This window comes from Silene latifolia, chromosome Y (genome assembly GCF_048544455.1).
Source record: "Silene latifolia isolate original U9 population chromosome Y, ASM4854445v1, whole genome shotgun sequence".
Taxonomy (NCBI): domain Eukaryota; kingdom Viridiplantae; phylum Streptophyta; class Magnoliopsida; order Caryophyllales; family Caryophyllaceae; genus Silene; species Silene latifolia.
In genome coordinates, this window is record NC_133538.1 from 479,676,658 (window position 1) to 479,748,746 (window position 72,089).

A 72,089-nucleotide genomic window follows, 5' to 3' on the forward strand; every position below is an offset into this window, starting at 1 on the left:
TACTGATCGTGGCTCTTTGTTGCTTTTCTATACTAAACTCTCTTGCTTATGAATTGTTGATCTTGTAAAAGTTGTCCACCTCTATTCTTTGTTAAGAATGTGTTAGTGGAAACTTGATCCTATAACATTCTAAGTGTGTTAGTAGAGTTTAGGACGGAGTAGTCTTTAACTCTTGACAACCGGAGTAGGTTGTGAGTTGGCAACCGGAGTAGGTTGCGAGTTAGCTTGTCATAAGAACGGAGTAGTTCTTGTACTAGCTTTACAACCGGAGTAGGTTGGTGTCTTTTATTGTAAGGGTCTTTTAGTTGTCGGAGTAGATCACTAAAAGAAAAGCAATAAAAAGGTAGATTGGACGTAGGCACTTGAGTATTTGCCGAACCAATTCAAAAATCTCGTGTTCATTGTTTTTACTTTATTTATTTGCAATTTACTTTGTTTGTTTTGTTTCGCTTAACCTTAGAAGTGAGTTCATCATCTTTGTCGCATTTGGTCTGCAGTCATACTCCACTAACTGAGACAAATAGATACAGTCAGAACGATTGTTGCTTTCATACTTCAGCAAACATCCATCGTGATACTTGTTCAATCTTCTATATTATTGAAAGTATCCTCTAATCTCTTTTGTTCTCGTAACTCACTTTAATTCAATAAAGTTGAAGTTATAAATTTTTAAAATAGTACCTAATTCACCCCCTCCCCCTCTTAGGTACTTGAATCCATAAACTCAACAATTGGTATCAGAGCCTCGTGCTCTTGATCGAGGCTAACCGCCTTAGAGTTTGATTCGTGGGTAATGGATTCCGAGAAACACTCCAAGATCCCGGTCTTTACCGGTTCGAATTTTGGATGGTGGAAACTCAAAATGGAACATTACATCAGAAGTATCGATCATCAATGTTGGAACATCATCCAAAATGGACCTCTTGCCATTGAGGAAACCGATATTCTTAACGGTTTCACCAAGACAAAAGAGGAAAGAAATTACAATGAGAACGACTTCAAGCTTGCCAAAAAGAATTCCAAAGCATTGTCGATTCTTCAACGTTGTGTTGGTGAGGGGGAAGTTAGTCGAATCTCCGGGTGTCCTACGGCAAAATCTATTTGGGATTCCCTTGTACTTGCATATGAAGGGACGTCCCAAGTAAGAAAACACCGTATTGACCTTCTCATGCAACAATATGAGATGTTTAGAATGTCAAAGGACGAGTCTTTAAATAGTTTCTCTTCACGTTTTTCTTGTATTATTAATGAGCTTAAAAGTCGAGGAAGGAATTTCGAGTCCGAGGACATCATTCGAAAAATCCTTCGTAGTCTAACCCCTAAATGGCAACCTAAAGTCACCGCCATAGAGGAAGCTAAAGACTTGTCAACCCTATCTCTTCATGAACTAATGGGATCACTAATGGCTCACGAGTTTAACCTCGATAAGCATTCTAGTGAGTCATCAAAGGGAAAGAGTCTCGCCCTCACATCTTCTCCAAGTGATGAAGAAGATGAGGAGGAAGACGAGTTTGCTATGTTCACAAGGAACTTAGCCGGGTTGGTCAATGGACAAGGTAACAAAAGGTTCACTAATAATTACTCGAAAAAACGCTTTCCTAAGAAACGACCTACCTCCACCGTGGGATGCTTTAAATGTGGTGATAAAACTCATCAAATTAAAGAATGTCCCAAGTGGGAAGAAATCAAATCTAAGGAAAGAAGAGAAAAGGTTAAAAAGGACTACAAACATAGAGTCATGAGTGCTATATGGGGAATGTCCGACTCCGAGGAAGATGAGGAACTCATCGAGGAGGAACTTGAGGCTAAAATGTGTCTTGCAAATCATGGTAAAGAAAAAGTGTTAAAAACCTCAAAACTTGAACACTTAAGATGTCTCATGGCTAACCCCGACGATTCCGACTCCGATTCCGACAACGAGGTAAATCATCTAAAGGCCAAGGCTAGAACTTACTCCAAAGAGAAAGTATGTAAGCTTCTTGACCAACTTTTTGATAAGTGTCGGTCTCAAACTAATAAGCTTGATATAATGCAAAATGAGATTGAGGAAATTGCTCAAGAGAACTTTAATCTGAAAAATGAACTAAAAAAGCAACAGATGCAATTCTTGTCACTTCGAGGCATATAATGAAGTCAAAAGAGTCAACAAGTTAAACAAACATTTGACTAAAGAACTAGAGCGTCTTAGGTTGACCCCCACGGACGTCTCTGACCTTGAAAATGTCAACACAACTTTGGTGATGCAAGTTTCCCAACTAACCAAGGAACGTGATGACATTTTGAAGGACAAAGATGCTCTTGAAAATGAGATCTATGACCTTGTAGTTGAAGTTGTAGACTTGAGAGAAACAGTTTCTAAGACTGTTGCTTCTGACCACGATTTAGACAAGTTTAAAAGAAAAAGTGAATGGTTGGAAAATGAAAATGAGTGTCTTAAAAGTGAGGTTGTTTGTCTCAAGAATGAAATAGAAGATCTCCATGATAGGCTTACTTTCTTTCAAAAAGGTATGCCCGAATGTAGCACTTCTAGGTCTTCTCCTCACCATAGATCCGATGAAGTCGTTGATCTAAGCAAGAGACTTGACGAGATGACATCTAAATATGAAGAGTCTAAAGAAAGAATCATTTATCTCGTGTCTAAACTCAACAATCACACCCATGACTTCATTGTTGAGAAAAGATTGTCCATAGAAAGTACTAACAATGATGAACTTAAAAGAGAAAAGGAAAAGAATTTGCATCTTCTCTCACGTGTCAACGACTTGACCAATGAACTTGTTAATGCTAAGAACATCACTGAAAAATGGGAAGGAAGTCAAACCGTGTTAAACTTCCTCACGAATCAAACCGAGACATGTGAGAAATCTTTGGTTTGGGGTTCAAATGGAGCAGTCGGTGATTGTTGCATCCGTAAGCCTAAAAATGATTTTAGAGGAAGGAAGTATGTAGGTCTTCCCGAATACATCATTTGCAATTATTGTGGTGACAATGGTCATGTTTTTAATGGATGTACAAAACGATTTGATGACATTGATAAGAACACCAAAACATTAAAAGAAATGAACATTAAGAAAGACACCACAAGTTATGTTGATCACAAAAAGGGACCCAAATTCATTTGGGTTCCTAAACTCAAAAACTAATCTTGTGTAGGGCTTGGTGACAAAGGCCGCAATTGGTACTTGGATAGTGGATGCTCTCGTCACATGACGGGTGATAGAAGCCAATTCCTCTCACTTAAAGCGTATGATGGTGGCACGGTAAGGTTTGGTGACAACAAGAAAGGTGAAGTAATTGGTATTGGAAAAGTTGGTAAGTCATCCTTACTTTGTGTCGACAATGTGCGGCTTGTCAAAGGTTTGAAACATAATCTCCTTAGTATTTCTCAACTTTGTGATAAGGGTAATGTTGTTGAATTTCGTGCCAATATGTGTCGAATTTTTGATGCCACCACTAATGAACTAATACTCGAAGGAAGACGTGTCAAAGATGTTTACTTAACTAATTTGAACTCTCTATCTGGTCACACCATGTCTTGCATGAGTGTAATGAACAATGATCCTTGGTTATGGCATAAAAGGTTTGGTCATGTTAGTACAAAAACTCTTAATACCCTTAAAAGACGTGACTTAGTTGAAGGCATTCCTAATATAAAATTTGACTTTGATAAAGTATGTGATGAATGTGCTAGAGGTAAACATGTTAAAAGTTCCTTCAAATCCAAAAGAATTATGAGTACATCTCAACCTTTGCAACTTTTACATATCGACTTGTGTGGACCAATGAGAACTAGAAGTAGAGGTGGTAGTCGTTATGTGTGTGTCATTGTTGATGATTACTCTAGGTTTGTTTGGGCACTCTTCCTAAGCTCTAAGGATGAGACATTTGATGAGTTTCTAATTTGGTTAAGAAAGATTCAAAATAAACTTGGTTTAAAACTTGTTTCAATGAGAACCGATCATGGAACCGAATTCGAAAACTCATCATTTGGTGCTTATTGTGATGACAATGGTGTAGACCATAACTTCTCGGCTCCTAGAACCCCACAACAAAATGGTGTGGTTGAAAGGATGAATAGAACCCTTGAAGGAATGGCTAGAACAATGTTATTAACTAGTAAGTTGCCTAAGAACTTTTGGGCCGAAGCGGTAAATACCGCTTGCTACATTCATAATCGTGTCATGATAAGGAGTATTTTAAATAAAACTCCCTATGAATCATTACGTGGAAGAAAACCCAACATTTCATATTTTAGATGTTTTGGAAGCAAATGTTTTGTTCACAACAACGGTAAAAACAACTTGGGTAAGTTCGATCCACGTAGTGATGAAGGAGTATTTATTGGGTACTCCGATCATAGCAAGGCCTATAAAGTTTACAATAAACGAACCTTGCTAATTGAAGAAAGCATCCATGTCATTTTTGATGAATCTAGTGTGCTTGGACAGGTACAAAACATGGATGATGATGATGAGGACGAGGATGATGAGTTTGAGATTGGTCTTGTTCGAAAAGACTTCGTGTTCACGGATGAAGAAGCTCCAAAGATCAATTGAATTGCAACAGACACGAGACTGTCACCTTCAAAGGAGATCAGCAACTCGGGGGAACACGTAGCACCCTCGATTCTTCTCTCGGAAGCAACAGACCCAACGATTGTTGCATCCACCTCGTAATCAAGTAACCCAAAACAGTGAGGATGAAGAACCCACCAGGCCAATTGAAACAGATCCAGCATCAGAATCGATCTTTGTTGAGGGGAACAAGAAACCATTGTTCCAAAGAAGTGGAAACATCAAAGCTCTCATCCACTCACTAATCTCACAAGTGATCTCAACTCGGGAATTCGAACAAGATCATCCATCAACAATCTCGCTCACCTCAATGAGTATTGTGCTCATAATGCCTTCCTATCTCAAATTGAGCCTTCAAATGTAATCGCCTTGATGATGCAGATTGGGTGCTTGCCATGCAAGATGAGCTCAATCAATTCAAAAGAAATGAGGTATGGCACTTAGTCCCTAGACCGCCTAATCGTACCGTCATTGGTACTAGGTGGGTCTTTCGCAACAAGCTTGATGACTCGGGAGAAATTGTAAGGAACAAGGCTAGACTAGTGGTGCAAGGTTATAACTAACAAGAGGGTATTGATTACGATGAAACCTATGCACCGGTAGCTAGACTTGAGGCCATACGATTGCTTATAGCTTTTGCGGCTCACAAAGGTATTAAACTCTTCCAAATGGATGTTAAAACCGCTTTCTTAAATGGATATTTGGAAGAAGATGTCTTTGTAGAGCAACCACCGGGTTTTCAGAACAATGATTTGCCTAACCATGTTTTCAAATTAGACAAAGCTCTTTATGGTTTAAAACAAGCACCAAGATGTTGGTATGATAGATTGTCTAAATTTCTTATTGAAAATGGTTTTAAAAGAGGCTCCGTTGACAAAACATTGTTCTTGAAGCAACATGATCCGTGAACTGTTGTTGGTTGTACAAGTATATGTTGATGACATTATATTTGGTGCAACAAATGAACTCCTTTACTTATATTTTTCGGAACTAATGAAATCGGAGTTTGAAATGAGCATGATGGGTGAGCTAGGATTCTTCCTTGGGCTCCAAATTAAGCAATCAAAGGATGGAATCATGATCCATCAACAAAAGTATATTAAGGAAATGCTTAAGAAATTTGGAATGACTAATGGTAAGCCTCATGAAACACCTATGGTAGCCGGGTCCAAATTGGACAAGGATGAACTCGGTAAGAATGTTAGTGATAAGGTGTATAGAGGTATGATAGGCTCACTTCTTTACTTGACCGCAAGTCGTCCCGACATTCTCTTTAGTGTTTGTTTATGTTCTAGGTTCCAAGCAAATCCGAAAGAATCACATTTCAAAGCCGTTAAACGAATTCTTCGATATTTGATTGGAACACAAAATATTTACCTATGGTACCCTTTACATTGTCCTTTTGATCTTATAGGCTTTTCGGACGCGGACTATGCGGGGTGCACGGTGGATAGAAAGAGTACCTCCGGAATTGCAACGTTCTTGGGTCCTTGCTTGACTTCTTGGGCCTCAAAGAAACAAAACACGGTAGCTCTTTCTACGGCCGAAAGTGAGTACGTTAGTGCGGCACATTGTTTTTCTCAACTCCTTTGGGTAAAACAACAACTCTTGGATTTTGGTATTATTTTTGACTCCATTCCTTTAATGTGTGATAATACGAGTGCAATAAATATTTCCAAAAATCCTATTCAACACTCTAAAACCAAACATATTGATATTCGTCATCATTTTATTCGTGATCATGTGGAAAAAGGACATATTAAACTTATCTTTTGCAAAACCGAAAATCAAATCGCCGATATTTTTACTAAGCCACTTGCAAGAGAACATTTTGAGAAATTTAGACTAGAAATTGGGTTAATTAATAGCTTGTGATTTTTATTGTGAGTTTTACAAAATTCCTTAATTGATTAAATTAAAATTGGATATATGTTATCAAGTGTTCTAAGTGCATTGACATCATGTTTAGACCAAAAATTGACACCGTATTTGTGAGTCGGTAATCACTCAACCTCATATCTAAATTTACGTTTATTATATGCTACCTTGCGTTCTTTTATTTCGAGTGATTAAATTTGTCTAGTTGGGCCAACCATCTCACCTACCTCATTAAATGGGCCATTAACTACCTCAACCCACCTTCCACTCCTACCCGTCCAAACTCACTAACCCAAAGTCCATCTCTTCATCTCCCTAAACTCACCATATCACCTACCCTAACCCACCATGGTAAAAACATCCCTTAACACAATTATACCCATTAAACCCACAAAAATTACCTCACCACCTGTCACATCAAATCCACCGACATCAACAACTCCAACCATGACTCCAGTCAAAACATCCTACGCATTCCCACCTCAAACCTCAAACTCGATCCCTTCATCAAACCCAGATCCACCAAACCCTCAACCATCTCCGAACCCCACTGACCCTCCATCATCCGACGACATCCCTATCTCCACTATGGTAGGACGGCGCACGCGAGGTGGTCGAAAGAAAAGCTCCACTATTCCAAGCTCTTCCTCTGAACCAGTAATTGTTGAAGATGTTGAAGAAGAAACCGAATTTGATTTAAATGAGAATCCGTCTAAGTCCGGCGAGTCTGACCCGACTCCGGCGAAAAAGAACCTCAAAAGAAAAGAAAAAGCCTCTTCATCCCAATTACCCCCAATGTCAGAAAATATCGAGCAAAGTAATGTCGATAACCCCATTGTTGATACCCCAATTGAAAATCCTAGTGAACCTCCCCAGAAAAAATCGAAACCTTTAAAGAAAAAGCTTGTATACCTTTCTCCCTCTGATCCGGTCTCCCTAACCTCGAAATGGGACTTGGCCATTGTTTGGGATCACCTTGAGAGTATTGACCTCCCTACTTCCATTTACAAAAATTGTGAGAGGTTGATGAACATCAAAGCAATTCACTCCCCTCGGGTTTACAACCAAACTTAGTTTGAGCCGCCTGCATTTCACTCAGTCCGTGATATGGTCTTAGCTCAAGGTTGGGAGAAGCTTTTGGAAATGCGTGAACCGGTGTTTGTGAGCGAGGTGATTCAGTTCTTTGCAACGGTACGGGTTGATAAATCTGGTGAAACTCTTACGGCTAAGGTGAACGGTAAGCCCCTTAAACTGTCTCAATCTGATTTCGCTACTGCCCTTGATATTCCAGTCGGAGGTTATGACAAACTCCCCTCCGAAACTTGGGTTGCTCTACCGTATGCCTCACCTCTTAGTGTTGCTCAAACCGTGTGTCCCAAAGCTGTCTCCCCTGGTCCAATTAGAAATACCCAATTGCCCCCTCCTCTCCGTATCATTTTTAATATGCTGTGTCGCTCCATTTATCCCTCGGGTGATAGGGGAAAACTCACCATAGCCCAACAATACCTTATTTATCACATTGCTACCCATAAGAAGGTGAACCTAGTCGGGTTAATGTTTAAACGCTTTCACCTTATTTCGACCAAGCTTCGTAGACCTTCTTCTAGCATGATTCACTTACCCTATGGCATGTGGTTATCGGTTGTGCTCAAGGCACAAGGGGTATTAGTGAATACTAGCTTGGGTTCGTTGGATATGTGTGATGTTATGAGTGATGGGCAAATGGGGAAGATGCTTATCAAGATTGAAAATGATGAATTAATTTCTGTGAAAATTAAGAAGGACCCGGAAGTTGGGTCATCAAGTCAAGTGAATACGGGTGGTATGCGGGAAGTGCTTAATGCCGTGGCTGAGTTGGGTGCGTGGCTTAAGGAAGATGCTCGTCAAAAGGACTTGGCAATCTCGGCCCTTGCCTCTACAATGGACCTCATCCGTGGAGAGGTGGATATCATTTCCACCCTTGTGTCAACAAAAGAAGTTGGTGATGATCATGTGGATGATGACCCGTTGGGTAGTGGCTCGGATGGTGAACAAGCCTCCTCTCCTTAGCCTTTCCCTTTCCTCTCGGCCTATTAACCTTTTACCCGTATCCCTTAATTTTGTTCCACCTTGGTTGTGCCCCTCTAAAACAATATTTTCCTTGCTCGTTATTTTGGACAGTTGGTGGTGTACTTTAAACTTTCTTTAGCTATGTTGAACTTTGATTAACTTATGCTTAATCTTTGTTTATGTTGACCTTGTTACCTTGTTACAATTACATGTGTCTTTTTGTGTTTTCTTATGAAATATCTGCACTCTAATGCTTGTGACATCCCTATCCATTTGATGATGTCAAGAGAGGGAAAAGGTAAACTCATGCTTTGAATCTCCTTGCTTATTGGTTAAACTAATGGCTTGTCTAACCTTCTTAGCTTGATTCTTGTTTTGGGGCAATGTAAAATTGTCATTTGATTCTAACTTTTGCCTTAGGTAAGGTAACATTGTCCCTTCTCTATCATTTGATCTTGCTTGCTTAAAAATCTTGAATCAAGGTGTTTACATTTCTTATACATTCATTTGGGGCTTGTCATCATCAAAGGGGGAATTTGTTGGGTTCCTTATGTTGATGATAACATGCCCATTTGATTTGTGTTATCTTAGTTTACCTTTTCAGGATTAATGATGTAATCAAGCTTGGATTAAGAAGTGTTGAAGTTGTTATTAATCCCATTGTATTTAGTCAAGTGTCATCTAATGTACAAGTGAGAAAGTAGAGTATATTAGAGTAATAGAAACGGTCCAGACGACTGTTGCTTTAACAAGTAAACAGCTGAGTGGATTGTTGCCACAACTCGTAAAAACTTGAAGCTCTCTTTTTATCTTTCAAATGCTTTCACGTGACTCATATTTTTCAAAGATAAAAATCAGATTTTTATTAAGGAGGTGGTCTTCAATAAAGAGTGGTTTGAATTATTATTTTCAAAATGTTTCCTCTTTATGCAAATTCAATCCTTTGGCTCTTTAAGAAAACAAAGAATGCTTTTTGCCATTTTAGTGTTAACTTGTCATCATGTGACTTGTCTTTTCTCCCTTTGTTTTCTGAATTTGCATGAGCTTTTAAGGATATCTTTCAAACCTTCTTTCTCTATTCTTGCCTTTGCAAAAGAGCCCTCTTTGGTGCAAGTTTTGGGTGGTTGCTATTGCCCTTCACATGTGAGGTCTTTGACCCTTCAAAACCCTAGCAACCCCTTCACTCACCTCCTCTATATAAACCGTGTCCCTCCTCTTAAATTCCTAAGACTTTTCTGAAATAATTCTTCCATCTTTGCAAATTAATTTTAAGAGCTTAAAATCGTGTTTTATTTGCAAAATCCTTTAAAAGTCTTCAAGTGTCTTCAAGTTGTTACAGTCGTGGCTACTGTTGCTTTTCTATACTAAACTCTCTTGCTTATGAATTGTTGATCTTGTAAAAGTTGTCCACCTCTATTCTTTGTTAAGAATGTGTTAGTGGAAACTTGATCCTATAACATTCTAAGTGTGTTAGTAGAGTTTAGGACGGAGTAGTCTTTAACTCTTGACAACCGGAGTAGGTTGTGAGTTGGCAACCGGAGTAGGTTGCGAGTTAGCTTGTCATAAGAACGGAGTAGTTCTTGTACTAGCTTTACAACTGGAGTAGGTTGGTGTCTTTTATTTTAAGGGTCTTTTAGTTGTCGGAGTAGATCACTAAAAGAAAAGCAATAAAAAGGTAGATTGGACGTAGGCACTTGAGTATTTGCCGAACCAATTCAAAAATCTCGTGTTCATTGTTTTTACTTTATTTCCGCTGCAATTTACTTTGTTTGTTTTGTTTCGCTTAACCTTAGAAGTAACAGTTCATCATACTGTCGCATTTGGTCTGCAGTCATACTCCACTAACTGAGATAAATAGATACAGTCAGAACGATTGTTGCTTTCATACTTCAGCAAACATCCATCGTGATACTTGTTCAATCTTCTATATTATTCAAAGTATCCTCTAATCTCTTTTGTTCTCGTAACTCACTTTAATTCAATAAAGTTGAAGTTATAAATTTTTAAAATAGTACCTAATTCACCCCCTCCCCCTCTTAGGTACTTGAATCCATAAACTCAACAATTGGTATCAGAGCCTCGTGCTCTTGATCGAGGCTAACCGCCTTAGAGTTTGATTCGTGGGTAATGGATTCCGAGAAACACTCCAAGATCCCGGTCTTTACCGGTTCGAATTTTGGATGGTGGAAACTCAAAATGGAACATTACATCAGAAGTATCGATCATCAATGTTGGAACATCATCCAAAATGGACCTCTTGCCATTGAGGAAACCGATATTCTTGCAAGTACGCCTGAAAGACACCATGCATTGAGTGGGAGATTGTAATAGGACAAGAGAATTGGTGACGTACACTTGTCGAGGACAAGTGGGAGATTGTTGGAATAAGTGTCCTCCGACAATAATGCGATCACAAGTGTTGATCATAATGATCACATGTTTAAATCTCATTTTAAGAATACATGTGGGATGTAATATTTTCTGATCAATTGGTCCACACATATTGGTAATGATTGGCTGTCTAGAGTTTGACATTACTGTCGTGCAACGGTGGTGATTAGTTGATCCCCTTAGGTCATACCTATAGGGAAATACTCTTAATTGATTATTTAAATAATCGTATGCCGATTCGAGTTAATTAAATTGCTTAAAAATTGACGGATGATTTTGTGAGTAAAGTTAACGTGTCTTGTTGTAATTCGATTAAATTAGATACGGTCAAAGTAATTAAATTGTCTTGTTACTTAGATTAAATTATTGTTTACGAAACAATTGTAATTGAATGAATAATTTATTATAAATACAAGACATTGTAATTTATAATTTGATAAACCATTTTGGTACAAGTAATTACGAATTACTAGTCGATTTTGTAAATGACATATTTTATGAGTATGTTGATTTTTAATATGTTAAAAATACATTACAATTTCTCATGCCAAGTAACATGTCACATTTGTCACAATTGACAAATGACAAAAATAAAATGGATCATCCATTTTATAAAAGTGCCGAAATATGGAGGGAGTTTAAGGTGTATATTGTGTTTTTATTTTTGAGTGGAAAACACAATGATAAGACCTTGCTTGTAGCCATGCAAGCCTACACTTCTTGGGAAGAAAGTTGGATCCATGCATTGGCTCCCCAATGAGCTCCTCCAACCGGTTTTCCAAGTGAGAAAAAGAGAGTTTTTCCTCCATTCATACACAACTTCAACATATATTTTCTAGAGTAAGAAAATGAATTCTCTACATTTTTTGTGAAATATTTTAGAGATAGAAAAAATCACATAATCACTTCCTCTTGACCGAAATTTTCAAGAGCAATACAAATTATTTTGTATCAATTTTTAAGTAAGACTTTTATTATTTCTAGTACAAAATAATATTTGTTGTTAAGTGGTTTCCTTGGGTATATGCTTTTGGGAGAGATTCTAAACTTGAATCTTGTTCTTCCATTGTTGGAAAGCTCAAGAACTAACAAGAAGGAGATCTTGTTGGTGCCCATAAAACCGAAATCACATAGTAAGGAACGATTTCTTCTTTATTTCTATTTATGTTTGCATGCATAAGATTTGTAATTATTTTATGACTAAATAATTTCTCACATATATGAATATGTCAAATTAATGAGATTATTGATTCCTAACAAGTGGTATCAGAGCCTTGGGTTGTTTGCATGCAAATCGGTTATTGTTTTTCCGAGTTATACGATTAACAAACAAAACTTATAAATTTTTATTTATTATGAAATATCACGAAATTTATTTGCATGTTAAAAGTTTCTGATCCTAAGTGATTTTTAGGATATTTTGGTATATTTATGGATTTTATTGTTCATTTTATATAATATTGACATTAAAATGTGATTTTTATGATAAAAATGTCATTTTTCGACGAAAATTGGCTAAACTTCTATTTTTTCAGTGGTTTTTGGATATGTTTTCACATATATTATCTAATGATGGCCTGTAAATTTTCATAATAATATGAGTTGTTATGCTCGAAATATGGATTTTTCAAGTTACAATCATATTTAAATGGGAAAATAGGTTAATATGAGTTATATTTTGAATATGGTCATGGAAATTTAGTATATTGTCACATGAAGTTTTACAAGATGTGTGTAAAAAAATTTGGCTATGATGAAGTCTTTATGCATGATTTATGAATTTTTGATAAAAAATCACATAAATAGTGACTTTAATTAGTAAAAAATGTTAAAACATACTTCATGACTAAGGAAAAACGTCACATGTTGCATTTTATCATATGTTTCAGATCTTAAAGTGAAAAGTTGATAAAAATAATTTTTCTCATATTTTTATGGTAATAATTGATAATTCCGATAAACCGCAACATTGTTTTTCTCGATAAATTTTCGAAATTTTTAACCTATGTTTTTGAACATTATGAGTGTCATGTTTTTTCCCAGAATGTTCATGAGTTTAAATTTCAAATTTTGAAATTATTTGAAATTTTTATGATTTAATTTGAAGTTTATGGCAAAATTTTGTATTTTGAGTCCATTTATGAACAATATTAAGAAATATAAGTTAATTATTGTCAAATGTTAGTGGAGACTAATTTTGAGTCCTAAGTTGGTTAGGATAATTAACTTGTACATAAATATGAATTTATGTAATTATTGTGATTATAAAAGGTTAAATCACGCAAATCCGTAAAAACCGGTTAATATACGATATTGGCTCCTTAAAGGCGATTTAGCATAAAATTAGGCATGTTAATACATATTATAATGCTGCAATTTATTTATGATTGTCATTTTTAATTTTATGTAATTTTTGAATTATGTAATTTTACTTAGTATGGCCTTAGTTTTATGGTCGGACTATTTTCGGATGCTATATTCTATTTTTCGGAACAATTTTCGTTGGAAGCACCTAGACCAAAACACAATTTATTACTTCACAAACAAATCTACAATTAGTAAAGAGGCAAGTAAAGGTCGGATCCCAAGGGACGGGAATTGAGATGAGATTTCTATTGAAACTAGTGATGTCTTAGGGGTGTCACAATTTGGGTTGATGTAGAAGGTCACTAAAGTAAATAGCAATGAAAGTAAATAAGCAAGATGAATTGAAAGGGTTGTAAACAATTGATAAAAAGCACTAGGGTGTCATGGGGTCATAGGGGATTCATGGAAATTGATCATACGAACATGTTCTCAAATTATAAGCAAGCAATTATTGTTGTGATGGATTGAGTTGGGTTATATCTTACAATCCTAGGAAAGTTTGGGTCCCGGAGCCGAATCGATTAGATTGTACAACACCTACAAGTCAACTTAGTCTTCCCTACTCAACAACATGCATGGTCTAATGAGACTCGAGTTGGTTTATGTCTTACAAGTCTCATTAAAAAGATAAGTGATGGTTGTAAATGCAAGGATTCATAGGCTTAGCATTTCATCAAACATCACATATGCATGAGTTGAGATCAAAACAAGCAAGCAAATAAACCATGAAAGCATATTAATTTAAGCATGAATCATTCCCCATGTTGGTTTCCCCTAATTACCCATTAACCCTAGCTATGGAACTACTCACTCATTATCATGTTGAACATGCTAGCAAGGTTGTCAATCATACCAACAAAGTGAAACATGATGAACAAATGAAAGTAATTAGCAATAATTAAAAAGGGATTAAGAGAATTATACCTACTAATGATTCCAATAATAAAGCAAGAATAAAAGAAGCACTTGATGCTTGATTGAGAGGTGGTCAATCTCCCAATAATAACCCAAATAATCTTCAATTACACAAAATAAAGGATGAACAAAAGAGAGATTAAGGAAATAAAACTTGTATTAAAACTTGATTAATTGTTGATTACAAAACTAAAGAGAGATTTGATTGATATTAACTACTCTAAGAATTGATAAGAAGAACATGCTCTTCTAATTAGACTAAAGGGGTGTTTATAGTGGAAATTAGGTGGATGCATTAGGGTTAACTAAGGGCTTAATTGACGATTAAGTCCCTACTTAGGGAAACGCCGGTATTTTCTGAAGGAAGGGCATCTTTCTTGAAGCTTGAAGAAACGGATTTGCGCTGTCCTGGAATCCGTGCGTCTTAGGCACGGGATGGCCGAATTCGGGAGTCTCTGCCCTGGCGTCTTTGAGAGAAGACGGGCGTCTTCTAGGTGCTGCTGCCCGGGCGTCTTTGATGGAAGACGCACGGATTGTGGTCCTGGGGACGGGCGTCTTCAGGGGAAGACGGGCGGATTGCTGCTCAGCTGTGTTTCTTCTTCTTTTCTTCCCTTTTCTTCATAAAATCCTTGGGGATTTCCTTGGGAATGCAAGGATCTTTCCTCATCATTGCCCAACTACTATAATATGTACAAAGGCCTTCTAATCTTGTCTCTCCTTGATGCTTGGTCATTGGATTCAATCAATTTAGTCTCATTTAGCCATGAAAATGCAAGGTTTGCACTCCTTTCCTACCAAGGACACAAAACCTCAAAGAATATGCAAAACAAAGAACTAAAGACAATAAATGACCCAAATATGAACTAAAAAGCATGGGAACAAGGCTAATTCGGGGACTAAATGTGCGCCAATTATGGTCACATCAAATATCCCCAAACCGAACCTTTGCTCATCCCGAGTAAAGAGGTGACAAAGACTAGGACCATTATTTAAACTAACCTAATAACATAGCCGATATGAGACAATTAGCGGGTCTCACTCCGCCCCTTCAACTCACAACAAGACAACCATGAGGTAAGATGCCTTCTTGCAAGGCAAGGTGGGTCTTGCCAAAATGGCGACACATCCAAAAATTAAGCACACAAAATCAAATAATGGATGCATCTACAAAAGGAATAGCCACTTCCTCATCAAGTGGCGGAGGCAACTAAAAGGGAACAAATTTAAGAGCATATATTCCGTCACAAATACTAGTTCAACAAATTACTAAGGCTAAGAGGATGGCACTAAATCACCTCCAAATGGTGTTAAACTAGACTACTTTCGTCCTCAATTTCCAAATACTTTCGTCAAGAGCGATCGGATGGTTATGTAATGATGATCCCCATGATGCTAGTAGCATATGACATGACAAGTCTCAAGTTCTCTACAAAAGTAAAGGTCATGGATCGTCCCAAGCTCGACAAAGTGGCTTGACAAAAGGGCTTTTTGGGAATAAAATGCTCAAATCTTTATAAACAAGGGTGGATATGACTAGTATTCAAAATTTGACCTCATTCAACTTTCACATTTCAAAATTAGAGATGGGGTTTGTCCCTTCCGTGCTAATGTCCTTTGCTTTCGCCAATCGCTTATTAGGCAACCGGTTAACCTCTAGACAATAGCTTTTCGGGGTGATAGTCACTCTGTCTCTGGGCGGTTGAATTCACAACCGTGTGGGGGCCCAATTCAATGGATCCCTCTCCAAAGCACATCGAAGTGGTACGCCTCCATCAAAACAACTAAAGTTCTCAATATTTCAATATTTCATAACATTTGAGGTTTCCTTGGCAATAAAACGTTTCCACATACAAAATCTTTGAAATGAGAACTTCAAACTTATTGATAGAAAGTATTTTTGGGTTGCCGTACCACAAGGTCAATCAAGGTCACCTAGACAAGTTAACCAAGTCCACATCGCATCACGGGGTTGGATAGGTGACTCACATGTAAACCCTTGACTAGGCTTTGGGTCATGGGTCAAAAGACACTAGTATGACACTATCTAGGGTGTTTTACAACCATTCTAGTAGTCGAAGTCTTAAGTTGAAAAAGTATTTGTAGTGGCTTAGTTGCTCTTGTCAAAGTTCTCAATTAGGCATTTTTTCAAAATATTTTATCTAAATGCAACTAAATGCCATGATGCAACTATTATATACATCCTAATGTAAGTGATTCTACCAACTAATATGACATATAAACTAAATGCAAGTCCTAAGTTTATATTGTTATACCGCATCAATCAAAATAAAGCCATGTAGTCATTAACATAAAGAGGAAAAAGGGGATTGGAAAGATCATACCATGCGGTCTTCAATATCCTCATGTCTCGGATGTGGCGTAGTCGATCAATGTGAACAAGGATAGAACAAACACAATATATACAATAATATATACTTGACTACACTACAAAGGAAAAGAACTTGTTTTTGGTTTTTCAATTTTCAGATTTTTATGGTTTTTTCGAAATTTTTCAATTTTTTTGGATTTTTGAATAAAAGTTAGGTTAGAATTCCCCATCCCCACACTAATATGGGCATTGTCCTGAATGGCCAAAATGATGGGAAATTATGCAAACATGATGCATGATTTCTACACTAAATGCAAGCTACACTAACTACACTACATGATGCATGGTTTTTGTTTATGACGGAGAGGATAATTTAGATTACCTCCCGTTGTGTATGTATGTACTTCCCCAAACCGAGTTAGACATTATTGCTAATGTCCTAAGGTTGGGTGTAGTTCATGCACACACTATGCAATGCATGAAACTAAATTTGTCATTTTGGATTTTTAAAAGTGGGAACAATAAAATGAGAACACCTCAATGGGGCCGAGGTGTTAGTCCTCTATGGTGCTAGAACTACTCCAACAATGATCAATATTAATAACATACAACAAAGAGAGAAGTAGACAAACCTCAAGAGGGTAGGAGCCTCCATAGTTTGCTAATCTTCCATCATATCATCACTATCATCATCTTCCTCACTAGAAGTGGACTTATCACCACTTCCTCTTCACTTTGTTGTTCATTTTTCTCATCCTCCTCTTCTCCTTTTTCACTAGCTTCTTCATCAATGTTATCATCAACCCCTCCGGATAATTCGAAAGTTGAGCAATTTCCGGAGTAGTAGATGTTGTTGCTTCCATGGGAGGTTGTTGTTGTTGCACCTCCAAGTTTGGGCTAGCTACCACCATAGCCAATGCTTTCTTTGCTTGAAGACTCTTTTGTCTTGATGAGAGTGCCTTTGCCTTTGGTGCCTTTGCCTTTGTTGCTTTTGTTGCTCCCTTTGTCTTTGCCATTGATGAATAAACTAAGAAAAGAGTAAACAATATTCAATTTCTAGTGCACCCAAATCGATTTAAAGATGAAAGTCTTTGCCTTTATGAATTCAAAAATCGACTCAAAGGTTGAAGATTTTGTGCTTGGTTTTGATTTTTGTTGAAAGGGGAGTGATTAATTTGTTGTTAAAAGGATGTTTTGATTTGATTTTGGTGAATGTTGTTGAGGAATCTTGTTTTTGTGATGGAGAGGATGAGGGTTTTGGAGTTATGGGGTTTATGGGTAGTGTTTTGAATGAAGGAATGAGGAAATGAATGTGGGATGGGGTTTATAATAAACCCGAAAAATTTGAAATGCAGGGGGAAGACGGGCGGATTTCCTTCGGGACGCCCGGATTCTGCCTGTTCTGGGTTGGGAAATTCTCGCCTAAAGACGGGCGGTTGCAGCAAAGATGGGCGGATTTGAAAGCACGGGATGGGCGTCTTTCAGACAAGACGGGCGGATTCCTTTCCAGGGATTTTTCTTGTTTTCCTCAGCCAAAACGACGGGCGTCTTCTCTTCAGAACGGGCGTCTTTATGAAGACGGGCTGATTCTTTGCAGGACGCCCGGATTCGTTAACAGTCACAAAATTTCAAAAATTCAGCTCATGAAGGACGGGTGTCTTCTGCCCAATATGCCCGGATTGTCTGAAGACGGGCGGATTCTCTTGAAACCGCTCGGATTCTACCCCTCTTACCCAGATTCAGTTCCATCCGTGTACCTTGTATAACCCTTGTCATTTTTCATTCTTCAAAATCTCGTGTTCTTCATTGTGGGGGGCACTACTAAGGCATGAATAGCCTAGGCAATTGCTATCCCCACACTAAGCTAATGCACTACACATTAATTGAAATTATTAGTCCCTCCCTCACTTCTCTCAAACATGATAATTATCTTGATCAAGGTATAAAAAATCCAAAAATTGACAAAAATGCAAATTAAGAATTAAAATGCGAGTTAGGGAGTTAGAAATATTTACAAATGGTGGTTTAGGGAGGACTCCACCAAACACTCATTCTTGATGAGATGTCAAGGGGGCATGTCCAAGGTGTTGTTGATGTTGCTCAACACCTTGAAAAAGTAATCAAACGCTTGTTCATTGTCGTGATAAAGTTATTCAATAGATCTTTGCCCTTGTTGTCGGTCTTGATCGACAGCATTACCAATGTAGGGATTGAAAATCCCTTCAAACTCATCGTCCCAAAGACCGCAAACTTCATCCACTTGATCACTAAGGATCTCTTGAGTTGATAGAGACAACTCTCCCAATTTCTTGTTTTGGCCAATGAGGCCATCTTCTTCATTGCTTGACTTTGGTCAGCTTTGCAAGTTCTCTTTGTTACAATTCACTTGCTCTTTGAATGGAGCATCTTCAATTTTCTTCTTCCATTGGAGTTCTGACTTCTTCCTATCATCCTTCCGGCTATAATGATCAATCATGAAACATGGTTCATGTAAACGGGGAGCTCTCATGGTTTTGTCAAGATTGAAAATTATACTCTCATCTCCCACTTCTAGAGTGAGCTCTCCATGTTTCACATCAATCACCGCACCCGCGGTGTGTAAGAAAGGTCTTCCTAGAATGATTGGAATGTTGGAATCTTCTTCCATATCAACAATGACAAAGTCCACCGGGATGAAAAATTTCCCAATTCGTACGGGAACATCTTCCCATATCCCTAATGGTGTCTTCGTCGATCTATCGGCCATTTGGAGTGTGATATTGGTGCATTTAAGCTCTCCCATCCCCAACCTTTTACTCACCGAGTACGGCATAACACACACACTAGCCCCTAGATCACACAAGGCTTTGTTGATTGTGGTGTCGCCAATGGTACACGGTATTGAGAAGCTTCCCTGATCCTTGAGTTTTGGAGGTGAACTCCCTTGAAGTATTGCACTACTCACCTTAGTGAAGGCGATAGTCTCAAGCTTCCGGATCGACTTCTTCTTTGTGAGGATGTCTTTCATGTATTTCGCATAGGCCGGCACGTGATTGATTAATTCCGTGAAAGGAATTGAGACTTCCAAATTCTTCAAAATTTCCATAAACTTTCCAAGTTGGTCATCAAATTTGGGCTTGGCTTGACGACTTGGAAAAGGAAGTCTAATCACAATGGGCTCTTTCTTCTTGACCTTGTCTTCATTTTTCTTTGAAATTTCTTCTTTTGATGATTCTCCATCTTTGGAGTTTTGCACAATTTCTTCCTTATCACTATGTTCCACAACTTCATCCTCAACTTGCTTCTTCGGTGCTTCATACCTTGTACCACTTCTCAAGTGAATGACACTAACCGTTTCATGTCTTGGGGGATTACTTTGAGGTGGTAATTGCCCCTTTTGTCTTTGTGATCTTGAAGATGCTAGTTGAGTCAATTTGGTTTCCAACATTTTGGTGTGAGCTAGGATGTTGTTGATGGTGGATTCCTTTGCTTGACTATCTTTTTGCATTTGAGTGAAAAATTCTTGTTGATTCTTTTGCATTTGGAGGACCGCTTTTTGAACATCAAAACCTTGGTCATTTTGTTGATTGTATGGATTTTGATTTTGGTAACCTTGGTTTTGGTTGTAAAAGGGTCTTTGATTTTGGTTTCTCATGGGAGGTGGGGTGTATGTTGTTTGAGGGTTTTGAACATTTTGGCTTTTGTATGAGAGATTTGGATGGAATTTGGTGTTTTCATTGTAATAGTTGGAATAAGGGGTACCACTCTTGTATGCTTGGAAAGCATTCACTTGTTCATTTGTTCCCCTACACTCACTTGAGTCATGTCCCAAAGTTCCACAATTCTCACATATCCCACTTAGGATTGATGAGGATGCCGTCATGGCATTAACATGATGCTTTGGTGATTTTGAGGCTTCTTCAAGTCTAGCCATAGCTTTTTCAAACTTCAAATTGATTGTGTCAATGTGAGCACTAAGTTGAGCACCCAATTGAGTAACGGAGTCCACTTCATGCTTTCCTCCTCTAGTAGCCTTGCGAGGTCTACTATATTGTGAGTTATGGACCGCCATTTCCTTAATTTTGTTCCAAGTTTGATTGTCATCAACTTCGGTGAACATTCCATTTGATCCCATGTTGAGAATGTTCCTTGAATCTTCATATAGACCGTTCCAAAATTGTTGTACCAAGAACCACTCGCTAAGTCCATGGTGAGGACATGAGCGACAAATTCCTTTGAACTGCTCCCAAGCTTCATACAAAGATTCTTCATCCCTTTGCTTAAAACCCGTAATTTGAGCTCTTAGCATGTTAGTCTTTTCTGGTGGGTAGAATTTTTTGTAGAAAGCTAGAGCCAACTTTTTCCATGAATCAATTCCGAGAGTGGCCTTATCAAGGCCCTTCAACCATTGTTTCGCGGTGCCAATTAGAGAAAAAGGAAATAAGACCCATCGAATTTGGTCTTGAGTTACACCGGTTTGAGAAATCGCATCACAATAGTCACAAAAGGTCTCCATATGATAATGAGGGTCTTCACTAGGCATCCCCCCAAATTGGCTCCTTTCGACTAACTGGATAAATGCGGATTTGGCAATGAAATTTCCGGTCAAATGTTGTGGTGTGGGAGTACCATTGGGTAGGTTCTCCTCGGTGGGTACGGAATGTGATGAAAACTTAGGCATTGTGGGTTGATTTTGTGTTGTATTTTGTGTTGGGTTCTCCTCACCTTCTCTTGCAAAAGGGTTTATGAACTCAATAGTTGGTTGAATATCTACAACCTCACTAATACCTCTCAAATTTCTCCTAGCAAGTCTTCTATTGGTTGTCAAAGTTCTTTCAATTTCACGATCAAAAGGTAACAAATCACCTTGTGACCTTCTAGACATGCAAAATATCAAACAACTCGAAAACAATTAGAACAAACCTTGAGGAGTTTTACTTCCTCAAGGCAAAGAAAGACACAACTAATAACAATATAAGAAAATCTAAATCAAGATAACACTGTCCCCGGCAACGGCGCCATTTTTGGTCGGTACTATTTTCGGATGCTATATTCTATTTTTCGGAACAATTGTCGTTGGAAGCACCTAGACCAAAACACAATTTATAACTTCACAAACAACTCTACAATTAGTAAAGAGGCAAGTAAAGGTCGGATCCCAAGGGACGGGAATTGAGATGAGATTTCTATTGAAACTAGTGATGTTTTAGGGGTGTCACAATTTGGGTTGATGTAGAAGGTTACTAAACTAAATAGCAATGAAAGTAAATAAGTAAGATGAATTCAAAGGGTTGTAAACAATTGATAAAAAGCACTAGGGTGTCATGGGGTCATAGGGGATTCATGGGAATTGATCATACGAACATGTTCTCAAATTGTAAGCAAGCAATTATTGTTGTGATGGATTGAGTTGGGTTATATCTTACAATCCTAGGAAAGTTTGGGTCCCGGAGCCGAATCGATTAGATTGTACAACACCTACAAGTCGACTTAGTCTTCCCTACTCAACAACATGCATGTTCTAATGAGACTCGAGTTGGTTTATGTCTTACAAGTCTCATTAAAAAGATAAGTGATGGTTGTAAATGCAAGGATTCATAGGCTTAGCATTTCATCAAACATAACATGTGCATGAGTTAAGATCAAAACAAGCAAGCAAATAAACCATGAAAGCATATTAATTTAAGCATGAATCATTCCCCATGTTGGTTTCCCCTAATTACCCATTAACCCTAGCTATGGAACTACTCACTCATTATCATGTTGAACATGCTAGCAAGGTTGTCAATCATACCAACAAAGTGAAACATGATGAACAAATGAAATTAATTAGCAATAATTAAAAAGGGATTAAGAGAATTATACCTACTAATGATTCCAATAATAAAGCAAGAATAAAAGAAGTACTTGATGATTGATTGAGAGGTTGTCAATCTCCCAATAATAACCCAAATAATCTTCAATTACCCAAAATAAAGAGAAACAAAAGAGAGATTAAGGAAATAAAACTTGTATTAAAACTTGATTAATTGTTGATTACAAAACTAAAGAGAGATTTGATTGATATTAACTACTCTAAGAATTGATAAGAAGAACATGCTCTTCTAATTAGACTAAAGGGGTATTTATAGTGAAAATTAGGTGGATGCATTAGGGTTAACTAAGGGCTTAAATGAAGATTAAGTCCCTACTTAGGGAAACGCCGGTATTTTCTGAAGGAAGGGCATCTTTCTTGAAGCTTGAAGAAACGGATTTGCGCTGTCCAGGAATCCGTGCGTCTTAGATACGGGACGGCCGGATTCAGGAGTCTCTGCCCGGGCGTCTTTGAGATAAGACGGGCGTCTTCTAGGTGCTCCTGCCCGGGCGTCTTTGATGGAAGACGCACGGATTGTGGTCCTGGGGACAGGCGTCTTCAGGGGAAGACGGGCGGATTGCTGCTCAGCCGTGTTTCTTCTTCTTTTCTTCCCTTTTCTTCATAAAATCCTTGGGGATTTCCTTGGGGATGCAAGGATCTTTCCTCATCATTCCCCAACTACTATAATATGTACAAAGGCCTTCTAATCTTGTCTCTCCTTGATGCTTGGTCATTGGATTCAATCAATTTAGTCTCATTTTGCCATGAAAATGCAAGGTTTGCACTCCTTTCCTACCAAGGACACAAAACCTCAAAGAATATGCAAAACAAAGAACTAAAGACAACAAATGACCCAAATATGCACTAAAAAGTATGGGAACAAGGCTAATTCGGGGACTAAATGTGCGCTAATTATGGTCACATCATTTTAATTGATATTATCCAAAATGTATGGGAATATCGATTCGGTTGTATTTTATTTTGATCTCGTATCACCATTTTGTAATTTAATAGATTTATTTTATTTTTAATTACAAATGTATAATAGGAAATTATGTAATTTATTATGTAATTTATTTATTCCGGAGTTCCTTGAAGACGGTGCAACTCGAGAAGGCGATCCATTAAAGAAAGTGTTGCCTTGAAATGCGTGCCAAGACCGAAGTTCAAGGGACCAAAGGAGTTGGTTTCCAAATTTGTAATAGTTTATTAGATTTACTATTTTAGGAAGGCCATACTAGGATTTTATTTTAAGGCTTTGCATTTTATTTATATGTTGCATGCATCGCTAAATCGCCATAACTAAACATGCTTTTTAAATCGAGTCTATCGACCGTGTCAATTACAATTATCGTAGTTCACCGCTTTAGTTCACTTAAAACGTGATAGATAATAAATTGACATGACCTCTCGCTAAAATAAACAATTGAGACTTAGCCTTACCAAAAAGTAGAAACCATGAAAACCTATTTCGCGAGGGAGTGCACTCGGCCACCCCGGGGTACAAACATTGTTACGTAGGGGAAGTGGGTGATAAATGTCTATCCACCGAATTCATGTTGATGAGGGATGAATCGGCTACCCCGTGCCCAAGTTAATGTGAATTTGGATCATGGACACATTTATTCGAAATTTGGAATGAGCTCAGCGGAACTATTCGTGACCGTAGTCGCATGTGTTCCGGGCTATAGATAAATATTAGAGTAATTTTATCGGTCGAGAGTTCTAAAAGTAGAATCAATTAAAGAGTTAATCCACCGTGTTATATTGATAAGGGATGAATCGGCTACCCCGTGCCCAAGTTAATATGAATTTGGATCTCGGAATCATTAATAATAGTTGGGTAGAGGTCACTATATAAATGCTCATACTTGTCAAATTATTTACTAGTATTATTATAACGATGAATGTTTTGTTTCCACTATTCCGTTATGATATTGTTCTATTTCTTTACCTCAATTTACATGATATCATTTCGATTTTAATTCAAATCTCCATTAAAACATCGTAACTAAAGACAAATATGAATTTTCTTCTAAAAAACCTCAAATTATCCATTGCAAGGATCTTTAGTGAAGAGTATAGATAAAAGTTATTCGTGATCAAAAGGGTTTTTGATTCTTAACTAACATATCTACATACAATAAATTGTTTCTCATATGCTTAATTGAGTTAAGTACTTTGAAACGTTAAATCATTTTGGTAACTAGATTTGTTGGAAATCAAAATTGACCAAAATACCGCAACCACTCCAATGAAAGTTTTAAGACTAAACGAATAAATTGAAGAGTAGTCTTCATGAATTTCAATTTTGCTTCTCTTAGCAAAAACTCATTGAAATGAGTAGGAGCATTCTCTTAAACCGTTAAGAAAAGGATAAGGTTCAAAGAAGTAAAATTAGAGTGGAATTGATACAAGGTAATGTTAAAAGTAAAGTTATTGAGAATAAAGATACTAAACCTATCAATCCCGACCGATAAAGTTTCCATTGTCTTAATTGTTGGACGCTAGAAAGGAAACTACCCCAAATTATTGAAGAATCAACAAGTTAGTTGTGGGACATCTAATGGGACCTTCTTCTTTAAATTTTTATTTGATTGACATAAAATTTTGCTAGTACTACTTCGTCAATATTAGAAACCGATGGTGGTTTTCATCATTGTGTTTGATACATAGGATGATTAGAATATGACGACTAGCAACATATGATGTTGAGAGATAGAGTCATTGTGTACTCAATCTAGTTTTGGGTTTATATTTATACCTTAATTATGACTATTAAGTGAATAAACTCTAAATAAGAATATAAACTTGTTAAGATACAAAAAGAGGTTTCACTTTTGTGACCCTTTACACCATGATTTGATGTATGGCTATCCCATTATCAAGGTGATTATATTCTAAACCAAACTAGAATGATATATCATGTAGATGATGCAAGACTCAAATTGGTAACCAAAGATTAAACCTTAAATTCTGGAATGATGAACGCAAAGAGTTATTGAGTACTCTTGAAATCATTAGATCGTTAATCTTATGGTATATGCGTATCTTGTATCCAAAGCAAGATGTCTCATGCTTTTTGGTTGAAAAGGAGATCGAGGTTGTAAATCATTGATCCAAAATAGGTTGATCATTTTCTTTTACCAACGATTTAAGTTGACGCTAATATGTTCACTTAATAAGGTAAATAGAGAAATATTTGAAGAAGTTCAAAGAGTTCAAGGAATCACGATTTAGTCGTGATGGGATTATCAAAGTGAAGACTTTGATATAAGCCAAATGAAATGTGATATAGTATCACAAGTTAATCTCTCTTAGCACGCATTATGGGATAATGTGTGGTTGGATAAAGAAATCAAACGCTATTCGATATGGTTTGGACTTCAATCAAGTTACTTTGAGTTACTTGATCCTTTTGGGGATTTTATCATTTTTGTCTAAATTATTTTTCCACTAAATCTAAAATGAATCATATGAGATATGAAATGGTAAGGTACCATGTTTGTAAGTTTTCAAAAGAAACAGATGCTCATTTTTCTTTATTATAATCACGAGTACAGCAGGTTTGTGGCTCGTGAAGCTGTCTTTCTGAAATACAAGTTTATTTCTAGAAGACAGAGTGAGAGAAATTATTCAAAGAGCCACAAAGAATGTTATGTCACAAGAAAGACTCTACATGAGACGTTTTGTGTAAGACGTTGTTTCTTCAAAACCTAGGAGGTTAAAGTCGTCACTTGTTGAAGATGATGAATTCATCTTACTCTTAAGAAAGTAAAGAGCTTACAACTTACAAAGAAATTTTTTGATTCAAGTTGATTACTTCTGGAAAGTAATGAACATATGACTTACATGAGAGTGTTTAAGTCACAACTCAATACAAGGCTTAGAGCCATGAAATCCGAAATAAATTCCAAGTGAATTGTTAGATATCAAAGCTTGATTGGTGGCAAAGGGTTTTGCACTAGTTGAAATGCTTAAGTCTATTTGGATCTTCTTAGGGATTGTGTTTAATTATGATGATATACATATAGCAAGTGAATCTAAAACCCACTTCTTCAATTAGAAGGAATGTATTCAATACATGTCTTGAGTTTTGTAGATTATTGCAATCCTAAGATAATGTGAAACTTAAGAGAGGGTCTTAAGTAGGACATCAATGAGTTGGAATCAATGTTTTGATCATGTTATAAAACTTTTCTCGATAAGTCGAGAAGTTTTGTTTATACATGGAGTTTAGTGGGAGTTACGGAAATTTTAATTAGTCTTACATGTGGATGACATATTGATCATTGGGAATTATTTAAGACTTGGAGAAATATAATACATCTTTAATATCCAGATTTATGGAGATAAATCCACATGATATTAGCGTCAAATAAGAAGTCTTATGTTTATAAGATTAATGACTAGTTCAATCAAGTTGAACATATTTGATTGATTCCATTTGCTTCCGCTGCCAAATCAATTAAATAGGAAATGATGTATAACACTTCATATACTTTGAGTATGATGAATTGTTTCAAAATCGAATTTAAGTAATAGTTACCAAGTAGCCATATTGATTACCCTTAAGTGCTTGCAGAAGCATTAAGGATGTAATGCAAAGTGTTTTTGATGCAATTTTGTGTAAGGGTGTTACACAAGTGACAATTGACAATTGAGATTGCGCATGGTTTCCGACAAAACAATAATCAAAACACATTAGGATGGTTAAGATACCGTTGTGGCTATATTATTTAAGAAATAGATTTTCTAGAATCGTTCTAGGCAATAAAGATCAATGAGAAATATTTACAACGGAAATTGAGTACACTTGCAATCATGGGATGTGCAAGAAGGATGAGTCTCGTACACTGTGAAAACAGTGGGAGCTATTCTAAGGCTAGAGGGCCTATGTCTTGATTGGATCTCGACACGTACTCAGAAAGTTTTGTAATGCAAATGTATACATTACAAAGGAAAACGAGTATGTAGTAAGATTGAGTAAGGTACAAGAAGTTGATAAAACCTACTAACCAAAGCCTTCTCATAAGCTTAACATGATAAGTTATGTCATTTCAATTGAATTGAGATGAAAAACTACATACAAGATCTAAATTGGATATGAAGTAGTAATCAAGTATTGACTACTCATATGATAATCACATTTGTCGTTCGAGTTTTTAAAATCTGAAAACTCCTTTTATACTTTGTTACATCCAAATGGGTTGTAGAGACAATATTGAACCCCGTTAAAGTGAACCCGGATTGACATGGTATTCGCCCATAGTCACTTGTATGAGGTGACGTCTCGAAGTGACTAGAGTGTGATGCGATTGATGGCAAGTTCAAGTGCCATAGAGTCATGTGACATGACTAGTCGATCACATAGGCAGACTGTTAGGAATGCTTTGTCGGGCCTTATGACCGCTTATAGGGTTCTGGCAAATTTATATAGCCTGGTCGTGGCGAGAGCTACTATAGTATTCTAATGAGTCGATTCTTTTGACTAAAGACTGTTCGCCTAAGGTGGCACAGTTTCAGATTAACTTTGATTTGTGTTACTACGACCTTCGTAAATGGGGTCAAATGGGCATATTTTGGGTTATGATGGCTGTGGCTAGTCGAAGGGAATAAGTGCGATAGGAATTGTCCACCCCCTTGTCAGGGTTAAAACAATATCTCAGGGCCACTCGAGGACTAATGAACTGGAAATGCATGGCCACGCTCGGAAGGTATCTATGGTAGATAATTCTGGTCAATCAGTTATTCTCCGGATCGAGGAAACCACTCTCGATAAGATCACTTGCAAGTACGCCTGAAAGACACCATGCATTGAGTGGGAGATTGTAATAGGACAAGAGAATTGGTGACGTACACTTGTCGAGGACAAGTGGGAGATTGTTGGAATAAGTGTCCTCCGACAATAATGCGATCACAAGTGTTGATCATAATGATCACATGTTTAAATCTCATTTTAAGAATACATGTGGGATGTAATATTTTACAGTCAACTGGTCCACACATATTGGTAATGATTGGCTGTCTAGAGTTTGACATTACTGTCGTGCAACGGTGGTGATTAGTTGATCCCCTTAGGTCATACCTATAGGGAAATACTCTTAATTGATTATTTAAATAATCGTATGCCGATTCGAGTTAATTAAATTGCTTAAAAATTGACGGATGATTTTGTGAGTAAAGTTAACGTGTCTTGTTGTAATTCGATTAAATTAGATACGGTCAAAGTAATTAAATTGTCTTGTTACTTAGATTAAATTATTGTTTACGAAACAATTGTAATTGAATGAATAATTTATTATAAATACAAGACATTGTAATTTATAATTTGATAAACCATTTTGGTACAAGTAATTACGAATTACTAGTCGATTTTGTAAATGACATATTTTATGAGTATGTTGATTTTTAATATGTTAAAAATACATTACAATTTCTCATGCCAAGTAACATGTCACATTTGTCACAATTGACAAATGACAAAAATAAAATGGATCATCCATTTTATAAAAGTGCCGAAATATGGAGGGAGTTTAAGGTGTATATTGTGTTTTTATTTTTGAGTGGAAAACACAATGATAAGACCTTGCTTGTAGCCATGCAAGCCTACACTTCTTGGGAAGAAAGTTGGATCCATGCATTGGCTCCCCAATGAGCTCCTCCAACCGGTTTTCCAAGTGAGAAAAAGAGAGTTTTTCCTCCATCATTCATACACAACTTCAACATATATTTTCTAGAGTAAGAAAATGAATTCTCTACATTTTTTGTGAAACTTTTTAGAGATAGAAAAACTCACATAATCACTTCCTCTTGACCGAAATTTTCAAGAGCAATACAAATTATTTTGTATCAATTTTTAACTAAGACTTTTATTAGTTTTAGTACAAAATAATATTAGTTCTTAAGAGGTTTCCTTGGGTATATGCTTTTGGGAGAGATTCTAAACTTGAATCTTGTTCTTCCATTGTTGGAAAGCTCAAGAACTAACAAGAAGGAGATCTTTTTGGTGCCCATAAAACCTAAATCACATAGTAAGGAAAACGATTTCTTCTTTATTTCTATTTATGTTTGCATGCATAAGATTTGTAATTATTTTATGAATAAATAATTTCTCACATATATGAATATGTCACATTAATGAGATTATTGATTCCTAACAGGCCATTCCAATATCACCCCCTTTGCAAGAATCTGAAGCTCACTCATCTCATATTTGCAGACGATCTTCTCCTTTTTTGCAAGGGTAAGCCTAAATCAATCCGGTTACTCATGAGAGCTTTCTCTTCTTTCTCTAATGCCTTTGGCCTATCTATGAACCATGCTAAATCTGAGATATTCTTTAATGGAGTAATTGAGGACATTAGGGAGGGTATAAAGCAGGTGACTGGATTCAGGGAAGGTACCATGCCCTTCAGGTACCTGGGGGTTCCAATCAAAGCAGGCAGACTTACCAAGCAGGAATGCTCCTCTTTGAGTGAAAATATTGTGGCTAGGATAAGAGGGTTGGGAGCAAAAAAGCTCTCCTATGCTGGCAGGATTACACTCATTAATGCTGTTCTCAACACTCTACACAATTATTGGGCTCAAATGTTCATAATTCCTAAGAGTATCATTAATCGTATTATAGCTATTTGCAGAAACTATCTTTGGGATGGCTCCCCTGATTACCATAGAGTGCCCCTTGTGGCCTGGGATAAGGTCACTTTACCAAAAAAAAGAGGGAGGTTTGGGGATTAAGAAGGCTGATGTGTGGAATGTTGCTACTGTAGGTAAGTTAGTTAATTGGGTGTATTGTAAGCTGATAAGCTTTGGATCAAGTGGATTAATGATGTGTATATCAAGAATCAGGACTGGCATAATTATAGTCCTCCTTCTGATGCAACTTGGGTATGGAAACATATATGCAAAGTGAAAGAAAAACTCAAAGATGGTTTTATTGACAGCATCCGGACCTCGAGCTCTAAAGGATATACAATCAAGGGTGGGTATGAATGGCTTTGCCCTGCTCACATGACCTTTAACTGGTCTGCTATAGTGTGGAATAATTGGAACATCCCAAAGCACTCCCTGAGTACCTGGCTTATAATGCATGAAGGAATGAATGTGAAAATCAAATTATTCAGATTTGGCTGCTGTGAAGATGACTTATGTGTTCTCTGTCAGAGAGAGACTAAAACAGTGGAGCATCTATTCACAAGTTGTATCTATACTACCAGAGTTCAGCACCATCTGTTACAGTGGTATGGGGGCTCTTTCCCAACGGTTGACAGCTTGATTGCAGAAAATAGAAACATCATTCAGTGGAGGATTAAGGTTTCCATGTTCAATGCCTTCCATTACTTCATTTGGTTTGAAAGAAATAATACCCGGATCAATGAATGGCTACTCAGACCTGTTGCAGTTGCTAGGCGTATTGAAGAGGATACTAAACGTAGAGTTAAACAGAAATTTAGGGCAGTTGATGACCAGACTGTCTTCTTATGGCTGCAAAGCATGGGAGTGATTTGATATGATTGTAATGGGACTCGATCCCGAAACCTACTTTTAATTATTTTTTGACTTTGATATATATTTACTCACATTACAGCAAAAAAAATACTAAAATCATATTAAAGAGCAATAAAATACCATAAATTATCAAAAATGACCTAGAATCAATTTAGGACCAAAATGTTTAACATGCAAAATTTTCGTGGCATTTATCTTCATAAATCACAAATTTTTAGTCTTATATGTTAACATATTAACTCGGAAAAATAAAACCGATTATGCATGCAACAACTCTTACTCTGATACCAATTGTTAGAACTTAGATTCATTAATCTCTTATTAGACACATCTAATAACTAAGTGTTTATTAGTTTAGTCATAAACTTAAAGGAACTTATGCATGCATAACAATTTAAATAAAAAGAAGAAATTTAGACATTCTTATAAGGAGGGCCGAAATTGGTTTATACTAAATTGGTCTCCTACCAAGTTAGTCTTCTTAAGAATAATCCAAATGCCCTAAAAACTTAGATCTAATAGCAAGATCTACACCTTATGTATTTGTACCAAGGAAAACCTTCTTAAATCAAATACTAATTTGATACTAGAATTAGTATAAGACTACTTGAATAAGACTTAATATTATTTTAATTACTACCTTTAGTAATAATAATATTGTGATTTTGTGAGGTTATCTTCTTAAGAATTTTCCAACAATTAGAGAGAATACTATTTTTTTCTCAAGATTTGTAGAATAAGAATGAATTAGAGTATATTTGAAAAAGCACTACTAGAGTGTGTATAGAGGAGGCCACCGGTTTTGGCATGGGTAGAGTGCCCAATCCTTTTGCATTTTTCTCTTCTCAAGAGTGTAGGTATGCATACCTATGATTAGTAGGTAATCATCATGTTACCCACTAATTAAAATAATAAGCACAAAACAACCCTCTCCCCTTCATTTACACGGCACCCTTAATATTATAAGGGTCCATTTTAAGTTTGTCAATGTGTTAATTTGTATTGTGTGACAATTGGACATGTTATTAGACATGTGGTTTAAATAATGGATTTTTAACTTATTAAAAATCATTACATAAACAAAATTAATCACATACAAAAATTAACTAGTAATTCACAATTACAATTTCTTAAAATGGGTTATAAAATTATAAATCACAACTACTTGTATTTATAATAAACAATTCATTCTTTATTATAATTGTTTCATAAACAATAAATAAATCTAAGTAATAAAATAATTTAAATTACGTAGACCGAATCTTATTTAATTGAATTATAATAAGATGCGTAATCTAACTCACAAAATCACTTGTCGAATTTAATGAATTAATTAACTTGTATCCATATACAATTAATTAATTATCTATTAAGAATGTTTCCCTAGAGGTATGACCTTAAGGGATCAACTAATCACCACCGTCACACGACAGTAATGTCAAACTCTAGTCAGCCAATCTTTACCAATTAATGCGGATCAGTTGACAATAAAATGTTACATCCCCTTATATATTCTTAATATGAGATTTAAACATGTGATCGCATTATTGTCGAGGACACATACTCCAACATAAGCTAATGAGAATAATTTGCAACATACTGCGGGTCGAATGTGCCACAAGGTTTCCCTAGAAGCAATAAATTCAAAGATACCTAATCCTTTACAATGGGATAAAGATACGGGGCTGCCATATGGTGAGAATGTCGGGTATTTTGCGAGTTGGATTGGTTGTTGTGTAAGACATTATGTGCCTCTCGGTACGCCGTGTATCAGTGAATTGAGTAAAATACGAAACAAGGCGAACAAGATAGTATCCTTATGTCAGTCAGGACCATTAGGATAGCTATATCGCTTATAGGCAGTCTGACAAGTTTAAGGTAACTTAATAATAATAAGTAAAGAAGTATACTTAGTTTAGTGTTTGGTCATGCTTGCGTTTCTTAATACAATTTATTTGATGAAGGCTATGAATGAGAGGAACAATGCGAACATTTCAAAGAAAAAGACCATATTTTATGGCTCTCGAGGTGGTTATAGATTGATTAAGACAAAACTTGTAAGTACATAATTCTTATAATATTAGACTATTAGGTGTTTTAGTCGGAGTTATATATGTTCATAATAATCATACATATTTTGAGAGGATATCAATATGATGAATGAATTGTAGGCAAAACTTGGAAAATTCATTCGTCACGACGCTTGGATGGAAGTTCACACTCCTAAGAATGGAAAGACGGAAACTGAATATGATAAGGACATCAAAGAAAAAATTGTACGTTTGAATAAATATGTCACTCCTATCACTGGTGGTCAGAGTTATATAGTTGTGAACTGCTTAATGGTTTTATGTGTATATAGAGGATCCGTGAGAAAGAGGTACATAATGGAAAATGGAAGCCTCAAGGACGTGTAGACATTCTTGCTAGGGCAATCGGCAAAGCAGATCATCCAGGTAGTGTGAGAGGGGTATCGACGCATATTGGTATCACTAAGTATTTTGGGAAATGTAATACCCCAATATATTTTAAATATTCTTTTTAATACTTTAATTACAATAATAATAATAATAATAATAATAATAATAATAATAATAATAATAAAGAATTCGGAATTGGTTCAGAACTTAAAAATTTCATCATCCGTTTTAAGTCGGTGGGGGATTTTTTTTTTCTAAAGATGGGGAATGCTTATCACTTTGGGAATCCCAATGGACAAAGAAAACCCTCTTTTTCTACTTATCTTCATCCCCTCAATTCTGAAGCACGCTCCACCAAAAATTTCCACTAGTCTACTACAATATTGATGATCAACAACATTGATTATTAAAAGGAAGTGCCCAATTCTTAATTGATCTCTGTTTGAATAAACAGAACAAACAAATTCCTGGTTGACTGCCTTGCCAGTTGCCACTGTATCGATTTATTTTGATCCAAATTCGTACTCCTTGCCAACATGGAGTCAAGTCATATGAATGTTTTGGTCTCGTTTTGGAGTGTGTTGGGAGTAGTTCAGATTGATTATTCGTCGAAAGATAATACAATTCTACCGATCCTATTATCGTATTATTGTTCGGGGATGCATGTGTATATATTATTATTTGTCACTGTTTTATAATTAGAATTTATACATGGTAATTGTCATGATTGTTATTATTTCTATTTGCAATTAGATAAGTATGTATTATTATAAATATTACTGTTAACATGGGGGTTTTGGTGAGATGGATTTGGCTGGATTTGAATGATATATGATTTGGTTGAGTACAAGGCTTATACGGTTTATTGCAAGGGAAGACTAATGAAAAGAATAGATTGACTATCAGACATGTGAGTGTACGAGAGTTCACCAATTTGGGGTTTTAATGCCTTATTCAAGCTTAGCACCTAAGTAATGATTTGTCAGGCACGAAGGGAGTTTACTTAGCCTATTAATATGAATCTTATCTTTAGTTTTGAGGCTCGTACTCTTATATGGTATCAACTACCACGATTGGGTTTTATTGCTTTGTATTGTGTTTTCGTTGCCAATTCCTATGATCTCGACTTGTGGGTGAGTAGCTTAGAGTTTTACTCTAAGTGTTGAGCAGTTCCGTTAATGGAATATTTGACGATATCGATTTGAATTTGAGATAGAAATTAGTTTCTGCTATTGAGTAATGGGGCCTTTGAGCTGAGTTATCTTTTCGGTCCAGCTTGACCATGGTTATTGAGTTATTGATTTGAGTTTGAAATCGATATTGAGATGGAAGTATTGTTTCGCGGTCTTATTCGCCAGTTCACTCATCCCTTGTCTTTGTCTTAGGGTCGACGACGAGAATACGATACATGGTTACATTGGATTATTATATTATGAGATAGAGTAATGAGTGAGACGAAGTAATGAGATGAGACTTGGTTAACTATTGGAATAAGAGAGTGTGTTATATAATGGAAATAGAAAGGAGTTTGTGTGATTAGTTATCGGGGAGTGTTTTAGTACATACAGTTTAAGAGGAGCACATATAATTAAAGAGAACTTGATTTTGTTGGATTGTCATAATGGTATATGGCTATACTAAGAGCATGATGGTGATTCCTATTTGAAGTGAACTATTCGTACAGTAGGATAACACAAGTTATGGGTACAATATTAGTTATCTTAAGAGTGAATTAGCTTCATTTGAAATTGACTTTGTTTCATTATCAAAACGAGTTTTATTATCATAATTTGTGTCAAATTAAAATATAATTAGGATATTTGATTATTGTGTTCAAATTATCGTTTTATTTGACCTTAATTAGTGGTATTAAGTTTCCTTTAGTTATATTTATGTAAGATTATAGCGGTGATTAGCGGCTAATAGAAGGATAACTATAAAACTGAGACGAAGAGTTTATAGAAGAATCTCTCTGAACCACGGGAACAGGTATTGTCACTTTGAAGGTAAGGGACTAAACTCTATTGATGTGAAAATATCGATTTGTAAGTGATGATTGTCCTCTATTTATTTTTTAGTATCATCTAAGCAAAGTGAGTAAGTTTCCGAGTGATATTATTTTTGGAAGTAATTATACTATATTCTTAATAATATGACAACTCGGCTTTGTTTCAGAATTTTACAATTTATTAAGCGTATTCGCTAAAATTGAAAGCTATAAGATTAGAGGATTATAGTTTGGCTCACAACCCGTAGTGGCGAGCCGTGCATACAAAATGCCCAGGATTATAGTTTGGCTCACAACCCTCGGTGGCGAGCCGACATACAAAAATGCCAGAATTATAGTAAGCTCACAACTCGCAGTGGCGAGCCGGACATACAAAATTGCCTTTAATAGTTAGTATGAGGTAGAGTGAATCCTACCTCGATCTGCCATTAGATACTCTTACTCTTATTAGGCGCGGACCTGACATAGAGGTGTGCACATTATGTCTATGGCCAGTCGTTTCTTGTTAACCATTTAGTCTCAAGGAAGTAAAGTTGTTACTATATAATTGTTGTCTACTTTGTTTATTTATGTCCTAAGGTGAATTATCCTCACTGTAATATTATTTATAAATAAATAGAGATAGCTAATGTAATTTTGCTATAGCTAGAGATATGTTATTTATGATAAGGAGGTCATGTATGTGGAGATTTAAGGAGTATTAGCTAAGTGAATGTGAGTGCAGGAGAACATGCTATGAATTAAGTTGGTGTCCATATGTTGTTAGAAGGCTGATTACTTATATTTGACAGAAGAAAGATTTTAAGAATATTAAGTTTCACATTGGTTTTGAGATTGTGATATTTATGGGATTGGGCAGGGTACTTTGTACCTTTTGACAGTATGGATTGAGATTGGTTACTTTTATTGGGGCCTTTGTTCCAAGTTATAGTTTTGGGTCCATTGTGACCATGGCTATTGCTGAGATAATTAATATTTTGAAGTCGACAATGAGATAGAAGTATTTTGTCGTGGTAGTACTCCCGCTGGTTCACCCAGCCCCTTGTTTGAGTCATTGGGTTGATGATGGTAGTATAGTACTGGTTATAAGTTGAGATCATAATATGAGTATATTTGGGACGAGCTGTTGTTGTGAGTGTGAGACATGAAATAAAGGAGTTAGTGAGTGTGTGGTAATATGTGAAAGTATTGAGAAATCTTTGAGTTTGTTGTGGTTTATAATAATAGTATTAATACATTATAGTTTCCATTTTTTATACGTGTTAGTGTTTCCGTGCCATGACAGAAAAATAATATCACCCTATTATTGAGGTTTTACTCTGTTATGAGCTTTGTTACCAGCTTCCGGCTGACGTCTTTCTCCCTTTTGGGGCTACACATCGTGGGGGTATATCCTTCTCTCTCTCTAAATTTTCAGCTGGTTTGCTTTCGTTGAGCTCGAGTTGATCTTAAAGTGAAGATTTTCAGTCAAGTTTTGTATCAAGTATTTGTTGTAATATGTGTCCTCAACAATAGTGTGATCACATGATTTAATATCATAATTAAATCTCATATTAAGAAGACGAAATGGATGATTCATTATATAGTCAACTGATCATCATTAATCGGTAATGATTGGATAACTAGAGTTTGACATTACTGTCGTATGACGGTGGTGGTCAGTTGATCCCGTTAGGTCACACCTATAGGATGAGACCCAAATAGATCTTTAATTAATTGTACACGATACAGATTGATTAATTCCTTAATTATGGGAGTGCGATTTATGTCTTATTGTAATATGATTATATAAGATTTAATTTAGTAATTAAGTGTTAAGTTACTAAATTAGTTGAGGTTTTATATAAGTTTTGAGGTAGAGGTAATTGGTTATTTAAAGTTATAAAGAGTTGTAATTTTAACTAACTAGCAATTGTAGGACCCATTATATATTGATATAATGGTAGTATAATACTAAAAAGTGGAGTGTATATTGTATTATTAATTGTAATATTTAACTGTTAAATGATTATATTAATAATTAATTATGTAAGATAGTTGAACATATGACTTATAAGCATTTGTGGGACAAATAACAAAAGGCAAAAATGGACCTAAGAGGCTCCATATAGTCGGCTATATAAGAGCAAAAGATGCTCAATTTTGTCTTGTTCATTTGTGTTGAAATAAAGTATGATTGCGACACTTCTGTGACACATCTTACATAATTGTTTCCTACACTCTACCTATTCTATACAAACAAGTAAAAACAAGAGAAATAAGATTCCTTTATGATGAAGGAGCAACCGATTTTGCTCTTCAAATAGGGAGCACTTGTTGCTCTTTTTTATACTCTTACTTATGCTTGTTTTTGCACTCATATTTCCTCACCTGCAAAATCCTCCAAACACTCTCAAATACTAATACTCTCCAACTATTACTAGAGGTAGCAATACTAGAAATATTAAGGTAGCATTTCTACAACATATCTAGTTAATATTAGTAGGAATTTTTGGATTGAATCTTGAGTGCAACTTATTGGATACTTGGAGTCTTAGGAGGATCATACATCATATTAAGCTCAAGAACAAGTAAAGGAAGGTGACCTTACTTGTGCTCATATTTTCGAACCAACCTACAATGTAAGGGACATTGTTTTTCTTATAAATCTCTTATTTTGTTATGCATGCACTAGATCTAATGAACAAATAATTAAGAAGTTAATTATTTTACTATTAAAGGAGTCTAATAATAGGTATATGAACCTAACACGTGGTATCAGAGCATAGGATGTTGCATGCATAATCAGTTATTGTTTTTCCGAGTTAAAATGTTAACATATAAAACTAAAAATATGTGATTTATATGAGTAAGCCCCGAAATAATTATGCATATTATATATTATGGTCCTAAAAATTTTTTAGGTCATTTTTATGATTTATGGAAATTTATATCTCATTTTAATGATTTTATTACATTTTTATGAGTAAAATGAACTTTTATTCACTAAAATAAGTTAACCTTCACTACTGGCCATGGTATTTTAGTATAACCTCACATGAATATTTTATGTATTGAATGTAAAATATCATATTAATGCGATTAATATTTCATGATTTATGAATTTTTAGTGTAAAAAGGGCATAAATGGAGGTTAAAATGACTAAAAATGTTTAAACTTATTCTATGACCTTGAAAATTTTATATGATATCACATGCATATTTTACAAGTAGTTTGTAAAATATCATATTAATTGGATTAATATTACATGATTTATGATTTTTATGAGATAAACATTTATTAAAACAGGTAAAATGGTTAAATAGTTAAATTTCGAATTGGGCCATGAAACTTTAATATGTTGTCACATGCATAATTTAAAGAGTGTATGTAAATCACGAGATTAAATGATCTCATTTAGCATGATTTATAAATTCTTAGTTTAGAAATGGCATAAATAGTGACTATTTTAGCAAAAATAGCTAAAACGAATTGCATGGCATGAGAAAATTATTTTAGGTTGTATAAATATCCCACTTATCATATATAAGATTGTAAAAATGATTGGATTAATTTTTGGATACATTAGATATTTTATGAGATAAAACCGATAAAATGCAACTATATTTTCTCAAAATTAGTTCGGAAATTTTAACCATGTTTTTTGACATTATGAGTGTCATGGAAATATTACAGAATGTTTAAAAATTTAAAATTAAAATTTTGAAATAATTTTAGTTGAATTTGGATTTATTTCATAAATATTATGATTTTAAGGTAAAAAATGAGCATAAAACTTAAATCAAGTTGAATTATTGTCAAAAATTGAGTGATGACTAATTTTTGAGTCCTAAGAGTGTTAGGATAATTAAATTGAACTTAGATGTGATTTAAGTATTAATTTGTAATTTTAAGAAGTTACGATCACGCATTTCTATAAAACCGGGTTATATAAACGATATAAGTGAAATAGGGCGATTTGGCACATAATTTGGCATAATAGATACATATTATAATGCTGCATATTTCAATTGGTGAATGTCTTTTATTTATATAATTTTGAATTATGTAATTTTATCTTAGTATGGCCTTAGTTTTAATCGATATTTTTTTTTTGGTGAAATGTGAATATATATATATATATATATATATATATATATATATATATATATATATATATACACCAGTACATCAACATTGTTACACACTACTCTTACATATGATCAACCTCACAATGTAAACTTACAGCACAAGACATAGCTGAAATCTAGACAATTCCTCCCTGCTCCTATACAAATTTTGGATGTATCTCATAGTCTCATTAAGAATGTACCCTGGAGTAGGTACCCTATGCTCCTCCCTGCAAACATTCCATGCCATCCAAATATGGTAAACCAGAGCCACCACAGCTGCATATACTAGCTGCTTCTTCAACAGAGACCTACACCTCCACACACTGCACCAATTCAGAATATCAGTAGCAGGCAGAGGTACTCTTAGCCAATCCCTCAACAGAGTCCAACATCTAACACTAAAATCACATGAGTAGAAAAGATGTTGATGGTCCTCCATCTGTGTCCTGCAAATTTCACACAGGCCATCAGAGATAACACCAAATCTCATCATCATGTCCTTAGTGTAGAGCCTTCTCTTAATCATTAACCACCCAATAAAAGAGTATTTAGGTAGGTTGAGCCTATTCGAGATCAGATGCCACCAATACACCTTAACCTGATCCCCCCTGCAACCAGGCATAACCACTGGCAGTTTTAATCGATATTACCCGTAATAAAAGGGAATATTGATTCGGTTGTAATTTAATGTGATCTCGTATCACTTTTATTTTTACTAGTTTTTCCGTTTTACAAATGTATAATAGGAATAGCATTGTATTTTTATTATTATTTGTAATTATGGAGTATCTTCAAAGACGGTGCCATTTGGAAAGGTGATCCTGTTAGAAATCTATATCTCATAATACTCGACATATTCTTATATGTTCCATTTAATTTAGTCATAAAATTAAATAGATCTTATTTATGCAAACATAAGTAAATATAGTGAAGAAATCATCATTCTTACATTGGAAATTTCGGATTATTGGGCACAAGTGAGTTCTCCTACTCACTTGTTCTTGAGCTCTCCTAATATAGATGAACAAAGGATTCAAGTATAGAATCCCTCCCAAGGAATAATACCCAAGATAACCTCTTAATAAAATTAATATTATTGATACTAGAACAATATTAATTTTGAATAAATTGACCCAAAAATATTGTTTTGGTCTCTTAATTTCGGTTAGGAGAAAGGAGAAGAAGAAGTGATTTTTTTTCTCCCTAAAACTCTATATTTTTAGATGATTTATTGAATAAATAATACCCTAACTTATCATATAGTGTATTAGGTGAATAATAGAGAAAACCCTTTGGTCTCTTTCACTAGGAAAACCGGGTAGGATGGGGTGGCTTTGGCCAATGCATGATCAAGGTGCTCTGCACAAAAACAACTAGGTTTGCATGACTAGTAATAAAGTAAAATGATTATGTTTTGCACTTAATTAATCAACACAATATTTAGCCTAATATACCCACTATTTCGGTCCATTTAAGATAAAATGGATTCCATTTTATCTTTGTCAATTTGTCAATTTGTCACATGTCACAAGTCATGTAAAATTGTCATGTATTTTTAACGTATTAAAAATCAACGCATTAATAAAATACGTCATGTACAAAATCGACTTAGTAATTCATAATTACTTGTCCCAAAATAATTTACCAATTATAAATCACAATATCTTGTATTTATAATAAATTATTCATTCAAATGCAATTGTTTCCTTCAACAATAATTTCATCTAAGTAATAAAACAATTCGATCACTTAGACCGTATCTTATTTAATCAAATTATAATGAGATACGTAAATATTACTTCCAAAATCGTCCGTCAATTTTAAGTAATTTAATTAACCCGTATCGTCATACGATCAATTAAATAATCAATTAAGAGTGTTACCCTTTAGGTATGACCTAAGGGGATCAACTGCACCACCGTCGCACGACAGTATTGTCAAACTCTAGTCAGCCAATCATTACCGATATGTGTGGACCAGTTGACAGTAAAATATTACTTCCCACATGTATTCTTAAAATGAGACTTAAACATGTGATCATCATGATCGACAGTTTTGATCGCATTATTATCGGAGGACACATATTCCAACTGATCCGACGAAGACGGTGGTCTTAGGAGGCATGCCACTTGAAGATTCAAGGGACCAAAGGAGTTGGTTTCCGTATATGTATTTGATTTTCTATTTTTAGGAAAGCCATACTAGGAATTTTATTAGAGCCTTGCATTTTTTTTAATGTGTTACATGCATTGCCAAATCGCCATAACAACACATGCATATCATATCGAGTCATCGACCGTGTCAATTACAATTATCGTAGTTCACCGCTTTAGTTCACTTAAAACGTGATAGATAATAAATTGACAAGACCTGTCACTAATTAATAATTGAGAATTAGCCTTACCAAGTAGTAGAAACCATGAATCCCAATTTCATAAGGAAGTAGATTCGGCTCACCGGGGTACTAAACTTTATACGTTGGGTAAGTTGGTAACAAAATGTTATTACATCGAAATTTGGATTGAGCTCAACGGAAGTATTCGTGACCGTAGTCGCATGTGTTTCTGGCCAAAGATGAAAATTAGAGTCATTTTTATTGACCGAGAGTTCTAGAAGTAGAATCGATTAAGAGGTTAATCCACCGAGTTATATTAATAAGGGATGACTCGGCTCACCGTACCCGTATTAATATGAATTTGGATCTCGGAATCATTTATGATAGTTGGGTAGAGGTCACTATATAAATGCTCAACAACTTGTTTAAAATGTTTACAAGTATTGTCAAAATGATAGATGTTCATTAATTCCTTCACTTCCTATTTTGTATTCAAAATCGTTTTATCAATCGCAATGCCAATTTCAATCACGTCCGCAACCACTATTTCCAACACGCTCACCAATGTGTCATGGCTCCGATCCTTCATGGATCGATGTAAGTTAGAAAAGAATGGGTCCAATTTCGCCGATTGGGACGCGCAACTTCGCTTGGCCGCGGAGGGTGACGACAAGCTTCGTTACCTTACCGAGGCATCTCCCACCGAACCTAATGCTAGGTCCACCGCCGCCGCTAGGCAAGCCTATGAGGTTCACCAAAACGAGTCGGCCGCGATCAAAAACGTGTTGGTCTTTGCAATGGAGGCCGAACTCAAAAGAAGTGCTATAAAGATTAGCACCGCTCATGAGATCTATTCGAAACTTGTGACCATGTTTTCACGAGCTCCAAGGATCATTCAATATGAGGCGGCATCCGCATTCTTTGATCTCAACATTAAGGAGGGCCAAAAAGTTAGCCCTCATGTGCTGAAGTTGATGGAGCATGTTGAGACCTTGAAAATGCATAAGGTGGAGATTCCCGAGGAACTCGTGATTGATCGGATTCTTCATTCCCTCAACAAAATCAAAGCATGTGCTCAATTCCGGGTGAATTTTAATATGCAAGATAAGAAGGTTTCTCTTGATGAGTTGCACAAGGTGCTTGTGCAAGCCGAAAGGGATATGGGGCTAAGTGTTAGCTCCACCAAATATGTGCTCAATGTCAATCATAAGAGCAAGGGAACTTTGAAGAAAAGTGGGAACAAGGGAAAGAAGCGAACTCCCAACAGGAACAAAGCTAAAGCTTGTGAAGCTAGTTCCTCCAAGCCCAGATACAGTGCCTCATCCGGGGACAAGTGCCACTACTATTGTGGTGTTGGGCATTGGAAGAGAAACTATTCAAAATATCTTGGCTATATCAAAGCTGGAAAGGTTGTTCCAGTAGGTATATGACTATCCCTATCTTTCATGTTTCAATCTCAACTTTGGTATGTTGATACAAGTTGTGATGATTGTCCTTTTTATTGTAATTAGGGCATCCTAGCAAAGGACAAGGGCAAAGAAAAGCAAGATTGAAGGATCTTGAACGAAGCTAGAGGTAGCCGCCCATGGAGCTAGATCTATGGAAGCTTGGCTTTATGTTTCTTTGTCTTTATTTTCATGTTGAACTTTGAAATTTTAGAACTATTTTGATTTCCTTGTGTGACTTGGAAATTTGTTTGTATCCTTTAAACACGGGTTGTATTTTGGATATTTGTGACTTGGTTTGCAACCCAAGTCTCTTGCTTTATTGTATCGTTTGTTCTAAAATTTATCTTCATACATTACTTGCATCATGAAACATAAGATTATCGACTTAAATTGATCAAGTAGACAAATATGATGATTGGATCATTATAAGTCCATAAGCTATGAATTTGATTCTCCTTATGCCATTGTTACTTAAAGTAACAACTTAATAATGTAAGATCAATTATAAAGTTGTGATGAGCTATTGAACTCATTAAGTAGGGAATTTGCGATACCAAACGGACACATTATTCTAAACGGATGGTCAACCAGGAGATACCTAAAATAGAGAGTCTATTTAACAAATGACGTGGATCAGACTCGCATATTACATGAATCAAACTGCCATGATAGGGATGGCCTTTTGAAAGTTAATTCATAGTCTAGATAAACTCCTAATACTCCACCATATATATGTTTGTAACTCACAAAGCTATCTTTTAAGAAGATAGATGTATTTCTGAGAGATAGAGTGGGAGTAGATTAGATCGTAACAAACATGCCTTATAGTGTTACTTTGTGAAAGTAATGGAACTATAAAGTGGGAGTATAGTTGAACTATAATCTATAATGATAGAGTGGGAGCATAGTTCAGTGGGAGTTTATGGCACATGTCTTATTGGTTAAAATATTGATTTGTGAAAGTGATAGTATTATGAACTTGTTACATACGAGCCGTAGTATTATAATCCGAAAATTGTTACTCAATAGTAGATTTAATTTAAAGCGAGGGTCTCTTTAAAGGTAGATAGAGCTTTAGAGTACTCAAATGCATAAGATTAACATAAAGATGTTGAACAAGATAAATTATGTTAGGAACTGCCGTATTTCATTTTAATGAGGAATGGCAAATGATATTAAAATTCGCTTTTCTAAAATGGGAATTTAGAGAAGGATGTGTTTGGAACACAAAACCTTAGATAAAGATCTAAGGATCCTAACATTCTATGCGTAGCTTTCTTAAGTGATCCTAGAATGGTCTTAAACAAGCATTAAAGGATTATACTTTTCGTGTATGTGATAATAGTGAATGGTTTCATTCACATGATTGAACAATCATAATTATACATGAAGTTAAGTGGGAGCTAGAATTGTTTTTTCCATGTCTTATATGTTGATGACATATCACTTATTGAGAATAATGTACCAATGCTCTCTTATGAGGATTGGAAAATGATGCAAAGTATTCTAGATTTTGAATCTATGTGAGAGAATATTTGCATAGAGTTAAGCGTCTTATGAGGATAAGATCTTTCATATCTGCTTAACATCAACAAGGTTGAATAGGTTATTCATGTTGATGGAAGTGGAATTACTATGATGGAGTCTTAGTCGCTCACTGAACTTATTAAGTTGTTGATTAAATGAAATCGACTTCTAATGTTTCCGCCATTAGAACAATCATGTATGCCAACAGACGCACGTGCTGTGATGAACCATATGCTAGGAGCATAATGAGTCAATAACAAGTTAATTCATAAGATGGTATTGTGAAAGCCTTAAAGAACAATTGAAGACTTGTTCGTATGTTTGGTTTATAAACTAAGTTAGGTGTTGAAGGGTTGCACAAACTTTAGTTTTCAAACTCAAAAGGGATTTGTTGAAATCCTAGGATGTCTTATTGACTTAGGAGTAAGAGACTAGAAAAGTGTTTTGGTTTCTTGCATTGCAAATTTTACAAAAGGAATCAAAGTAAATTGTGATAAAATGGTCAACGTAGGGATTAAGGGTGAATCCATCTACAAATGACTTTATCACACGTAATGCGATAATAGTGGGAGCATCTTTCAAGTTAAGATTATAGGATATTAGAAATAACATTGAATAGAAGGGAAACAATTGATAAAGTTGGAATATATGGATATAGGGTATGAAGTAGTAATAGTGTATTGACTATTCATATGTGACAATCGCATTTATCATTTGAGTTTCATTAAACTCATCCGTTACCTTGTCGTATCCGAATAGGTTGTAGTGACAAATTGAACCGCATTAAAGTGAATTGGATTGACATGGTATTCGCCCCGAGTTACTTATATGAGGTGACGTCTCGAAGTGACTAGAGTGTGATGCGATTGATGGCAAGTTCAAGTGCCATAAAGTCATATGGGATGACTAGTCGATCACATATGCAGACTGTATGGGACACTCTGTCGGGTAGTGACCGCTTATAGAGTTCTGGTAATTCATAAAGCCTGGTCGTGGCAAGAGCTACTATAGTATTCTTATGAGTCAATTCTTTTGACTCGAGACTATTCGCCCAAGTTAGCATAAATTTGTGATTAGCTTTGATTTATACTCTACGACTGTCGTAAATGAGGTCAAATGGGTGTTGGAGTTAGTGTCCTCCACAATAGTGCGTTAACATAATAAATCTCATTAATGGAATATCATCAGATATTTAATTATTTGATCCACGTCAGTTGATTAACGTAAATCGATAATAGTTGGCTGACTAGAGTTTGACGTAGCCCACAGGTCCCAGGATCGAAACCTGGCTCTGATACCAACTGTGACACCCTCAGACCACACAAACCTAGACTCTTTCTTCAGCAACTGAGTCATCGGCCTAGCAATCTTTGAAAAATCCTTCACAAATCGCCGATAGCAACCCGCCAAGCCAAGGAAACTACGGATTTCAGAAACATTGGTCGGACTTTTCCCATCAAAGAGACCCGGAGATTAGAAGTTCTAGCTCGTGCCTATGTGAATTCTGGTTATCTAAAGTGACCTTCCTTGGGCACGTCATTTCAAAAGAGGGCGTTATGGTAGATCCTGCCAAAATTGAAGCCGTTGTTGATTGGAAAAGTCCGACCAATGTTTCTGAAATCCGTAGTTTCCTTGGCTTGGCGGGTTGCTATCGGCGATTTGTGAAGGATTTTTCAAAGATTGCTAGGCCGATGACTCAGTTGCTGAAGAAAGAGTCTAGGTTTGTGTGGTCTGAGGGTGTCACAGTGTGTCGCCTCAAGTGGTACTCGTACAGAGGGTGTAAGGTAAGAGCTAAGTCCCTCTCCATACGAGCCTATTTCTCTGCAATCTCAAGCTACAAACCGTCACGTCGCCCTTGGTCCATGACCGCGGACGCCACAAAGGGTGGAGGTGGTACGAAAGTAGCCGGTAGAACCGGCTGTGCCTGTGTCTGGTCGGTGGGTGCAGCAGTAGGAGTGGGAGTAGGGGTCAGGATGGGAGTAGCCGTGGAAGGCTGGGCATTCCCAGAAGGTGTGGACCCCTCTCCAGTCTCAAGTCTACGCCGCTTCTTGGCGGCGGGTAAAGTGGGAGGTGGTCGGAGTGGAAGGTGGTAGTCCGGTGGAGGTGGCAATCGGTCTCCCCTAGCGACAGTAGGCGAAGGGGCTAGACGGGGGAGAGTGTCACAAGGTAGGTCCCCAGACAAGGAACCGTTTATCTTCCATGTCTGGTAGTCTGTGGTCAACCAATGCTGAGAAAGTATGGCATCCAGACTCAGATACCTCTCTCCCTCGAGGTACTGCAAGTCACGAGGCCAGACGGGGAAAAGGGAACGAGCAAGAAGGGTGCTATGCCACCGCAGGCAATAGATCTCGTCTCCTTCAGCCCCTGGGCCTGAACGTACTGGGAGGTCAGATAGGCAATGTTGAGGGTAAAAGGACCCTCACAGTCAATTTTCAGGTAACCGTCCAAGATGGAGAGCTCGGTGTTGGTGATGTTATTCGGCTCCTTTCGGCCAAAAATGGTGCTCCCCATCAATCTAAGAAAGGAACGGGCAGGGGGAAGGTGGACCTGTGTGAGCTTTTGCTCGGGAAAGGTGGTCTGGGCCAAGGTCCGCCAAAGCTGAAGAATGACCCTCCTAGGGGCGGTAACGTCGCCCGTAGAGGAAAAGCTAAGTCTGCGACCAAACTCCTCCAAAGTCATTGGAAAAGTCTGGTTGATCAACCGAAAAGACACAGAAGAACTAGTAGGGGCAGCATCGTGTGCCCCGGAGGAGAAGGTGAAGGAGCTGAGGAACTCAAGACTCAGTTCCAGAAAGGTACGACCACTCATAGTGATGTGTCCGGCCATCCCCGTGCCCCGTAGAAGCTCACAAACTGACTTGTAGATGCCGAGTCTCTCAAGTGCCGGTTTATCTAAAAACCGGGAAGGTACAAACTCACAGCCTAGGAGGTGATAAAACCTCTTACGATGTACACCGTTAATAAAAATTACATGCGGGTAGTCTGGGTAAGAGTCTAGGGAGTTATCCGCTCGAACAGCGACCGTGCCAGAAGGAGCAGCCGAAGTAGAGGTAGCACGAGCTGGTGTAGCACGAGAACGTCCACGACCTCGGCCCCGGCCTCTAGAACCCGAAGTAGAAGCCCGTCCAGTGATGCTGCGAGGAACTAGGGCCGCTCTAAAGCAAGCTGCAACTGCAGGTGAGTCCGCTACAGGTGTGATCACCGTGGCTGGAGTAGAGGCTGTGGCTGCTGTGGCCACCACTGACGAAGAAAGACTAGCAGCAGTGCTAGCAGTGGTGGTGGCTGTAACTGAAATGCCAGCCGAAACGGAGCTAGCAGTAGTGCTAGATGGGGTAAAAACAGTACCGACAGCAGAGACTAAGAACAAAGGGGCTGCGGTACTAACAGAAGTGGAGGCGGTGGGAACAGCAGGGACCACCGTCTCAGTCAGGGATGGACTAAAAGTCTGGCTAGTAGAGGGCAGTGAGCTAGAATCCATCCTGTATACAAAGGGCAGGGGATTTGATAAGAAAAACAGCTAAACAACATGAAAATCAGCATGGTAACAGCATGACAAATCCCAAATAGTCGAAAGAATTCGACATCAGCCCGAAAATTCCCGATATTTCCTCAAAAATTTGAATTACAGCGGGTAAACAGCGATAGGGGCAGGGACATGCATCAATGGCAGCAATTAAGCAACAACTAAGGTAAATTAAGCATATGACAGCATGTAAACCCAGTTGACAGTCGAAAAATTCGACTGAAAATCAGCCCTAATCGCGAATTTCGCCCAAAGTTCGAATTAATCATGCAACAAACAGTGAGGAGACGGGAATAACCATCAACCAATACAGATAAGGGCAAGCAATGATAGTTAAAGTCGAAAAACTCGACTAAACAAGGAATTTCGAAACCCTAACCTAATTTACCTCATAAAAATGCGAAATTAGTGAAATTAAAATGCAAAGAGGTGTAGGAGAAACTTACTTGATGAGAAAGAACCTACAAATTGCAATTAATCTTCAAACAACAAGCAAAAATGGCGATTTTTTGATCGAAAAACCGCAAACCCTAATCTCACTCTTAAACCGTGTAAAATAGCACAAATCAAGGGGAAAACAGAGGGATTTGAGTGATTAATTAACAAAGGGCAAAATTTAGGTGACGGATTTGGCAAAAGGGCAAGAAATATGAGGGATTTGGGGATGTTTTAATCGCAAATAAGGGAAGGGTGTCGAAAATTAGGGGTTAAATGAAATAGAAATGAAAACGAGGGAAGTTAAAGGAAAACTCCCTGCGTCTCTTGCAATTTCACTCGATCGAGTGGTTTAGAACTGCTCTATCAAGGACATTGATAATTCATCCACTCGATCGAGTAGAAATTTACTCGATCGAGAACTCCCCATTTATGCTTTACTCGATCGACTGATATGACATTACTCGATCGAATAAAATCCACTCGATTGAGTACAAAAAGTACTCGATCGAGCTCTTTTTCTCGTGTAAGCTCTTGAATTCGTCATTCTTCCTTTAAATTTGCGTAAAAATTCCACAAACCTCCATAAAAACACTTGCACAAATATCCCAAAATACCAAATACGCCAAATAACAGTCTATAGTCTCTATCTACGCTAAAAATTGTCTAAATTTTAATTTTCCTAATTAAAAGCAATAAAAGAAATTAAACGAAAAATTAAAAATTATTTATACAAGATGGTACAAGGGGAATTTCCCCGCTCACTTCCCAAAGCAGTTCAGTAGCCCCTTGGAGGGCTCCTAACTGGAGGACGTCACCTCAGCAACATTGATCGTCCTCTTCAGCTTCCATGAGCTTGAACTTGAATCATTTGGAGGAGAATAGTTCACATCCACATATGCTCGAAATTTTCTCACCCTCGCTCCTTTCTCACCGGCTGTAACACTGTCACTCCCAACTTGATTGACATTAATCGCATAATGCCCTTTGACACCTCATTCATTGTTTTCATCTGTACCTGCAGCAAGGAAAACAGACGAACTTTCCTCCTTTTTGCTCTCAATCTGAGGCGGAGGGGTAACAATAGCAGCACAATGCTCCAAATTTTCATTTGGAGTGTCAATAATAGGGTCAAAAGAAGAGAGGGCATTGCAAGGCTGAGCTTGCATGGGAGCCCTCTGGAACTTAGACTGATGGAATATCAGCTCCTCGTCCCCAACCTGGAAAGTCAATGTCTTGCCCCCGACGTCTATTACTGAACGGGCAGTAGATAAAAATGGTCTCCCTAAGATAATAGGGGTATGTGCATCTTCGGGGATGTCATGTATGATGGGGTGATGTCGTCGGGTCACATCCAATCAAACACATTTATAATACTCAACAAACTACTAGTTAGCGGTAAGTCGAGGTCGATCCATGGGACGGTGTGCTTTGGGTTCTAAGTCTATCTATCTCAATTTATGCTAGTGTCACGATTTGTTTGGGTTTGTAGTTGTGTCTAGACTAGTGCAAATAATATAATAAACAAGCAATAAAAGGAAAGATGTAAACAATTGATTAAAAGTGCTAGGATATCATGGGGTGAAAGGGGATTCATGGTGTTGATCATACAAACATGTTTACAAAGTTGCAAGCAATTAATGTTGTGGAGGAACCGAGTTGGGTTATATCTTACGGTTCTTAGGAAGAGTTGGGTCCCGGAGCCGAATCGATTAGATTGTACAACACCTACAAGTCGACTTACTTTCCTCCTAATCAACTTCTATGCATGGTCTAACAAGACTCGAGTTGGTTTATATCTTACGAGTCAAGTTGAGTAGATAAGAGATGGTAAAAATGCAAGGATTCATAGGCTTAGCATTTCATCAAACATAACATGTGCATAAAGTTGACATCACAACAAGCAAGCAATTTAATCATGTGAACATATTAGATTAAGCATTAATCAATCCCATGTTGGTCTCCCCTAATTACCCACTAATCCTAGCTAAAGAAACTACTCACTCATTATCATGGGAAACATGTCATTAATGGTGTCAATCATCACAACAAGTATAAACATGATAATAGAATGAGGAAATAAACAATAAAGAGTAAAGAGTAAAGGATTTATACCAAACTTGAGATGATCCAAATAATAAAGCAAAGAATAATAGAAGAAACTTGATGATTGATGGAAGGTTGTCAATCTCCCAATAATAACCCAATAATCTTCAATTACCCAATAATAAACTTGAATAATAAACTTGAACAATAATTAAGAAGAGATTAATGTGTAATTTGTGGAAAGATTAAAGAGTAATCTATTCTAATCTACTCCTAATCTAATCTAAGAGGAATTTCTAATCTAATAAAACTTTCATGCCAAGGATTATTACAATTGGGGTATTTATAGTGGAAATTAGGTGGGATGCATTAGGGTTAACTAGGGGCTAAACTAGTAATTACACTTTTTTTAGTTGAGCAAGGAGAAGCCGGTCTCTCTTGAAGGAAGGGCTTCTTTCTTTTTAACTTGGAGTAGACGAAACTATGCTGTGAAGAAATCCGTGCATCTGGGTCGGGACGGCCGGATCCTGGTCAAGGAATCCGAGCGATTCATGGGAATCCGGACGGATTCTAGTGGGGCAATCCGAGCGGATTAGAAAGCCAGGACGCTCGGATTGTTTTGTGGAGACGGGCGGATTTAAGACAATCCGCTCGGATTGTTCTTCAGCCGTGGTTCATCTTCTTTTCTTCCCCTTTTTGCTCATTCCCATTTTTATTCTTGCGAGATTGGTCTTTAGTCCTTGCTTCCTCTTCATACTAGTCCATCCATTATCGTCAATAAGCTTCCAAATGTGTATGAAAAGACGGGAATTTCCGCCTTATTATCTCCTTTTCTACAAAACATATGAAATGCGATAGAAAAGCAAATAGGAAGGTTTTGACGGATAAAATGGCCATAGAATGTTATAATGGTATGCAAAATAGGCTAAATTAGGGGACTAAATGTGCGCAAATAATGTTCACATCAAATATCCCCAAACCGAACCTTTACTCGTCCCGAGTAAAGAGGTGACTAAAACTAGACCTTTATTTAAACTATCCTACTAACATAGCCGATATGAGACAATTAGCGGGTCTCACTCCGCCCCTTCAACTCACAACAAGACAACCATGAGGTAGGATGCCTTCTTGCAAGGCAAGGTGGGTCTTGCCAAAATGGCGACACATCCAAACATTAAGCACACAAAATCAAGTAATGGATGCATCTACAAAAGAATAGCCACTTTCCTCATCTAAGTGGCGGAAATTACCTACAAGGGAAGCAATTCAAGGGTACACAATCCTTCATAGATGCAATTTGTTCAAACTACTAAGCCTAAAAGGATACCAATAAATCACCTCCAAAATGTGTCAAGCTAGGGTACCTTTGTCCTCAATCGTTAAATGCTTTTGTCAAGAGTAGACTCCCTATGGCGTTAGAAACACTGGAGGATCGCGGAATTCCCCCTCTTGCCTAGACAAGAAGAAGGGTCGTCCCCTCTCTACCATGCACAAAAATGGATACGATGGATAAAGGGATCGATAGATATTTGAGTTTCACTTTGGGAGTTTGCTTTTATTTTTGTTTTTCCCCCCAATTTTATTGGCATTTGACATTTGAGAACACTTTCTTGCCATTTCTTTTTGATTTTTGGCTTTTCAATACTTGACAACTTTTTTGCATTTCTTTTTGAACATTTTCAAAGTCACCCCAATTAGTAACGAGGGTGCCTTGTATTTGAAGCTTTAGGAGTTCTATTTTTGCTCCTCTTTTATTTTGATGCATTTTGCAAACTTTTCTTTCATTTTTCATTTCATTGAACTCAAATTGATTTCTTTTTGTGCCCATTCCCTTTGATGACAAAAAATGTGGTAGAACATGGATGATGGATGGATGCATGGTTTCAAGGGTCACCTTGGAATAAACGGTAGCCAAGGAGTTATCACACCACAAGGTACTCTTGACTAGGCCTTAATCCATGGGTCAAAGGATACTAGCATGACACATCCTAGGGTGTTTTACAAGTATTCTAACAAGCAAAGTCTTAAGAATAAAAAGCATCTACTAGGGCCTATATACACTTGTCAAGCTTCCCAAGTAGACGGTTTCGCAAAATTTTTCTAACATGCAACTACATGCCATGATGCAACTAGCATATAAACATCCTAATGCAAATGATTCTACCAACTAATATGACATATAAACTAAATGCAAGTCCTAAGTTCACATTGTTATAACGCATCAATCAAAATAAAGCCACATAGTCATTAACATAAAGAGGAAAAAGGAGATTGGAAAGATCATACCATGCGGTCTTCTATATCCTCATGTCTCGGATGTGGCATAGTCGATCAATGTGAAAAGGGATGAACAAACACAATATATACAAGACTACACTACAAAGGAAATGAACATGTTTTTGAATTTTTCAATTTTTTCAAATTTTTATGGTTTGTGTTTTAATGAAATTAAAAGACATATTTTTGTGATTTTTCGAAATTTTTCAATTTTTATGCATTTTTGGAATATAAATTCCCATCCCCCACTTTATTTTGGACATTGTCCTCAATGTACATGTAGGAGTAGGAATGAAAAAGAAATACATGTTTTTGGATTTTTTGATTTTTTTTTTTTGAAATAAAGTATAAATGCAATGATATGGTATGAATGAATGCATGCTCTAACTAAATGCAATTCTATATGACATATATAACAAATGAATGCAATCTAAACTATACTATATGATGCATGATAAATGCTTAAGTCACTTATGATCAAACCTCCCCAAACCGATTTAAGCACTATTTCTAGTGTAGAAAAGAATAGGATTGGTCATTAGTGATTATGCATGAATTCTAATCTATATGCAACTATTTACATGAATCATGTGAGATATATTACAATGCAAGTTATACTATGTGAACTACCTAATGCAAAAGCAATATGAAATATAATATAAATGCAAGCTAAATGTTATACTAAATGCAATGTAAATATAAAAGAGAGAGGGAGAGATGGATATCATACAAGTGGAAGTGTGGAAGTAGGCCTCTTTCACTCGTCATCCTCATCATAGTCATAGCCATAACCATGAGAGCTTCCGGCTTGATCATGTCCGGGTGCTTGGCCCCAATATCCTCCTTGGTCAAAAGCTCCTTCTTGACCCGAGTTCCCTCCACCTTGGCTAGAATGCCCTCCATCGCCGCGACCCCAAGCTTGGTTCCCATAATTTGGGAACAAGAGCTCCGGTTGTGCCCAAGAGGGCTTAGGACCATTGGGGTCAATATACCCTTGTTGAGCCATGTTATAGTATTGGGGGTAGAGGGCTAGGTAGTTGTCTTCCCTCCCTTTATGCACCCCAAGGTCCACTCTATTCATGAGTGCCATCAAATCATTAATATCCGGGGTGTTGGGGATTGCCGGTTGGAAAGGGGTATGTAGAATAGGGTAAGGTGGGATAGGGACATAGGAAGGTGGGCGCATTTGTATCCCCGGCCCTCCACGAGGTGGTTGACGGCGTGGCTCTTCCCTTTGAGGGGGGTTATCAAGAATTTGGATATCAAGGAGGTAGCTTGGTGGAGGAGAGTATGGACTCAATCGTGGTTCGATGCCCGATATCTTCCATCCTTCAAGGATCATCGAAGTGCAACCCTTGGTGTACCATTCCACGCTCTCATCTTGAGTGTAGTTGCACCATCGGTGACTATAGAAGATGGTGTGCTCATCAATCAAAGTCCTCCCTTCAAGAGGAACATAGGTTCCTCGGGCATTGAACCCGGGGCAAAGGTGTTTAGCCAACATTGTGATTAGACCTCCCATCACGAAGGTTTTAAGTTGAGATGTCCCTTGAGCAAAGTCATTGAACCTATTGAGTATCTCAAGTAGCGTATTGAAGTTATAACGCCTTACCCCTCGAACATTCAAATGAGACTCAAGAAAAGTTAAGTCGATGATAGTACACCGATCTTGCTCGTACCTCCCATTGATGCATCCGGCTACAAAGCGTTCGGTGAATCGAATCACCGGGTGTTGAATAGCAAATGTATAGCAACGCTTTATATGGGTAAAGTTCCTCCCGGAGATAGCTTTCCAAAGAAAATCCACACTAAAATTATCGGGCTTGTCGGTATAGGCGGTGGGTATTTGAAGACCGAAAACATAGGCAAATTCCTCAAGAGAAAGAACATGGTCTCGGTTGCATAACCTAAACTCCATGCCTAAATTGTTGCGGGCATCCGCCACAATGCGAAGGCTACTCAAGAACTCAAGGGTGAGACTAAGCTAAGTCTCTTCATGAGCATGGAAAAGGTCCCCAATGCCAAGGCCATTGAAGAACGCCTCGGTAGGGTACCTTATCTTAAGGATTTCCAACACCCTAGTGTCAACAAATTGAGTAGGTTCGTATTTCTTACCTAGAAGCTCGACGAAATTTTCGCGGTGGTCGTCGTTGATGAAGATCACTTCTTGGAAGTTGTTGAGTTGTTCAATACCTCCCCTCATTATCACATCTCGTGGTGTCGAAGAGGATGATCCCTTGCGCTTCTTTCCGATCGAATCAAACAATTTCTTGGCCTTTCCCTTGGAACTCATGTTGGTGATGTGGGTGATGTGGGTGATGTGGGTTTGGTGATTTTGAGGATTGAAGAGAGTGTTTTAGGGTTTGATAAGATGAGGAAATGAGGGAGAAGGGGGGTGTTTATATAGAAAAAGAAGGGAATCCGAACGGATAGGGTTGGACCTGACCCGTTTTTTTTTTTTTTTTTTTTTTTTTTTTTTACGTGAACAGTACAATCCGAGCGGATTGCAGACGGGACGGACGGATTCTCGATGGGCAAGACGGGCGTCTTCTGTAAAATCCGCGCGGATTCTAGAACAGAGAAATCTGTCGGTTGAGAAGCAGGAACAAGACGGGCGGATTTCTTACGGAACGGACGTCTTGAACAGGACGGGCGGATTCCTTCGAATCCGCACGGATTATAGCGCAGATTAAAATCTTGCTTCTGGACGTCATTTGGGACGGGCGTCCCGTCGATAAGACGGACGGATTGTAAGGGACGGGCGGATTTCTTCGAATCCGCTCGGATTCTTCAGCAGTTTCAGCTTTTCTCTTCCGTGGGCCTTGGACGGGCGGATTTGCTTGGATCCGAGCGTCTCTGCTTCTTTCTCTTTCTTCTTTCTTCTCTCGTGAAATGATAAACCCCTTTTTCACTGATTTTCTCCTTTTTCCTTATCTTTTCTGAAATTTGCTCATAAATCATGTAAGATGACTCTCTCTCTCTTCCCTCTCATGCAAGAAATTAAATGCAAAAATAAAATGTACAATATTATACAAAACAAAGAGGTTCAAGAAATATCTTACAAATGGTGGTTTGAGGTAGGACTCCACCAAACTAGTTCAATTTGTAGAAATTCTTATCCATAGAGCTTAAGGCTCTTAGTAGAAGATCGAAAGCTTGTGAACAAGCTCCAAATAAGCATAAGTATGGGTTGCTCCACTTGAAGATGAAATTTGGCCAAGGAAGTTTTTAAAAAGCTCTTTTTCTTGTCTCCTCCTTGGCACTAGAGCTTTCTCGATACTTCAAGTAAATACATCCATGATTCTTGTTAAGATTAAGCATGAAGTGTGGTCCCTTTCCATCCGGGGACTTCCACTTACCAACTTCTCCTTCAATTTTGGTGATGAGGATAGCATTTTGATTCTTCAATCCTTCCAAGGTGGAAGGAGAGTCTTCATGACTTTGATGATTGGATACCGTAGGAGTTGAGATTATGGGTGCCAAATTTTCACAAGTAGCCTCACGAGCAATTTTCTCTTTGAGCTTTTTCACCAAATAACTCTTGTAAGACACTTTGGCTTTTTGAAGAAGATCTAACATATCCTCTTCAATGATCATTGGCTCCATGATAGGTGTCAAGTGGTTTTCATGAAGGATAAAGGAAGGACGTTCTTCTTCATGATAAGGTATCTCAAATGTTTCAAGGATAGGCTCCTCAAGCAAGGTAATATTGTGAATCCCTCCTCTAGGTTCATCATCATTGTTGCTATCTTTACGTAAATCATGAATGGGGGCTTCTTTTAGCTCTTTTTCCAGCACCTCAATGTTCACATCAAAGGACACACCCTCATACTCACAAAGGCTAAGAACATTTGGTTTGCTCAACCTCATGTCTTCCTCATCAAACACAACACTCTCATAGTCACAAGAGCTCAAGGAATTTGGCTCCTCCCACTTTTCATCTTCCATGTCAAAGGTCACTACTTCAAACTCGCATTTATGCTCAATACCCAAAGAATGGTGGTGGGTGATTGCGTGGAATTCTTTTAATTGGGCAATTTGAATCCCCAATTCCTTTCTTTGGATAGCGATGTTTTTAAGAACATCTTCTTCCTTTCGGCTCTCTTCTAGCATTTGTTTGAAGAAGTTTTGTTGGTCTCCCATCATTTGGAGGATCATGTTTTGAATGGGTTCATTTCTTTGTTGTGGGTGGGTGTGAAAGTGGTTGTATTGTGGCATTTGAAGTTCATTGTGAAATGGGTATTGGGTGGGTGGTTGTTGTTGATATTGGGTGTGGTAATTTTGATGGGAAAAATTGGGGTAGTGGTTAGGATTTAAATAGTAAGGTAGGTTTGTGTTGACTTGCTCCTCAAACTCCCCATACCCATAGTCATACTCAAAAGATCCACCACATACTCCATAAACCAAGTCTTGAGTCATCATAACTAAGACAAGGAGATAACTACAAACATGGAAACTACACGAAAATGGTAAGAACAATCCTTGAGGAACAAGTTCCTCAAGGTGAAAGCAAAATTAAAATAGACAAACAAGTAAGAACTTAATCACATAGCACCGTCCCCGGCAACGGCGCCATTTTGATGGGGTGATGTCGTCGGGTCACATCCAATCAAACACATTTATAATACTCAACAAACTACTAGTTAGCGGTAAGTCGAGGTCGATCCATGGGACGGTGTGCTTTGGGTTCTAAGTCTATCTATCTCAATTTATGCTAGTGTCACGATTTGTTTGGGTTTGTAGTTGTGTCTAGACTAGTGCAAATAATATAATAAACAAGCAATAAAAGGAAAGATGTAAACAATTGATTAAAAGTGCTAGGATATCATGGGGTGAAAGGGGATTCATGGTGTTGATCATACAAACATGTTTACAAAGTTGCAAGCAATTAATGTTGTGGAGGAACCGAGTTGGGTTATATCTTACGGTTCTTAGGAAGAGTTGGGTCCCGGAGCCGAATCGATTAGATTGTACAACACCTACAAGTCGACTTACTTTCCTCCTAATCAACTTCTATGCATGGTCTAACAAGACTCGAGTTGGTTTATATCTTACGAGTCAAGTTGAGTAGATAAGAGATGGTAAAAATGCAAGGATTCATAGGCTTAGCATTTCATCAAACATAACATGTGCATAAAGTTGACATCACAACAAGCAAGCAATTTAATCATGTGAACATATTAGATTAAGCATTAATCAATCCCATGTTGGTCTCCCCTAATTACCCACTAATCCTAGCTAAAGAAACTACTCACTCATTATCATGGGAAACATGTCATTAATGGTGTCAATCATCACAACAAGTATAAACATGATAATAGAATGAGGAAATAAACAATAAAGAGTAAAGAGTAAAGGATTTATACCAAACTTGAGATGATCCAAATAATAAAGCAAAGAATAATAGAAGAAACTTGATGATTGATGGAAGGTTGTCAATCTCCCAATAATAACCCAATAATCTTCAATTACCCAATAATAAACTTGAATAATAAACTTGAACAATAATTAAGAAGAGATTAATGTGTAATTTGTGGAAAGATTAAAGAGTAATCTATTCTAATCTACTCCTAATCTAATCTAAGAGGAATTTCTAATCTAATAAAACTTTCATGCCAAGGATTATTACAATTGGGGTATTTATAGTGGAAATTAGGTGGGATGCATTAGGGTTAACTAGGGGCTAAACTAGTAATTACACTTTTTTTAGTTGAGCAAGGAGAAGCCGGTCTCTCTTGAAGGAAGGGCTTCTTTCTTTTTAACTTGGAGTAGACGAAACTATGCTGTGAAGAAATCCGTGCGCATCGGGTCCTGGACGGCCGGATCTGGTCAAGGAATCCGAGCGGATTCATGGGAATCCGGACGGATTCTAGTGGGGCAATCCGAGCGGATTAGAAAGCAGGACGCTCGGATTGTTTTGTGGAGACGGGCGGATTTAAGACAATCCGCTCGGATTGTTCTTCAGCCATGGTTCATCTTCTTTTCTTCCCCTTTTTGCTCATTCCCATTTTTATTCTTGCGAGATTGGTCTTTAGTCCTTGCTTCCTCTTCATACTAGTCCATCCATTATCGTCAATAAGCTTCCAAATGTGTATGAAAAGACGGGAATTTCCGCCTTATTATCTCCTTTTCTACAAAACATATGAAATGCGATAGAAAAGCAAATAGGAAGGTTTTGACGGATAAAATGGCCATAGAATGTTATAATGGTATGCAAAATAGGCTAAATTAGGGGACTAAATGTGCGCAAATAATGTTCACATCAATGTACAACGAAAGCAGCCGGAATAAAGAACCTCCCGATCTTAACAGGTACGTCTTCTATTACACCTAGTGGTCGTGATATGCTACGGTCGGCCATCTGAACAGTCATGTTGGTGCAATTAAATTTTAACAAACCAAGTCTCTTGGCCAGAGACAGCGGTAAGACACTCACGCTAGCGCCAAGATCGCATAACGCGTTATCAATCAAATGGGTACCAATATGACACGGAATCAAAAAACTACCCGGGTCTGACTGTTTGGGAGGTAACTTATTCTGAACTAGGGCCGTCCCTACCTCAGTCAAGGCTACCGTCTCATTATCACTAATATGTCTCTTACGCGATAAAATTTCTTTCATAAATTTAAGGTAAGAGGGTACCTGTGTTAGCAGTTCGGCGAATGGTACAGTGACCTGCAAGCTTCTCAGGATCTCGGCAAATTTGCCGAATTATTGATTAGCTTTAGTATTCTGCAGACGCCTCGGGAAGGGAACCGTGATGGGTATCTCGAGTCCCATGTTTCTCTCTTCCAATGTGTCAGCCGGATCAAGCTCCGTATCCTTTGGACGCTTCTTTCCTCTCGAACGAGGTCTTTCAGGTGATTTCTCACTCTATCGAGCACTAGCAGGCTCTCGATCAAGCTGTCCGTCGTTCATACTACTCGATCGACCAAAATTCCCATTCGATCGAGTAGTTTCTTCAACAGCATCACTCGATCGAGTAGAAAATTCACTCGATCGAGCAGTTGGCTTTTCCTGTTCACTCGATCGAGTAGAAATTCCACTCGATCGAGTACTTTCTTCAGCAAATCTACTCGATCGACCTCCAGAAACTAGTCGATCGAGTACCTTCTTAGCCGTCAGCTCATTTCCTTTGACAGAACACTGTTCATCAGCTATTATTTCCTTCCTCGGGTCTGATTTCAACACTTCCGGTCCCTCATATGAACGACCGCTTCTCAAATTGATTAAATTTACCGTCTCATGTGGATTTTTGTCAATTTGTGATGATAAATGACCCGGTTTCCTTGCAGATGATGCTCCGTGATTAGGAGGAGGGAAGGAAGGAGGCTTCTGAAAGCCTTGTTGATTCTTATGTGGAAGAACATACGGCTGCTGCTGGTGCGGAGGAGGGGTAGGATTGAGCACATTTTGGCTAATCCACCTCAAATTGGGATGAACTGCCCCTTGGTTGTTGTAATAGGAACCCCTTCCTTGCCTATATTGTTGAAAGGCGAGGACTTGTTCCTTCTCCATAAGACAGCCAACAGAAGTGTGACCATCATTGCTCCCACACCTCTCACATGTGACGGTCTCCCCTCTAGTAAGCATATGGACCGTCTGAGGCTTCCCAGCAGAATGTAACTCCAACTTGTCAAATCTAGCATTCATGGCTTCCAGCTGAGCCACAACCTGCTTATCGACTGCATGAACTGTTCTAATACCATCCCTCGGGTTTCCATACTCAGCACTGTGATTCACCATCTCTTCAATAAGGGCCCATCCCTTATCATCGTCGGTATTTTCCTGGAATCTCCCATTAGATGACGCATCAAGTATGGCTATATGGTCATCGTACAGCCCATTATAGAACTGGTTAGATATAAACCATGGGTCAAAACCATGGTGAGGAATAGACCTCACCAATTTCTTGAATCGGGACCATGCGTCATATAAAGTCTCATCGGGAGCCTGCTTGAAACTGGTAATCTTGGCCCTCAGCTGATTGGTACGCTGTGGAGGAAAATATCTCTTGTAAAAGGCAAGAGAAAGAGACTCCCAATCTGTAACTCCTGCAGCCGTGCGGTCCAAATCAGTCAGCCACTCCCTGGCTGAGTCGGTCAAAGAGAAAGGAAACAAAACCTCCTTAATCTTGTCTTGAGTTACCCCCTTTGTGGCGGGGATAGTAGAACAGTAATCTGTAAAGACCTCCATGTGCTTCCTTGGGTCTTCACCTGCCACACCTCTATAGAGATTTCTTTCCACCAGATTGATATACGAAGGACGGATGTCGAATGTATTCCCATCCTCAGTCTGGAGATTGAAACCCTTTGGAATTGAGGATGCTTTAGGCACCGAGTGACTGGAAAGTTTCGGCATCTTTACTTGTTGATCGGCAGAAATAGGAATGTCTTCTACTAAAGAGTGGTCTTCTGCGAAAAGAGAATGATGTAGCTCTGGCTCGAAAGTACTCAAGTCTTCCTTTCGTGATTTTCTCTGCAGACGGAGTCTATGCCTGAATAGTCTCTCTGGCTCTGAATCAGCTGAAACTAACTCAAACCTGTCTGACCTAGGCATAAACAACACTGAAAGAAAATAAATAAGAACTGCCTCAAGGAATAAAAACTCCCTGAGATGGATAAAATAAACGAAACAAAGACAGATAGGGCAATTGCCTCCCCGACAACGACGCCAAAATTTGATACATCTGTCGTATACCTATCAAAAATAAACTAACTAAACTAAGGTCGATCTCCTCAGGGAGGCAAGATATCTGTAGAAGTCCGTCTATTTGGTCACAAAAGGAGGGTTGTTTGAATTGGTTTTCTAAACTAGAAGGTTTAAAGGAAAGAGAAGTAAAGACAAGAGCAGTAAAGGCAGGAAAATAGATTTAAACTATCAAATAGAGAAAGGTCATGTAAGGATTTCGCTTCACTACGGTAGTCCAGTGACTCAACTGTAAACAACTTAGACAGCTTAATGCGAGACGGATATGGAAAGGTCCTTTCGGTCCACTTTCTATCCTAAATTACCACTAACTTAACTTTCATCCTCGTCAGTGTAGTCTACTGTTCATAGCAGGCCTATTTAGTCCAAACTTTCGATCTAGGATTAATTTTAGCCAGATTAAAGGGGTGACTCAGAAGCGTGTACTCAACTAAGTCGGTAAAATACAATTATATTGCTATGGTGACAGTATCTCACAATTAATTCATCTAACCTATTTACTACATCGTCACATTTCTACCGTAGATCCCCTAATCCCAACATGAATTAGATTTAGCTACTCATATCGCTAACTAAACTATCAAAACTAACAGCAGATAAATAATCAACATTCAACATATTAAAACGATGATTAAATTGCATAAAAAAGTAAATTAGGGCAAAAAGTAAATAAAGCAAGACGAAGAATTAAAGGAAATAAAATGAAGTTTATTATTAAGAAAGGAGAAAGAGATTACAATCGTGCGAATCCGGCGTAAAGAACAATCAAATCCGAGCGAAATAAATCCCAAAATAAGTTACAGTGAAGGAGAAAATAGTAGGCAGTCTTGAATGATAGATAAACTTTGATAGTAGTAAAATTCGATGCTAATAACCTAGTAACGTAATGCTTAAATAGAAAAACAACTAAGTCCATAAGCTAAAATAAATTCACGGGCTAATTAAAGCCCACGCTAGCAGAAACCACTCGATCGAGTAGAATAAAACCACTCGATCGAGCAAAACTCCATAAAATCTACTCGGTCGAGTAAAATAGTTACTCGATCGAGTAACCCCTTCTTACAGCACTTCTGGATCGAGTAGAAGAGCACTCGATCGACCAACCAAGGATGTAGAAACCACTCGATCGAGTAACAAAACAACTCGATCGAGTCTTCTATCTTCAATTCAGCTCAAATCCATGCCTGTCTGCCTCGTAAACCGTGCCTTCACGCTTCCCAATGCAGTATCTCACTCTGGAAAATCCCGTCTCCTCTAAATGCATGCAAAAAGGACGAAAAATGGTACGATTCCACTACTTTCGCGTTCATTTCTACAAAACGGACAAAACGAACCAAAGTAGCCAATCTGGGGCATAATGCAATATAAATAGTACAAAAGTACACATAAATACGTGCTAAAATAGGCTAAAAAGACTATATAAAATGCACATATCAGATGGCGTCAAGTACTTCACATCATTTTAATAGATTTTCCTATTTTCAGGCTTCTTTAGGTACATCACTCTGAATCCTAGCGTCTATGGTACGTTGAAAGGGTATCTAGCAGGACTGTCAACTGCCATCGCTGGGTGACAAGGCACATGGCACTCCAACATGCCTAACCTATTTTCTCTACAAGGAGCGCCCTCACCAGGCGGACTGTGGAACATACGAAAGGGAGCCTGGTTGACAGCTAAAAATGCTTACCCAGATACCCATGATACCACCCCTTGGACGTAGCTCGCTCTAATCGCAATTAATCAGGGCCCAGCATGCATGCACATACATGGAACGTTGGAATCTCTGCACTACCAGAATCCTGCAGCGTCCCATTGGTCCTAGAATGACGATAAACTTGCCTAAATTACGCCCCTGTTGGCTTTAAATGTGATGAACACACCTTGCGTCATGAACAAGGTTAAGTAGTCCAAAACTACGGCATACGCCTACATCAGCCATCATGCTGACACGGAATCTAGCTTAGTCTGAATCAGCCTCTTCAGGCTGACCAGACTGGTCTAAATCAGCCTCTCAGGTTGACACGACCACTCCTCTTTACGTTGCGACATATGCCTAAATCAGCCATCAGGCTGAAATGGCAGCTAGCTGAGTCAGAAAGTCAGCCTCTTCAGGATGACAGGACTCGCCTAAATCGGCCAGTAGGCTGACACGGCAACTTCCTAAACTAAGGAAACCTAAGAAACAAGCACACAAAATATAAGCTGAAACTTGCCAGAAATTAAGGCAAGGGGCATTCCAAAATGTGGCCAAAATACGGCCCCTGAGTTAAACCGCCACCCTGGCGGAGCAACCAAGAAAAAGTTCAAAAAATTACAAGTCTGCCACCTCTGGGCCAAACTGCCAAAAAAGTTCATTAAAAAAAATACTTAATTATCGGTCACATTAATGACCTCCACTTCTGGCACCTCTTCTGCCTGTTGTCCCTCTATTTCAGGTACCACACCAGCTTGCACACCCTCAGCTGCCATAGCATCCTGAGCTCCGTCAGCAGCATCTTGGGGGCATTCCAGCATCTCCACCAGCAGCTTGCTCAGCCAGTGCAGGAGAATTCACCTCACCAACTTCAGGCATCAGCGCACTTTGATCAAGTTGGGTGGTGTAGAGCATCTCCAGCTGTCTCTCCTCCTCCTCTATAGCTTGCTGGGTGGAAGCCTCCTCAAGAGCAGTACGCATCCCGCTGATTTTTCCCCTCCAGGTAGCATAGGCAACAACATTGGTGGCCAGGGAGATCAGCTCACTGATCTTCTCATCAGAACGCTTGAGGGAGTCAGAGAAGGTACTGCACACCCTCCTGAGTGCAGGCCAGCTCCTTCCTTCAGCTTCTTTTTGGTGACAGCAAGCTCAGCCTTCAATTCTACCACGGGTTCCTTCAGATCAGATCGCTGCTGCGCCAAGTCGGCAATTGTCCCCTTCAGCTTTTTGTTTTTGGCGTTGGTATCACGACTGGTGGTCTGCACTATGTTGATCATCTTCCTATTGTAGAGTGCAGACTGGAGGGTTTGGGGCAGGAACAGTCAGAAGTCGGCAAGAGAAATCAAAGGGTAAAATAAAAAAAATAGGTAGAAGACGAAGATCATTCACCATCAAGGCATTGTGCACGTCATTCTCAGCCATCTCCTCTGGAGAAAACTCTGAGAATGTCTCCTTTAGAGGAGGGAAGAGCAGCTGGTCGATCTCTGGCTAGTATGGTATCTTGTTCACATTCGCAAAACCTTCTAGGAAGTGAGCAATAGTGCCTCCGCTAGCTGAAGCACGAGGACTAACAGGAGGAGTAGGCGGATGGCGAGACAACGGATCAACCTCTAAGGGCTCAGGTACAGCGGAACTGGAATGCGTAGGAGGAGTCTGGAAGGAGGCAGCAGGAGCACTCCTCTTGGAGGCGAATGCCACGTCAGGACTGGCAGAAGGTCTCTTTCTTTTTGCGCTTTGGAGGATGATTTCTAAAGGATCAACTTTTGAGCCTGCAAGCAGATGTAGTCTCAGGCGTCAAGACAATTAAAACATTAACAAAAGCTGCAAACTGAAACGATTATGGGAAGCTTACCAGAAGACATGCTGTGAGCTGACTGAACAGAGTTGGAAAAGGAAGCATGTGAAAAACCAGGAAGCAAGTCAGGGAACTTTCTCTCAGATTCAGAGATACTGAACAATTTGCTGCAGGCAGGGATCTTGGCACCAATACGAGTCAGGTCACAGGGGCCTGCAAGAGGACGATGAAGTAAGCTAGTAAGCAGCGAGATAAATAAATCAAGTGACAGCGAGGCTACTTACCCAAAGTAATGACCTATTTCTCAAAGATGTAATCAGCAGGTGGCTGAATGGAGTCCTTCCTCACGAAGAAGAAGTTCTCAAACCATTTCTCATCTCGGGATTTGGACACATGCCTGAAGGGAGACTCTCTACGTCCCCGGAATGAGAACTGGCCCCTACCCAGGGACCTGATGTTGTACATATGGGCCAGATCGCCCAGGGAGATGGAATTACAAGTGTTCTGACCGGCGGCCAGGGAGTAGAGGAGAACCCTCCAAACAGTGGCAGAAATTTGTGCCATGGCGAAATTGTTCGTAATGATGAAATCTTGGATGAGTTTGGGGAAAGGAAAACGGAGCCCATATTTAAACGGGTACAGATAAAAACAAACCCATCCGAGATGAAGGGCATCAGCTTTATGACCCGGTTCAGGGATGGCAATATCCACCCCGTCACCAAGACCAAGCATGCCCTTGATCGTGGGAATGTCAGCAGAAGTCAAGGCAGAGTCGCAGTCGTGGGAATAAGTACCATTATATTATGTGCACGCAAATTATTCCATCAATTTTTAGTTGATATTTTCACAATGGTGGAAACAGAAAGGATTGCCTACATTAGAAGAAACCAAAAGAAATTTAGAAGTGACATTAAGAGGAATCTCACAGATGCCATTAATAGAGGAGAAAATACTTCTTCCATTGGTAAAAGACTGGTGTTACCTTCATCCTTCCCCAATGGTAAAAGGTTTATAATCGATAATTATGGAGATGCTATGGCAAATTATAAATGGTTTAGCTTCCCTGATTTTTTTCTTACATTCACATGTAATGCAATGTGGCCAGAAATTGTAAGACACGTAAAGGAGAGAGGTCTTAGACCCCATGAAAGACCTGATATTATCACTCGGGTATAGAAGATAAAGCTTGACCAATTTATCAATGACATCAAGAAGAACAAAATCTTCGGCAAAGTGCAAGCTGGTATGTTGTTATATACCCGATATCATTTAACAATCATATTATAAATAAAAAATATACGAAAACTTGCTATCTGATACGTGCCTAATGTATAGTCTTTTTGGCCTATTTCAGCACGTATTTCTATGCATTTTTATACTGTTTTTATGGTATTTTGCCCCGAATTGGCTACTTTGGTGTATTTTGTCCTTTTTGTAGGAATGATCGCGAAAGTGGTGGAACCATACTCCTTTTCGTCCTTTTTGCATGCATTTAGAGGAGACGGGATTGTCCCAGAGTAAGGTGATGCACTTGGAAGCGTCATGGCACGCACTACGAGGCACTTGGGTGAAGACGTGAGCTGAAATGAAGAGATAGTCACTCGATCGAGGAGTTTACGATCGATCGAGTGGTTCCTACACCTTCGATGCTCGATCGAGGAGTTTACGATCGATCGAGTGGTTCCTACACCTTCGATGCTCGATCGAGAGGTTTCGATCGATCGAGTAAGCCGCACCAGACCAAGTCCTCGATCGAGTAACGATGGTCGATCGAGTAATGTTTGCTGAGAAGTTGGTCGATCGAGTGTATTAATGCACTCGATCGAGTGGTTTCGTCCTAATGGGCTTTAATTCAGTCCGTGTGTTTAATTATTTCGCTAAACATTGTTTGTTTTGCTATTTAACCTATGATTTACTAGGTTATTAGCATCTTTTTTTATCTCATCTTTTAATACTATCAAACTACTGAAACTTTAGCACGTTACTTATTTTCTTTTCACGGTTACCTTGCTTTGGGTTATTATTGGCTCGGATTCAGTTGTTCTTTACGCCGGATTCGCACTGATTGTAATCCTTTCTCTCCCTTATTTAATAATAATCATTTGTTTGCTTTAATTTCTCTTTTATGTTCTTATTTTCCTTTGCCCTAATTTTCGTTATTGCAATTTATTATTTATTCATTATGTTTTCTGCTGGAACTTTAATTGTTGTTAGTTTAATTATGAGTAGCTAAACTCCTTCATGTTGGGATTAGGGGATCAGCGGTAGAAATATTACGGTGTAGTGAATGAATTAGATGAACTGATTACGAGATTCTGTCACTATAGCAATTTAACTGTAATTTCCGACCTAGTTGAGTGCACGCTTCTATGTCACCCATTAAACTGGCTAAAATTAATCCTGGATCGAAAGATTGGACTAAATAGGCCTGCTATAAACAGTAGACTACCCTAATGAGGACGAAAGTTAAGTTAGTGGTATTTTAGGATAGAAAGTGGACCGAAAGGACCTTTTAACATCCGTCTCACATTAGTTAAATCTCGAGTCATTTTCTTTGAGTTATTGGACTTCCGTAGTGAACCGAAATCCCGACATGTCCCTCTCTTTTTGATAGTTTAATCATATTTTATTGCCTTTTTTCTCTTCCCTTCAGACTTTGTAGTTTAGAACAAAATTTAAACAACCCCCAATTGTTACCATAGGATTAGAAATAGACAGCTATAGTTGCATTACCTCCCTGTGGATTCGATACTCGACTGCCTCTGCTACATTTTAGTTGAGACCGTTAGGTTTTATCTTTGATAGGGTTGCGATAGCCGTGTCAAATTTTGGCGCCGTTGCAGGGGACGTGGCACAAACTTGTTGCTTTAATTAAGTTTGTCTCTCGTCTCAGGGAATTTATTCCTTGAGGCCGATCTCATTTCTGAAAAGTTTGATTAGTTGCAGGTTAACTTTTGACTTGAAAGTTTATTTGACAAGATGCCTACGATTACAGAGCATATAGAGCCGTGTGGTAGATGTGGCGAGGAAGGACACGACCTTTATGAATGTATGGCAAGTATAGAGCGCGCCCTTGCTTATAAGAAGTACAAGCAAAGGGTTCCTTTCTCTCAGCTGTTCCGATTCTTCCTTCTTCAAACGAAGAAATTGCCGAATTAAAATCCATTATGTTGAGTATGTTAAAGATGTCACGGCAATCTGAAACGGTTATATCGGAATTGAAAGAACAAGTCGCGCAGTTGACACTCGCGACAGACCAAGCCAAGCTTCTTCCAGTTTGTGATCCGGTCAGTGTAGTGAATTTTCAAAATGACCTTATTCATGAAGAAGACGAGGTTTTGATAGCTGATGATAACTCGGATGATGATTTAGACGAGTTTTTGAAGGAAATACTTGCTGCGTGTGCTGTAACCACTCGATCGAGTGACTCTTCTACTCGATCGAGCGATTCTAATCGTCCAGTAACTCGATCGAGTGAAAATGGTGGTCGATCGAGAAGCGCAGAATTCCAAGTTGGTCGATCGAGCGATAATCTTACTCGATCGAGCAACCCTGCTGAAGAAATCACTCGATCGAGTGATGAACATGGTCGATCGAGCGATAAAAGTACTCGATCCAGTACTTTAAGTGGCGGAAATCCTAATTCACTATCTAATACCGCCACCGTGTCATCTTCCCCTGCTGTGGAGACGTCACGCATTGATAAGGGTAAAGAAAAGGTTGCGGGACCGCTCATCGCTACCAAGGTACCCTTCCCAAGTCGTCTGAAGGACGCAAAGATCGAGCAACAGTACGGTAAGTTCGTGGACATCGTGAAGAACCTCCAGGTAACTGTCCCTTTTTCCGAACTTGTTACTCAGGTACCCACTTATGCTAAGTTTATGAAAGATATTGTGACGCGTAAGAAAAATTTGAGTGAATTTGAGACTATTTCATTTATGGAAGAGTCTAGTAACTTGCTGTTAAATAAGGCCCCTCCAAAAATGAAAGACCCGGGCAGCTTTTCTATTACTTGTGTCATAGGTAATATGGTTATTGATAAGGCCCTTTGCGATTTAGGTGCCAGTGTCAGTGTCATGCCCCTTCCTGTCTGCAAGAAAGTGAAGATGAGTCATTTCAAAGTGACTAACATTACCCTAAAGATGGCTGATAGATCTGTTAGGAGGCCCTTAGGTGTCTTAGAGGACGTGCCTGTGAAAATAGGCAAGCTCTACATCCCAGTAGATTTCATTGTTTTGGATATAGCTGAGGACACTCGGACCCAAATTATCTTAGGAAGACCATTCCTTTGTACAGCTGGGGCCGTTATCGATGTCAGACAAGGGCGTCTGACTCTTGCAGTGGGGGACGACGCTATCACATTCAGTTTGCCCAGTAATTTAGCCCACCCAATAATAGAGGACACTTGCTATTCGGTCGATATCATTGACGAGTCTATTTATGACTTCTGGACGGGTTCTTTTATGAAGGACCCACTAGAAGCCCTTATGCTTTTTTATGAGTGTGCAGATAGCCCAGACGACGATGACGCTGCGTTGGATTTGCTTATTGATGATTTAGATGAGCACGAAGGAGAGCAGGTGGAACAAATGATCAGCACTCTTTGCTCCATTGAGGTAAAGGTACCAGAACGTAAGCCTCTCCCTTCTCATCTTAAATATGCTTTCTTAGACGATACAGAGCAATATCCAGTCATTGTCAGTGCCAAGCTTAGTGATGATCAGCTGACCTCTTTGTTAGCTGTACTTAAGAAAAACAGGAAAGCAATGGGCTATTCATCGGACGATATCACGGGATTAGTCCCGATATTTGTATGCACATGATAGAGTGGAGGAGGATCACAAACCTTGCAGACAGTCGGCGCCGGTGAACCGAGAAGATGCAAGATGTCGTGGCCGAGGTAATGAAGCTGCTGGATGTAGGTATTATTTATTCGTCGGTAATTCTAGATGGGTGAGTCAGACGGGTGGTCCCGAAGAAAGGAGGGACAATCGTAGTTAAGAATGAGAAGAATGAATTAATACCTACTCGAGTAGTAACTGGTTGGCGGATGTGCATAGACTACAGACAGCTGAATGCCGCCACTAAGAAAGACCACTTTCCCTTCCTTTCATTGATCAAATGGTAGAAAGGTTAGCTTCTCACAAATTTTTCTGTTATTTAGACGGGTATTCAGGGTTCTTTCAGATCCCTATCCACCCAGACGATCAAGCTAAGACTACATTTACCTGTCCTAAGGGCGTTTTTGCGTACCGCATAATGCCTTTTGGTTTGTGCAATGCCCCTGCCACCTTCCAAAGGTGTATGGTGGGGATATTTTCAGAGTATATTGAGTCTATCATGGAAGTTTTTATGGATGATTTCAGTGTATATGGAAGTGATTTTTCTAACTGTCTGTCTAACCTTGAGAAAGTGTTTGTATTTGTATTGAGGTTAACCTTGTCTTTGAACTCGGGAGAAGTGCCACTTTATGGTCAACGAGGGAGTTGTCTTAGGGCACTTAGTTTCTGATAGGGGAATAGAAGTTGATAAAGCAAAGGTGGAAGTGATTCAGCAATTACCACCTCCTGTTAATGTTAAGGGGGTGAGGAGCTCCCTTGGTCACGCCGGCTTTTATCGCCGGTTTATCAAGGATTTCTCCAAAATTGCTAAACCACTTACACGATTCTTTGCTTAAGGATGCTCCTTTTGTGTTTATCGATGCTTGTCTTTCGCTTTTAACGGGTTAAAGCGAGGCTTTAGTCTCTGCGCCGATCATACAGCCTCCCAACTGGGACTTGCCGTTTGAGGTCATGTGTGATGCGAGTGACTATGCACTAGGAGCGGTGCTTGGCCAGAGGAAAGACAAAGCCTTGAATGCTATCTACTATGCGAGCCGAACTCTGGATGAGGCTCAAGTGAAGTACACTACCACTAAGAAGGAGATGTTAGCTGTAGTTTATGCCTTAGAGAAGTTTCGTACTTATTTAGTTGGGTCAGAAGTCACTGTTTTTACTGACCATGCAGCTTTGAGGCATCTCCTTGCTAAGAAGGAGGCCAAACCACGGCTACTGAGATGGATACTCCTTCTTCAGGAGTTTGATTTGCAGATCAAGGATAAGAAGGGAGCTGAGAACGTTGTAGCTGATCACTTGTCGCGACTGATGCGACAAGAAGGGGAAGATTCTCTACCCATTGATGATTCTTTTCCTGACGATACTTTGATTGCTGTTATATCGTCTATTGTTAACCAAGAACCTTGGTATACAGATATAGCTAACTTCGTTGTCGTGGCAAGCCGCCCGACCTTTCTCATCGCAAAAAGCGTTTTACGTATAACGCTAAGCAAGATTTACGGGATGATCCTTACTTGTTTAAGGAATGTGCAGACGGTCTCTACAGACGGTGTATTCCGCAGTGGGAGACCAAAATAGTCCTAGAAGGCTGTCACTCCTCTTCATATGGTGGTCACCACGGTCCATCGCGCACCGTGGCTAAGGTACTTCAGTCTGGTTTTTACTGGCCTTCCTTGTTTGCTGACGCTAAGTCTTTTGTTTCAGCTTGTGATGCTTGCCAACGATCAGGGAACATTTCAAAGAGACATGAGATGCCACAAAACGGCATCCTAGAGGTTGAGGTTTTCGATGTCTGGGGCATTGATTTCCAAGGACCGTTCCCATCCAGTAAAGGTAACAGGTACATCTTAGTAGCTGTAGACTATGTGTCAAAATGGGTTGAGGCAATTGCTTCACCCCATTGCGATGCTAAGACCGTGATAAAAATGTTCAAAAAGATCATATTCCCCCGTTTTGGTGTCCCTAGGGTCGTCATTAGTGATGGGGGGATGCATTTTAAAGAAAAGAAACTCACTTCCATACTGTCTAGAGTTGGTGTCCAACACCGGCGTGGTTTGGGGTATCATCCCCAAACTAG

The 72,089-nt window shown here is 38.2% G+C and overlaps 2 protein-coding genes and 1 non-coding gene across 3 annotated transcripts; 2 read left to right on the forward strand and 1 right to left on the reverse strand.

Annotated features, from left to right (window-relative positions):
• Positions 1 to 7,559: 7,559 nt before the first annotated feature.
• LOC141633016 (uncharacterized) lies at positions 7,560 to 30,847 on the forward strand. The gene is made up of 3 exons (XM_074445513.1): positions 7,560 to 7,789; positions 29,500 to 30,037; positions 30,158 to 30,847. The coding sequence occupies exons 1-3, from the start codon at positions 7,560 to 7,562 to the stop codon at positions 30,845 to 30,847; spliced, it is 1,458 nt and encodes a 485-aa protein (XP_074301614.1).
• On the forward strand, positions 20,685 to 20,791 carry LOC141634818 (small nucleolar RNA R71). Its single transcript, XR_012539538.1, has one exon. It is a non-coding gene; the product is annotated as a small nucleolar RNA R71 (small nucleolar RNA).
• An 8,650-nt stretch (positions 30,848 to 39,497) lies between the features above and the next one.
• Positions 39,498 to 40,010, reverse strand: LOC141633017 (uncharacterized). The gene has a single exon (XM_074445514.1). The coding sequence runs from the start codon at positions 40,008 to 40,010 to the stop codon at positions 39,498 to 39,500; it is 513 nt and encodes a 170-aa protein (XP_074301615.1).
• Between the last annotated feature and the right edge of the window lie 32,079 nt (positions 40,011 to 72,089).

Excerpts from the sequence above, each read along its gene's own strand:
- LOC141633016 (XM_074445513.1), top strand. The coding sequence starts at position 7,560 with ATGGTCTTAGCTCAAGGTTGGGAGAAGCTTTTGGAAATGCGTGAACCG. Across the intron at positions 7,790-29,499 it reads GAAACTTGGGTTGCTCTACC|GCCATTCCAATATCACCCCC; the intron begins GTATGCCTCACC and ends GATTCCTAACAG. Across the intron at positions 30,038-30,157 it reads CCCTTGTGGCCTGGGATAAG|TGGATTAATGATGTGTATAT; the intron begins GTCACTTTACCA and ends CTTTGGATCAAG.
- LOC141633017 (XM_074445514.1), bottom strand. The coding sequence starts at position 40,010 with ATGCCTGGTTGCAGGGGGGATCAGGTTAAGGTGTATTGGTGGCATCTG.